The sequence below is a fragment of the Aulonocara stuartgranti genome (assembly GCF_965226115.1).
Source record: "Aulonocara stuartgranti genome assembly, chromosome: 4".
In the NCBI taxonomy this organism is placed as follows: Eukaryota; Metazoa; Chordata; class Actinopteri; order Cichliformes; family Cichlidae; genus Aulonocara; species Aulonocara stuartgranti.
Genome location: NC_138942.1, coordinates 6,560,667 through 6,632,755, shown reverse-complemented (window position 1 = coordinate 6,632,755; position 72,089 = coordinate 6,560,667). Strand labels below are relative to the sequence as shown.

Here is a 72,089-nt window from a genome sequence, read left to right as displayed (position 1 = left end):
CGCAACCAATAAAAGTTCTGTAGGGGAATTGGGCATATTACTTACAAAAAAGCTGCGATGCATTTCCCCTGGTGTCTCTCGCCCTTACAACTGTGGTGGAACGTATAAATATTAAAGCCTTTCATTGGTCCATATGGCAAATAGCTCAACCAAAGTGTGCTTGCTCACTTTCGTTGAGTCTAATCAGGCTGACGTATGGTTCAGCTTACTCTGCTTAGACAAATCTTGTTTGTCAAAAAACGTGTCCAAATGCTGCGAGACAAAGAACAGACATGAAGTTTATTTTATAAGGAGTGGTTTGCACCACCCGTCTGACAAGATGGGGCATCCATCAAATCCAACTCCTACACTAATTTGCAACACTGTTCTCAGCTTTTCCAGAATCGTACAGCTGTAATACTTATCCATGACTGATGTAAACCTCCTCCGTGGTGCAGACAGAGCTACTGGCCGGAGCTGACAGATGGTAGTTAACACAGGTATCGTCTCTCAAACACCGAGCTAAGATCAAACACAACCAAACTGAAGAGTGAGCACGTCTCTGCATGAACATTGTACTGTATGGCTGTCGGAGGCCACATTTAAACTCACTCCTGAAATCTTTAGAGAAACAAAGGCCTCAAGGTCATAGCCATCACATAATTTTTACTCAGCTGGAAAAACGACCAAAATTAAAAGATGTATAGGTATATCTTTCACATTAAAAAAGGGTCAGTTAATGTAATCGATGCTAAAGCAAGAAGAAGAAATCATATATTTAGTGGTACCTAACCATCCACATATTTGGTTTAATGTTCCAAAGCTTTGAGTTGTCTGATTGATAATACAGTAGAATTTTGTATAACATATATGTCATGTATACACGTACACATGACATATATGACACTGTGCTACACAAATGAAATTCCATTCACGCCCACTTTTGTGGGCGGGTGACAGAAGACTCAGAGATGGATATCTTAAAGTGGGCAAACAAAACCAAAAACCATCTGCATGGCTAGAAACCATTACTGCTAAGTAGAAAAATATGTTTTTATGTGGGCTCACTGTTCCTTTACATAAGTTGTTTTCACATATTAACTTCAGTCAAAGTTGGGAGAATCATGTTGGGATATTGTCCACAGTATGTACTGTAATACACAGCAGAGATAGTTCTTTTCAGACACGCTCTCATGGAAGTACTTACTACTTGTTTTTGGCAGGGATGGTGCCTGGGTAGAGAGTGTAGGAGACAGGACATAAAATACAGACTTCCGCTATTCTTGCATAGGTACAATCAAATATCACACAGACTTTGTTCTTGTTGGCAGGTTAAAGACCATTTAATGTCTGGCCTGACTGAGTCAGACACTTGCATTCTCACATGAGCATGTGATGTCTAGGAAGGAAGTACATATGCAAAAACAGCTGCTGCATATTCTGCAATATTTTGTTATAGAGCAATTGTACTTAGTAGCATCCTAGACTGTTTGTTGTTTTTAGGGAATTCTGGGCTTTTTGCAATTTCTAAAACGATGTGTGCATTCAGTACATTATTTGCATGACAGATAGAACAAAACAAAATATGACAAAGCTCATTTACAATCCTATTTGTGAGGGCACGATTACCATGAGGACAAAAAGGTGGTACGTGCTTTAATCTACTGCCCAGCTGCAGGTTGACTGCTATTACAGAGGGTGATCTCAATCGATGGCAGCACTCTGGATTAAATTACAAATTAAGTTTAGCAGGGCTGCTTTTTCCCCTCTTTATTTCTACAGTGTCCCCCAATGAAACTCCACTGCAGGCTATTTCCAGTGCCCTCATCCCGGTTAAGTTAATAATTTGAACCCAGCCTGGATGCAGCTTGACACACAGACCTACCACTGAATCACTGGACCTGGAATTGCTCAGACACACCCAATCAATCTTGAAGTGGAAAGGGGTCATCCCCAGAGCACCCCACCCATGCACCTCATGGCCTCTCACACCAGTCAATACGGGGCATTATTTTGATAATAATTGCATTAGATTTTTCACAGAGCGCAGCAAAACAGCATCCCCTTGGACCCACTTACTGGCAAGAGCTCTAATACGCTATTGTTGATTCATGTATTTGGCTAAATTGCCTTATTGACCATGCTCATTGACTTTTTATTAATGGATTCAGTGTGTTGCACTTATGGTCAAAGGCACTGACTCCTCACAGTCAAAATGCCAAGTGATTATGAAAATGAAGGATAGTGAACCTGCACGGGCTCTGAACAAAGCTGGTTTTCAAGAAAACCCACCGACTCAGCCTGCAGGTCACATGGCACAAGCTGCTCGAATCTTGAGTAAACAAGCCATGCATCAGCATCACTAGGTAAACACAAGCATGGATTTTTGTAGTGCATCTCCATTGTTTTCTGTCAGTAGCATTTGTGGAAAATAGTATGTGCATATAGAAGCACAAATTCCTATGCAGTATTTTTACTGTTGGTAAAAACGATCCAGATTTTACTGATTTGAGACTGGAGGTTGTGTTAGTCACTGGTGGGAAAGACAAAGTGCTTACTGTCATACTGTCGGGAGTATTAGATGCACATGATTCACTACCTACTAAAAATCTATCATTAAAGCATGATATGTTGTTTTTGCAAAACTGCCTTCATGACTGGATTTTAGTAGGTTTGGCTGATTGCTATGTGGTGTGTATTTAGGTTATGCGTGGGTGAGGTCCAGAGTGAATACTGTGGAACTCTGGGGGCTACATACTGCAGCTGTTTATAGGCTCCACCGCAGGAGTCTAATGAGGGAGATGCAGTCAGGGTAATTACACAAAAGTTATGTTTCCCCATCATTAGAGTTAAAGGTAGCGAGAGAGAGAGAGGGAGCACCAGGGAGAGTGGAGGTCAGGCATGAATTGGTGGTGTTTTGAGTACACGTGTGAAAAAAGATAGCTGAAGCAGCCAATTTAACAGCCTTTCTTCACAACGCCTAAACCACAGCTGACACACAGGTTGCATGCCTTAGCCTAGTTGGACCCTTTCCTCTGCCAACGCCCACATTGCCTCCAGACAGGCCAGGAAATCACATGACAAGAGAAGGCCTTCAGCCTCTGGGACTCTCAGGGGGCTGAAACCACATCGGCCTGCCACAGAGTGGTGGTGATCGCAAACACAAAGTGATGAAAAGGCGCCATGACAGCGTGAGAGAGAGGAGGTACAGCATGAAGAGATCGGTTTGTCTAAGAAAAACTGGACTGCGGCTCTTCTGTGCGGAAAACAGAAATGCAAAATTGTGCAGAGTGGCCTCTCTGAGTGTTGTGGTAATCCTTTATAGATTACAGAGATGTCACTGAGTTACTTTGTTGAAGACATAGAAATGTTTACAGACCTTTTTTCTCTTTTTTTAACCACAGATGTCAAAACGTGGCACTTTCAGACCGCATGTCTCAACTCATCAAATATATATAAACATAAATAGCATAGAGTATATTTCTATAATTATCTGTCACATTCAAAGCACAGCCCAGTCTCATAACAAACTGTGAAAGAGTCATGAAGAAGAAAACCTTTTTATGTTCATGGAAAAAAGGTCACCTTTTTAGTGTCTGTGAGGACAAATTTGTAAGAAATGTATTTTAATAATATGTATATTTAATGTCCGAAGCAAGATTTTTGTTTAGAGAAAGTAAAGAGGTGTCTTCACTGGTAAGATTTATGCAAAAGACATGGCAGTCATTGTATTTTAACTCAAAACATGACTGTTTTTCAGCTGCAACCACACAGGATGTGATTCACTCCAACATGGCGACCAGAGACCAAACAAACTCAGTGATATTCAATGACTTCAAGTGACTACTGAAGAAAAAATGCTGGCTACACGAAGCTGGTGTGTCTGTTACATGCTTTGATGTCTAGCTGATAAACTTTTCTCGGCTGTCATTGAAGAGACTGCCAGTGAGAACACAGGATGCCGCTGATTGACATGCGACCTGGTATTCAATAGATTAGAGGGTTACCTAGGGCCTGGAACGTCTACTATCAGTGACGTCAGGCGTTGTTAATGCCTAAACATAACCAAGCGATGGATGTTTGATTGAAAATGATTAAAAAAAGATAATAATTGAGTAAGAAAATATGTGACATATTTAAGATGAGTAGAAGTTCTCTTAATGTGGACTTTTGATTTTATATACACAGACACATCATCAAAGAACTACTAAATAAAGATTAGGTACAGGGACACAAAAATGATGTTTTGTATCAAGAATGAGAAATCACTGGATTAAAGGTCATGACTGACACACAAACAAACTACCATGAGTAGCACAGCAATATGCATGACCAAAAGTCAGGCTTAGTCTGAAGAAGAAGAAGAAGCAGCTGTAATTTTCTGTCACACTGTGAGACAAGGTGGTGGCAGTTCTGGTGTTACTGGTTTGGTTGCAAGTTATATGTGACATCTGACAGACTAGGCCAAGAGACCCTCGCAGCGCCCTTGCTTAAAAAGTAAAGTAAATTGTGTATAACATGTTATATATCAAACTGTATGCAGAAGCAGAGCTGACAAATATCAACCACTAAACTTTCACAGTATTTTAAATGTGTAAACATTGGTGAACAAAACAAGAATTCCAATGCTGGAACTTAAATTATTTTCTGAACCTTTACAAATCTTACAAACCTTTAAAATGAGTGCACAGAGCTTCTGAAATCATTCACGATTCAATCAAAATTGAAGGATTTTTAAATGAATTTTGTCAGCAGCAAAGCTGTTTGGAAATGTCGACAGCTTTGCAGTCCACAGCTAGTCCTGTTTCGGTGTGTGCAACTTGTCAAACCTGCAGCATCACCAGCTGGCTGAAAGACAAATGATGAATCATGGAGAATCTATTCTAGGCCTAACCATAGCATAGTCAGACTTGACTGATACGGTGTAATCAAACCTATTTGAACAAACAAACAGAAAAAAACAAGGGTAAATAGTGAAATTGATCAGTTTCATTGTAAACGTTCATCTCAATTTACAGAGCAACTTCTTGATTTGACCCACTGTGGTTTCTGTAGTTTAAGTAAGTTTTCCTGTGCACTGACTGTGTTTATCAGCCAAATTTTAAGAGTGCTCACTTTCAAGCTGTATAAAGTGATCTAGATAAACTGTTTACAGCCACCCTGACATCTGACTACTCCTGTTTCTAGATCTGTCAAGATTTAAGCAATGCTGCCAAATATCTGCAGTTACTTTGATAAGTGTGCTATAAGAAGTGACAGAACTTATAGGTAAATATTTAAAACCAGACCCCAGATGAAATAAATATGTTTTAATTGTGGCAAAAACATTATTTTTATGTTCTATCTAAATAAATAAAATTGTACACACATACATTTAGTGATTAAAGCAAAATTGTTATGGACTCAGACCTGCATTTGATTAGGCAATATATTCTGAATCAGCGAAAATAAAGTATGAGTTGTGCTGTGATCATCTAACTATAAATCTTTCAACCTCCACTGTGAATTTTCAAACATTTCCTACAATCTACTCCTCATGTGAAAAGAAATGTGTATTTCATCACCACAAATGCAAACTGGAACTGCTTAAAAACCTGGACGTATTTCACGTCTGTGAGATTCGAAGCCGTATGAGACCCGAGTGAAGTGAGGGGGTGGAAGGATGACAGGATCATCTGTGAGCAGTGGGGGAAGACCCACAGTCGCCTCAGTTCAACGAAAATCTGCCGTGTTGTCAAAGAACATAAAGACAAGTCAAAGGTCAAATGTGGACACATTATGAGAGCAACCCTGAAATCTCCTGAATCAATAAGCCACTCTCCTATCACATACTTTGATGTTTATCTTAGAGACTCACCATGGAAACCAATAACACACTGCTCTGCCTAATTGCATGAGAAAACAGAGAAACTCTGCTGATGGCAGATTATTGAGAATAGGGGGAGTGTAGGTGATAGGGGAGGTGGAGGCAGACAAATTGAGCAGCAATTACAGTAATCATCATTAGAGATTTCTGTGTTTCATTTGACTATAAATGACAAGTCTGTGCTATTACACAGACTGGGACCGGGTGAAATGGACATGTTTGTCAGCCCCCGGGAAAAAAGATATTTTTAAAGAAATGATTGCATCATCACATTTTTGTTTTCATTTTAATCTATCATAGAGCATCAGAAAAGCACAATCAAGACATGATCACAGCTGATTCACAGCTGTGGTCGTCTCTGTGTGCGCTTCGTGAGTGGCGATCGTGGTTGAGGCAGGGATGACTCACAGCTTGCAGTATCTTGCAGAATGAAAGTAACTGAAGAAAAAGCTGCAGAAGGGAGCTGGGCTTTCCATCTTTTATATTTTCACGTAAATTAAGGTACACTGAATTTGCTGAGTAGAACCAGAAAACTAAAAATAACCTTGTACGCACGAAAAAAAAAAAAAAAGTAGATGACGCAGAAGCCTTTTTTTTTACTTTTGAAAAACTGTGTTAATAATGTATAATGAAGGTTCGGGAAAAGAAACGGCTTTGTCGATTGAAATCAGTTGAAAAATTGCCTGGCTTTGAACCAATAACAATTTTCATGCAATCTGTAAACTATCAGTATATAGTGACCTGCAGAAATTGTGTATGTGGTATTGCTGTAGTTAAAATTATTCAGCCCATCAGAAGTACAAAACTTGCCTCACAGTATTGGATCATAACTGTAATTGCAGTACTAGAAAGCAGGGAAAGCAAAAAAAATGTACTACAACATGCAGATTAAATTAATTTGCCTCAATAAAACTATCAGTCATAGCCCGACAGCAACATCTAAATGTTGCACTCAATTGAGTGAGTCCAGAGTTTAGGTTTTAAAACACACATAATGTTTCACACGTATAATCTAGCTGTGGTTGTACTCAATGATTTAAAGGACAAGATAACAAATTTACCCAGTACAGATGTGTCTTTTTGAGCCCTAAAACTATTTTTATTCATCGTCTTATTCATACATCTAAAAGACAGGACATTTTTTTAATGATGACGGGTACAAATAGTCCTTGTACAACGTGAAAATACATTCTAGCTTTCACAAACTCTGTGAACTGAGCAGAGTTCCTATTTACCAGAGTTACCATCTTTATCAGAAAGAATTTCCCTGTTTATTAAAATGCAAAGGTGCAGTCAAACAGGAAGAGACTGGCAGCGGCTTTGCAACTAGAAACCATTCAATGTCAATGAAACTGTAGCAATGACAGGCAAAATAACAGGTAGCGTCACAAAGATTATAGGTTCTGAGTTAAACATACCTCGGCTTTGAAGCAAGCAACTTGACTGACTACTACAGAGTTTGATATACACAGTTAGGTATGGAATTACCACCAGCGAAGTAAAATGAGGCAACTGAGTTGCTTTACGTTTAGAAAGGGCTTAAGCGTAGGGCCTTTTTACACAATAATGTCAAAAAGAACATTTTCACATGACTCTGTGAAAACTAAGTACACCCCATGCTTCAAAGACTGCTATACGGTATTTGTATATTGATTTACATGTACCTGTGTCCGTGCAATGCACCAGTCCATGGCTGTGGCCTGCTAGCCAAGCTGTTAGCCTTTTAGGCTTAGGCCAACTAATGTGTGATGTTAAAGTGGAACTTCTTTCAGATACAGTCTGTGTTTTTTTTTTTCTTTTTTCTGATGTTCTGGTGTTTAGAGATAATACAATTAACTTTTTTTTTACTTTAAAGCTCTGGTTTCGAAGGATATTCACTTGATTTGGCTGATTCATACAACTAACTCATCATACCAGATTTACATGAACTTTTAAATGGACTATTGCTCTGAATGATGGATATGGATTTTCACTCAACAAGTCACTTAAGAAAGCAGCCAGTATAAACTCAGGGAATGTTTATGCCGAGTAAAAGCAGGTTCAATGTTCATTTAGGTACCCGACTTTTGTTTCAAGATAGACTCCAAAAATGTTGAACTGCAATTTAAACAGACTGAGAGCACTGATGGAAGTCTACACAGGCATTAAACTTAAGGCTGCCCTCAGTGTACTCAGTGGTTCCTCACATATTAGTGACTATGAGGTTGTAATTGGACCTCAGATGTTACAGTAAACACGCACTGAGCACACACCTTAATAAGGTCTTATGCACTTACTCACACTCACACACACACACACACACACACACACACACACACACACACACACACACACACACACACACACACACACAAATGTAAGTGTACATTTTCACTGCAATGTACAGACGCACACACCTAAGAGCTAATTCTGCTGGGAATTAATACTGTATAATATTACAGTAATGCATTACATTGATATGTTAATATGATATATGATGGATGATGTTTACATTTTTACATGATGTGATCTAGGAGACTAGTGCTACACTGTCTAAATGGCTTTGGATTTCTGAATCGAGTCTCTTGAAATCAACATTTTTGGAGAAATGATTAACTGTGTAACAAATTCAAGTAAAAGAATCACTATTTTCAAGTGCTAAATTCTACTGAATCTACCTGCATACACACAGCATAGAAACAAAAGTAATAGTGTAGTATGATCACGAAATTAATGCCACCCAACACCAGAAACTGCAGAAGTGTGTACACCTAATGTGATTTTAAAAGTACAGTGGCGCCCAGCAGTCAGTGGGCTAAGCATTCGATGTATGAACATGTGTACGTGTATCTCCACCAGGTTGCCCTGATAGATTTTTCTAGTCGCCATAGATTAACACACAAAGTTGAAATATCAGCCGAGCCTCAGGAGAACACCTCCCAGCACTGCCAACTGTGCAGAGCTGCTAGCTGCAGAGCTCCAGCAGAGGAGATCTGCAGGCTGCAGTATAACATTTCACTCTCATGCAGCAGTGGTCTGGATTGCGGTCATACCCCTTAAACCCACCGGTGACAACCGTTTACATACCAGCCGAATCGACTGCATTATCAATCACACATATTAAAACTGGATCGCCCGCTGTTGTGACAAGCAGCAGATGTATTGTATCTACAAAATGGCTGCGGGTAACAATGCAAAACTCTGGAAGTTGAAATAGAATCCAGAGTTTAACTTTAGTGAACTGCCTTTGCATTTTTGACCTGGTTTATTTATTTATTTTTTATGCAGACAAGGTCGATCCTACTGGTTGTTTTCCGACAACAGCTTATACTCACAAAGAGACACATTCAGAGCTGAGTGCTTCTCAGTGCAACTACGGACCTCAGTGAATCATTTAGCTGCTCTGCTGGAGCTGTTTAGTTTGGAGGTGTTTTCACACTTGAACTGATTAGCATGTTGTGCACTTAAGATCACTTGAGAGGTGTTTTCACCCTCAGAAAATTGCTTCCATACACAAGAAAATAACTGTAAATCACATCACGTTTGTGTGTATCTCTCCATGTCATCAAAAGCACTTTTTGTAATTTCACATCGCAATCACTGAAGAAAAAGATGATAGATGCTATTTTTTCACACGAGATTTTATTACAGTCAATTTAAAATCATGTTACAGTTATTGTATGTGCTTGGCTCTCTATACATGAAGGTGTGCCTCCAGAGCCCAAAAGTGAAGTCAACACAGACGTGCCAAACGTTAGGGTTCCCAGAATGATTAGTTGAGGCCTAAAAAGTAAGTCAGCCCTCCTGACCTCTCATGTTAAAGCTGACAGCTGAAACAAACAAGTTTATAGCTTGAAATAAAATAAGGATTTGGTTGTTGCAGCTAATTTCTTGAGTAGACATGATGGGTTTTTTATACTATTGCAATTTTTTAAGTTAGGGAAGTTGTTGCTCAGACTGACAGCTTAGCTTACATAGGCCATGCATTAGCTGGCTGTCTGCAAGACTTAACATCTGCTAAATAAACTAATTGAATTGGATTTCTCATGTCTGTTTATCAACCTATCAACCTGCATTCAACTCCAGGCTGCAGCGTTTCTGTGTAAACTTGGTCTCCCCATGCTTGTGTGGGTCTTCTCCAGGTACTCCAGCTTTCTCTCACAGTGAAAAACATACGGAGGTTAGGTGACTATAATCTGGCCATAAGTATGAATGTGAGAGTGAATGGTTGTCTGTCCCTCTGTATCAGCTTTGCAACAGACTGCTTACCTGTCCAGAGTGTAACACGCCTTTTGTCCCATGACAGCCAGAATGCGCTCCTGCAACCCTGAACTGGATAATAAGAGGAGATATATCGAAGTTTATGTGTTTATGTTAATGTGGCTTTCAGGGTGATCAATCGTACTAACAGCTGTCACATAAATCTGTACTCCATTTTTGGTGAATGAAGTTAAAGTCTCATTTGAATGTTACTTAGAAATAATTACCTAGTATGTGTGTGTTAAGCAAGCTTGCTCATGACTTAGTCCACATAATCATCCTAATACAGTATGCCCACATCTGGTTCCAAAAAATCTAGGCTTCAAGATGGAAATCCACAATTCCACAAACAACATTGTGACTACATCCATAGTTTCAACACTGTAATCTTTTACAGTTTCATCCTCTAATGCGTACGCACACTGCAAAACTTTGCAGTACCTAAAAATATTACGCACAGCTGCTTTCATCCATGCATGTGGAAACGGCGTTAAAAAGACGCTGGCTACACCACAGCACCCTTGTTTTTTTCTATGAGTTTTGAGACCAACATACACACAGACTCATATGCAAAAAGCACCCTACAGAACTTTGCTCAAAGACACCGGAAGGACAATTCAATTAATTTTTGCCCACCTACCTTTAGTCCAGAGATTCAGACACAAAACCATCTAGTTACAAGCACTCAATTAAAATAAATCAAATTCTCTAATGCATAATGCAGCAAAGCACTCACTTGATTAGTATTACACTTCAGTAAGACCAGTGCTATGCATTAAAACTGTCCCTTTTGCATAATTAATGAGACACTTGGTTCCAAGTACCAATTACGAGGGGTACAACGGCAGAGTCCAACTGAACACTGCAGCCATCTGGTCCAGAGCTCGCCTGCCTAACCAGGAGAGAGGCATAAATAAAGCTGGAGCAGCCGGCCCACATGCAGACCCACACCAGCTGTGTCTTTGTCAATATGCAGCCATGAACAGGATGTTTCCGGCTTGGATGCAGGGACAGGAGGGAAGATGAGAAAGAAGGGGAAAACATGTTGAGACAAATAAATGGAGAGAGGATAGCAGACAAAAATTAGATAGAGTTACAGTAAGGACACAGGACATGCAGTGGGGGGGAATTACTAAAAGAAAAGAGAAGTTTTACCCACTTTGAACAATTATCAAAGAGAATGCCATAACACTGTGGTGTGCCGCCAGCATCAAACAGAGGATTTCTTTGACACTGCTGTTTAGACACAAAGAGAAAAATATGCATAAAGTGCCACACTTAAGCCAAAAATATGCATTTAAAAATGATGAGTGTTCATGAAATGCAGGTTTTCTCAACATCCAATCAGAGCAGTTCATGTGGGAACAAACAAAAAAAAAATAAACAAAAGCACCGACATACAATCAGCCGAAGCATGTGGACAAACAAGCGATGGAAAAACAAATACTCCTGAGGGCCACAGAAAGGCCAGACCGTATAAAAGTACCCTTGATTACAGACACGCTGATGAAGAGTGGCTCACAAAACACAAAGGTCGACGCTGTGGCAGAAGAAGAAAGAAGGTAAGAAAGAGGGGAAAATACAAATACGCGGCTCTGTTGGGATACATCAGTGTGTGTTTTGGGGGTGGGTGCTGGAATGTGTTTGACAGTAAATCACTTCCTGTGAAGGAAAAATGAAAGCATTAGAGGATCGGAGGAGAGAGGAGACAGCTGGCAGGGAGTGCTGAGTAAATCAGGACCATCTTTTTATCATGTCACTCAACGACTGTCTAAGATACCTTGTAAAGCAAGCAGAACTGCAGTGTGTACATACACTGAAACACGACAGTGGTGCTTTGTGTAAATGGAGAGAATTAGATGAGTTTAAATTGAGATAATCAACTACAATCAGTGTTCAGCAGCAATCTTCTTTGTCCATCAAACAGCAACCTAAGTCATAACACTGCAAATCCATACACAGCCTCAGCATGTTCCAATCAAAGAGGAGGCTTGGGAATTAAGCTACACAATAGTCATGAAACCCATTAATCTGTAATAAACTTAGACCACCTACAACTGAGATGCATGCTGAGGGCCACTGCAGTAAACAGACAATTACAACAATCACAAGCAGAACTGTACTATTGTGCAGCATCAGGTATTTAGATCAAAAGTAGTCTAATATATGGAGAACTAACTGGACTGGGTGATTTTTCACAAAACAAACAACTACAATAGATGGTGCTGCCAGCTAAGGGTTTTCTATCCTTTTTTTCTCCACCCTCTTTTTTTTCTTGGATGGCTGCCTAGCTCGGTTTAAACAGAAACTGAAGCCTGTAATGAGAACTGACTGCCTTTTACTAAACAAAAGCATGAAATGAAAATAGTCTAATGTCCCTTATTCACTTTGGTTTTTTATCATTTGAAATCTAACGCTGACAGAAAAATTTTACACTGAGCTGTGAAAAATCGTGCGTATGCATGTGCGCTTTCACGTGATTCTTTTCTTTTCCCACAATTCCTGTGTGTGTTAGTTTCTGTGATGGTGTTTTGAGCATGACATTTAAATGTGTGTGGAAGATGGAGAGCACCATTAGGTGCTCTGATGCACATCCTAAACCTATTGTCTAAGCCTGATCATCGTTCACTCTGATCGCCCTCTACAGCAGAACCTTGTGAGCCTTTAAAAACAGATTAATAAAAATAATTTTCTCCTCCTTCTGACAGCAGCCTGGAAGGCATTACAGCAGGCAGACCCCGGACGATCTCCAGGAGCAGGATTAACAGCATTAACCAGACAAATTAGGGTCTCAGTGCCTTCACAAAGCCGAAAGAGAAACTCTCCCTGATGTTCATAAACAAATCTCCCCAAGTTGTTAATCTAACTGCTATTCCACTTTGAGGCCACCCGTGCTCAGCATGCCCTTGCCACCTCTGCATATCGACTAGCTGGCTGAGCGTGGCAGAGTCAAGGTTGTGTTAACCTATTGGAAGTGATGGAAAAACAAACAGGGGAGCACAAGTGTATAGAACAAAAATGGATGTGAAAATAAACAACAACAGTGCTTCAGTTTTAGCACTAATTGCACTTTCCTGGTCTTATTTGCTTTATGAGCCAAAGTTTAAAAAACTCTCCAAAACACCACAGATGTGACACTGAAAGATTTTAAGCTCAGAGCCATTTACATTTGCAGTGAAAGGCCTGCGCGAGTACCAAGAGGTTGTATTACGCCACGTATCAAAGAACATAGGTCATACCACATCTCCTGGTGTTGCTGCTGCAGATTATGTGGCTCCAAAAGAGCAGGAGGTTTGTTTTTAGCAAGGTTGAGTTTCTGTGGATCACAGTCAGCGCACCTAAGCTCTATCCATCATGCCACAGGGCAACACTGCTGCTAGAGCAGGGCAGAGGCCTCGACCCAAATAACACCAGATAACAAAGTATAGGAAGCCTTGCTTGTGATGAATAACCCTGGTGAAAACCTCCCCTCTACCAGGTGGTGGCTTGTAAATAAAACTTCACCCTTCGGCTTGTTTCGCTCCGTCCAACATACCTCCTTCATTCAGCTTATTTGTCACATTTTCACTCTTAGTGCTAACAGAGTAACTAAAGTTCAGTGAGTGGCTTACATAAGCGGAGAAACTTTGCTGATCCATTAGATGCTATGAAGCATATTTTCTTTGCATACTTTATACTTTAATGTAATCAAAATGCAAGCAAAAACAAAATGTAGATAAAAGTTGTCGTACATGTATATATACCTAAATTAAATCTTATGAAAGCAAAACTGTTGGCAGCGAAGATTTGAGATGGTGTTTGGAAACTAAAATCTACAACAAGCAGGTACATAAACTGGAGTGACATGCACATGTTATAGGTCATGACCCCGTGCTAGCAGGATTCTTACATGATGGGCTTAAAGCAACGCAAATTACAGCCCTCAATACCTGCTGTGATAAAAACATATATTTCATAAATGTTTTCCAGTTAATACTTCTCCCCATATATGCTGTTTTTCATTTCCTCCAACTCCCTCAAGCTGCTGCTTCTACACTGAAAACGGGACAATTGTCTGAAGACGAAAGTTGCGTTTTGCAAAATCTTATGACAGTTCTGACAAATTCCAATTTGAACACTGACAAGCATGCAAGTGGGATGCAGACTTTGGGAACCAATCTTGTATCTTAATCCCCTATGGTCCAGATGAAAATATAAAATTAGCATATAATCTTGAATGTCACTTTTCTCCCATTAGAAAAGAAAAGCTCTGTCTCAATTTGACAGACGTTAACAACTTCTCTACAGTGTGTCAGAAATAGGAAGTTGCTTCTTGTCTAACATTATGAAACTATCTCATTTGGCATTTTGGTGCCAGTTTAGCCTTTTATACTAATAACCATAAGCCGTGTACATTATTGCATTATTGTACATATTGCACCCCGTTATTATTTATTTAACAAAAACTAAGTGAAAATGCAGAAACATTTGCATTTTCAAAATGCAAAGGTCACCCCGTGATTTAACAGTACAAGCAACTATAGCAGTAATGACTTGAAGGTTTTCTGTATGACTTTATCAGTCTCTCAATCGTTGTGGAGGATTTTGGCCTGCTTGTCTTTACAGCATTGTTTCATTTCACTGAGGTTTTTGGGCATTTGTTTATGTACAGCTCTCATAAGGTCCACCCACAGCATTTCAAATGGGTTGAGGTCTGTAATGTGACTTGGCTGTTGCAGTGCCTTTCTGTCATTCTGTTGTAGATTTGCTGGTATACTTGGGATCATTACCTTGTTGCATGACCCAATTTTGATCCTACTGATCCTTTTTATGGAAACAGTAGAGGTGCACTTGGTTTTTCACAAACTCTTTCTGCATTTTGATTTGTGTTAAATAAATAACTGTGCAATATGTCATGTTTTGCAGTTCAGCTGAGCTTATATTTACCCAATTTTAGGACCTGCCAAGACTCAGATAACTTAATTTGTCCTGATAAAATCTTATAATTTAAAAAACCATGTCCTTTATTTTTATCATAACAGCAAACACGAGTGGATTTAAAGGATGTGAACATGGAGCTGAATGAAGAAAGCAGAAATAACATTTAGTGGACAATAAATTTCACAAATTTGTTGGAGAGTAAGGTATAAACTGCAGACTTTAAGAAAGACTCAGTGATGAATAGAGAACAAAGTAACTGTGACAAGAAGAAGGTCATAGGAGAAGATGGTATACTAGGGTCTATGTGATGCATATCCTGCCAAAGCAGAAGAATTACATTGATAAGACTGGTCTGCGGCAATAAACCACCCCCATGCCCTAAATGCAATCAAATGACTCTAAAGCCACTTTGTATTCTTTAAACACAGCCACACTGCAGTTGATTTTTGCTGTAGGATTAATCAATCACACTTGTGAGTCACCGTCAGCATCATAAGCACCTAATGAGTCTCACAGTGACAAAGTGCCTAGATAACATAACTCCCATAAGACAGCTAGTCACGTACAACTTTTTCATTCATCACCACGTGGAAATTGTTTAAAAGCCACACCAGAGGCCCATGTTTAGCATCTGTATGCACACAAACAATATGTACACAAAGTTAGAAAGTCAAGGGCCAAAACTCCACTCATCAGATTCTCTTCCATCACTGCTGCTCATGAAGAATCACTGTTTCTGAGCAATTTTATACTACGAGAGTGAAACATTTCATATCCTCTTATGTTGCTCACCAGGTAATCCACCTGTAATCTAGGCCTGAGAGCCATCAAGAGGGCATCTCTGCGGGATCTGGATGCTGTCGTCATGCTTGACTTTATCACTCGAGCCACTTTCATGCCTGACATAGTGTGGAATGCAGTGCAGATTGCTTTTACTACCATGCATGAGACAAACCCATTTTTGTGACCACAGAAAATAAGATATATATGATGATGAGATATAACTATAAAAAGCAAATTATATAAGAGGATAATATGTGAACTTTGCTGCACTGATTCTTTGTCCTTTGTTGGAGTAGCTGTGTTTACCCTGGAGTCATCTGTGTGCAGTTCAAGGGCAAAGGTTTGAAGTATAAAATAGCTGCCAGATATACACATGGTCAAGATTAGCACTCTGGGAGAAGTGTGTGTGTTAATGATAACAAGGTTGTTGGGATAGAGTAAGACTTTTCTTCATTTGTTTTTTGATGTGGCTATATTGGCGAGGCACTTTGTGAAAAGAGTGAAAATATGTATATGCATAAACCCACTCGCAGAAGTGAAGAAAGGCTGATGATCCAGTGCTGACAGTAAAATCAACAGCTTGGCATTTTAAATTGTACTGGGCAGCTTTTCAGTTGAAACTTTCACAAAAACAGCTCCACTAAAAATTGTGTAACTTGTCAGTAAACTGTAGATCACAAGTGGGTGTACGTAAAGGAAGCATTTACTGCGGACAATCATCTGAGGAGACCAACTCTTCTGATGTGGAAACTAAAATTTTGCAAACAGAGGATTCCCATTTTGTCACACATGCACTTGCAAAATAAGACTAAAGTGAGCAACAGGACATACAAACAGTCTCAAGGTTAGTATCTTAGCTGTTTACCTTCTTCAAAACCAATACCACATTTTAAAAATAAAGTAAGGACTGGCATAAGGGGGACATATGTAGGTTAGTTTTGCAGCATGGATTTTGGGAAGAGTTTCTGCTTCTTGGCACTTTCAGCAAATTGTAAAACCGCTAATAACAACATTTATATTTTAATGTTCTCACTGCAGTCAGTCCAGAATCGTTTGCACCCAAGTAAAGAATCCAGTTAAATAAATGGTCACTTAGACATAATCTTCAGCTGTTATATAAACCACTGTGACCTCACAAGCCTGTCACTTAACCACTTTTACACATATAAAAACAAAAAACAAAATAAGATTTTAAGAAACAGCTTAGCTACAATTATTTATCCCGTAGTTTTCACTGATGCTATGATGAGCAATTTGCTGTTTATTCCACTTTATAGAAGGATACAGTCTTTTCCTTTTAGTGTTACCATTGCCAAAAATTCAGCTTTATAGATTTCGGTAGTTGTTAGTCCAAACAAATATTCTTTTATCTTGTTCTTTAGAAAGCCAAATTAATCTTCACAGTGTCGTGAGCATTTTTGATTAAGCCTGGGAATGTGCAAAGTGTTCAGCCAGGCTGAGTGGTTGAAGAACGATCCAAATCAGACACAGCATGTGCATTTGTGGATGCTTTGAACACAGCTCACAGCCTATACTATGCAGTCCTGTGAAAAACTAAGTGACTAAGCATGACCGAGACTATGAAGGCAGATGTTTTGACATTTTGATGGTCTGGAGCATTCAGGTTACCAGGAGAAAGACTCTTTTCTCTAAAAAGAATATGACAGCATGGTTTAAGTTTGCAAAGTTGCAACTGAACAAACAGGAACACTTCATAGATTGGGATAAAAGTGGAGCTGATTGGCTAGAGTGCACAGTACGACATCTGGAGAAAACCAAATGCTTTAACCAAATACTCATACGCAGTATACACGATGTTTTTAACTTCTGTAAAGAGAAACCAACTCTGAAGTGCTTTAAACCAAGAAAGTGAAACATTCATCTCAAGGACTCAAAACTGGACTTGAAAAACCAATGGGTGACATTAGAGTAGCTTTGTTCAACTTTTATAATGTCAATGTTAATAATGTATACATGTTATTTACCAGAAAAAAAGGAAACCACAATAGCTCTACTTTTGATCCAAAAAGTCATTGCCAGCATGGTGAAAGAGAGCGATGAATTAAGTTAATAATTCAATTTTATGACAGTCTTCCCCCGTTGAACATTTGAAAGGTCACTGGTTGTGATTGTGCATTGAACTAAAGACTAAACTCACAGAACTCATCTCAACATCGGTTAGATGCCAGCGTCGTGTTTTGGTCCAGGGAGCTGCACAGGCAGATGGAGGACATGTCCTCCCCACCGACCACAACTCCACAGGACTCAGTGCACAGCAAGCTGGGACAAAACATAAAGATCTGACCCTTTGAAAAACTTGGCAAACTATTTCTTTTTCTCCCCAGCCTTGTTCAGTAAGGCTGTTTTGTCTGCAGAATAAATAAATACACTTCAGTACTATCGGTTTTCCATACAGCACAACTCCCCTGGTCAACAGAAACATGTCAAACCAGGCAAATAAATAGCTCCCCTGTAACCCAAATAAGGTAATTGCTCGAATCCTGTACCCCTGCCTGCTCTTTTCCTGAACATGAGAATCACTGTAAAAACACCCAATCCCCCACCTGGGCCTGAGGACAGGAGACTCAGTCTGCCCTAAGCACTTTAACACCTCCAACTTTATCCACTCGCTTATCCCTTTCCCATTTATGGAGCAAGACAGGCTACTCCAGTCGCCCCACAAAATTCATGCCAAATACTGTGCAACATTAGTTTAAATGAATGCTTAATAGATATCCACAGGGAATTATGGTCATTCAAGGAGCAGATAATAGGACACAGTAAAACAAATAAACAAAAAAAACATACACACACACACTCACAAAAAAACCCCTTATAATAGCATTGCAGTAAGTAGGATTAAACATACAAAACCCGCAATTTAAAGTGAAGCAAATTACAGTATATAAAGGGCACAAATTAAAACTATGTGTGGTTTAAAATATGATGTGCTAATTGGCAGCTTGCAATGCTGCATGATTACACAAGCAATGAGGTCAAGACGTTTTTTAAACTTGAAATCTCAAGCGCAGACATAAAAACACATTATTACATGCTGCATGCCAAAAAAAAAAAAAATCCACATTTGTACTTTTAAACAAAAAAAAAGCAAACGTCAAAGCTCAGCTGCCCAAACAGCATAAAGCCTGACTGCATTCACAAGCTTGTCACTTGTAGTTGAATGTAAATAAAATGTTAGGATGGATAATGAGCGTGGAGGTAGAGGTTGTCCAATGCACACACCTTTAACCTCAACCTTTCTTTAACACTGACCCTTGCCTGAACCCAAAGCTCACACCTTCTCCCCCCTAAGTCGCTGCACCAACCAGTAAGCAGATGATTCCCCCACCCCCCACTTCTCCCTGGCGGATATTCAATAGGTTCAGTGGAGATAAACTGTGGTGCACAGTAGTTGTACACACTGGGCTCAGAGCTGTTTGACTCTCTGACCTCCTCTATATGACCCCAGAGGCCACAATAACGTAGGTCTGCTCCACTGGACTGCTGCGAAAGAGTGGAATCATTTACCTTCATACAGGGACAAGTGTGAGAGAGTGACGACTGGGGTGCTCTTCATTTCGGGGCCTGAGGAAATGAAAAGTGTTTTCAAATGTTTTCACAACCTAGGAGGAGGGGAATGTGGTGATGCTGGGTGGGGAGGATGGTCACAGTGGCGGTGGTGGTAGCGAGGGGTCACCAACACACTCTATTACAGTATAGTCTCAGCTGTACGTATGCCAGTGCCAAACTCTTAAACACAAATCTGTTTTTGATCAAATAACCCAAATCAGCTAACTTTAATTTTGTGTACTGGAGCCACTGTGTAATATAATTCAATCTTCTGTTTTGCAAGTCCAAAATCTCATTTATACTATCCTCTAATTCAGCCTCTCCCCTGGCTCTAATGAATATTTATGCATTCTAGTGTGTTTAGATTCGAATTTTACACGGTTATCACTTGGGGCATGTCCGAGTCTTGTAATTGTTTCCATCCACATACAAGTGTTTACGTTACAGAGCTTTCCCAGCAAAGTAAATGTTTTCTATGCACATAAACAGAGCCTCTAATGGCATCAAGGATGGTTCAGTAGTGTTATGGTCAGGCCAGGTATACAGTAGTGTGCCACTTTAGATAATTAGTGCAAAATTGTGAAAACTGTTGTAAAGTTTTGTCTGAATCATGGACATGCTGGTGAGCAGTGACCTACAAGCTACATGCCCTCAAGTTAAAATCTTCTAAATACACTTTTTCCTCTTTCTTCTTGTATTCCACTATATACAAAACCTGATTATAAACTGAACCATTTACTCTTATTTATTTACTCTTATTTTTTGAGTATAGTAATTTAATTTTTGCTCAATAACAATTCCTGTTTTTTTCTTCTCTCCAGAAGCCTATACATCCTGGTCTTTTTTGTTGTCTGAAGAAATTTTGTTAAGGCTTTTCATAGCCTTGCTACCTTCTAAGAATTCAGATTTCTGTGACTTTAAAGTACAACCCTGTTCACCAGTGTTAAGGATTGTCCGTAGCGATAAATGGTTGTTCTACAGAACTTTCTAATTCTGACCATTTCAGCTGCCTGTTACAAAATTTTACTGTTTTTTGTTCACTCTTACAAGTCTAACAGCATTATTTTTGACTGCAGCAAATTGGCTGTTTTCGGGGAAAAAACCACACTGCATGCTATCTGCTCACCACCGAAAAAGCATTCAGACACAGTTAAGAACTTTCAGTTCATCACAGTGACTCATTAAACAGCTAAAGTGACGTTTTCTCCAAGAGAAATAGATAGAGACCAGTAATGGAGGTTAAAAAAATGACTGTTGGACTCGCTTTATCCGATACCCAGAAATTATAATTTTGTTCTGCAACAGCCAGCTGAGAAACACAGTCGGCGTACAAAGCTTTCACTGCCCTAATGTGACCTAAAAAGGTTTATAGCATACATCACTTTCAGTTTAGTCTTGATATTTTAATATGCATTTTCAGAATAACAAGCTATTCAGCAAGGAGAGGCTCATCATGTTCCAAATAACTGTTTGAAAAGTAGGCATACAGTCAGAGGGCATCACATTTTCTGTCATTTTTCCAGCATGCCCATGCAAGATGAGCTCTTTTTTCAGCAATCAGTAGCACTGATTAGTCTGATACTCGCACCAGCCCAACATCACCCCCACTGTGGTCCCTTCAGTGGCACGCCCTTCTTTAAAAGCTTTTTTAATTATGGCAGCCATTAAAGCAGGCTGGCTCTGGGCTCTAACTGATGGTAGTGCATGCACCACTGCTCCTCTGAGCCAGCCACATGCTTACTAGCACTTACACGACCATATACACATACATGTATAGTGCACACAATGACTTGCACACATGCATACAAAATGCACTTATGGGGACAAAATGGTTTGACCAGACAACCAAACTGGCTCCAATGGCATTAAATCTGTCAAGTCATCTTTTTTTTTAAGGCTGCAAGAGTGATGGTGGCATGGCCTTATCTACTCAAGAGATGTGGAAAGGAAAGCAAGAAAAGAGCTGCTCCCTTGAGCCAGACACATGCTTACAAGCACTTATATGGTCATACACACAGACATGTATCGTACATACATCAGACTTGCAAATGCACTTATGGGCACGAAATGCTTCGACTGGACAATCAAACTGAATTATAACAAACCGATAAGGTAACTAAAAAGCAGCAAGGAGCAGTGACATAAAGCACTGATGTCGAGGTGCGTTTCTGCTACTATTCTAGCTGTTCCACATCAGAAAGTAAAATAGAGAGGGTAAAGCCAGGTGTACTGGATGTCTCATCCACTTAAAACACAGCACACTTTCAAATATTGATCTCCTATCATGAAATAAAATTGAAGAGCCTGACATCATGTTCTTGATGAGTTGTAGTGCTATTGCCAGAATATCACAGGGAACCCCAAAGTAGGCTTGAGTGCCTCAGAGCCAAGCAAATAAAAAAACATGAGCAGTTCTTGCTTGACCATGTAGAAGTGCAAGTGTAAGTGCTCCCAGGCCAGTTCAACCTATGTAAATGCGTCTGAATGTGTCTGGGTTTATAGGATCCCATGACTGTCTGGTCTACATAAGTAACTAATTCAATTGTCACTGTTCTAAGAGACATATTTGACCCTGGGGCTTCAAGGGGTCACGCTTGCTTCCTGTTTGGACCAATGGGAAGTCTCTAACAGCGGTCTGACAGGCTGCTACAACCACTCTCAGGTTACACCGCCATGGTCTGTGAGCCACGGTGCTCCCGAAGGGTAGTTTTTCGGAGGCGTCCATATGTGATGTGCAGAAGAAGGGTGGGGTTCTGAGAGGGTTGCACAGAGCTGCAACCCTACCCACTTCAAAGGGTCACTGTCATTCACGTCCCTGAGGGCATCCTGCTGTTCTCTCTCTGTCGCTGCTCTACCGATCTGCCAAATACATAAAGGCGTTTACACAGGTCCAGCACAAAGGCCTTGAAGTTGGACACCTTCCCACTATTCCCTCTTGATGGCCTTCCCTCTGTGTCCCTGATTCTCAGAGCATTTCAGCTGATGGTGGCTCCACTTTGATCAACCCTAAAAAAGCGGTGTAACTTGAGGACACCACATTAAGATCTATGTTAGCCCTTCAGATAAAGCTACATAGAACATATGGAGCAACCTGCAGGGGCTATACTCTGTGTAAAAGTGCACTCATTTTATATATAGGTTGAGACATATTGCAGGCTTGTCTGTAATAAGGGTGGATAAAAGAAAAGAAGATGGTCACAACAAAGCCTCTCTTGTTCGTGGTATTATAGTTTAGCACGTGAAAGAGCATGCTGACTGATAAGACTTTAAGAGGTTAGACTGACGATTTTCATGCAGACAACATTCAGAATTTAACACTTTAGGTCAACTGTGTGACTTCAGATGGAACTATAACCTTGACAGAAAATGATATTGATTCAATGGAAAATAGAATCCTGATTTTACCACTTAAAAGTCTGATTTATTGCTGTTTCAGTGTGTCAGTGACAGCACCATAGGATGTAACATAGAACAGACGTACAAGTTAATTGGCCATAACTCTTAATCCTGCTCAAATGCTCTTTTAATCTCACGGTTTCCAGGTGATGGATGTGTTAAGCAAGACAAACCACTTAAAGACACCTTCATTTGGAACACTGGGGGATGACCTTGTGACACAGCTTCCATTTTTCTCTGTTGGTTAACCGATTCTGATTGCCATCACTCGTGCTGATTAAGTAAACCTCAGTGTTAATAGAAGCAGTTCTGACAAAGGTTCAAATGTATTCAAGCTGGGCCCTGGAGGCACTCAGGCATAATACATTGCTCTAGTAATGATCCAGGAAATGTTTGTGAGTGGACCAACTGGCTTGTTTAAGGTCAAGGGTTATATAAAAGTTGGATTGGTTTAAAATTTGTAATATGATGGACACAGGAGAGTTTCAGTGAATGTCATGCCTCTCAGTGGGTAATCCTAAGCCGGCCCTCTGGGCTCCCTGAGATGTTTATTTTTAGTATTCAAGGGAGGTTTATCATTATAACTAAAGGGAAAGTGCCAGAACTGAAAACCAGCGGTGTTAAAGTTTAGCCACTCTCACCTCCCATGTTGTGAAAACCCAAGCAAACCGATACACAACCCTGAGCCACTAACATCTTTAGACATGCTTGCCCCCAAACACATGCTGCGAACGGGTCAGGTGGCGCTCTGTCACCAGTGATCAGGAGCATATGAGCAGATCACAACGTATCCTGACTAAAACCATGAAAATGGTTCATGGATTTTTCCAGAGATCAGGTGTCATCCAGTCCAAGCATAACACTGTACTACCTGCTTTCATTTAAACTACATCCCTGACAGTTTGGTTTTATGTTGGAACACTTTAAGAGTTGCCACAAAATATTTGTAAGTTGTCATGTAGTTATGGTGCTGCTGTTTGGTGTATAACAGCTTGGTTTTAATCTTGATGACAAGGCATTTTTGACAATTTCCAGAGGATTTCAAGAGAGTTTTATGGAATAGAAAGTTTAAGGAGTTTCCACAGCCTTCAGAGAAAAAATATAGCTCTTAACACTCTCTTGGCGGTCATAGAAAAAGACACTTATAATTCACCCTAACAATCTGAAAACATTGTAGGAAATAAAGAGTAATGACAAGAAAATTTCTGTAACGCATTAATAAACTCTGACAAAACAGTGAAGTAAACCATACAAAATGACACAATCTAAAAATCGCTATGGACCTATGAAACTTAGACTGTAAGTGAGGCAAAAAATAAAAAGCTCTACCAGCTGGTGGTGACAGACCACGCCATGCTGTCTGCTTTGTATCCATTTTAAGAAATGTCAGTCTCGCCTTGTTAGGATCAGCTCTGTGATGCTTTAGCAGATGTTACATCAGTAATTTTTTCTTTTGTCTTTTTTGGTATTTAATCCTCTCAGTCAGTTCTCCTTCTTACATGCCTTGTATTTAAAAAATAATATTAGTGTATCTGACTGATGATGTTCCTTTCTTTGAGTCTTAAGAATATTTTAATGGCTTCGCTCAGAGTTTCCCCTGTTGCTTTACCTTTCTACCAACAGCAACATCATTTGTACTGAATTCAAGCATTGATGTGTAGCGTAAAAATGGCCTCATAATCTTTTAAACAGTCAAACTTCAGCACTCTGCATACAGCTGCACAATTTTTCAAGTAAACTGTTATTTAACCACAAAACTGCAGCAAACGTTACACACTGCTTTTATACTGAGTGTATCATTTCAGTATCAAAAGGCATAAATTAGTCTCTATGTGGTTTTGTCACACGAAGATTTAAAATAATGAAACAGAAAATGTAATCAGGGATTTCCCTGCCTCAGCCTGGTACTGACAGAGATTTCTTCCTGTTAAAAGGGAGTTTTTCTTTCCCACTGTTGCACAGTTCTTGCTCATAGGGGGCTGATTGTTGGACTTCTCCAATACTTTAGGTTTGATGTTAAAATATTTATTTACACAGCGCCAACAGAAAACCACAACAATCATATGACCTTCTATGAGCAAGCGCTTTGGCGACAATAGGAAGGAAAAACTCCCTTTTAACAGGAAGAAACCTTCAGCAGAACCAGGCTCAGGGAGGGGCGGGGCCATCTGCCGTGACTGACTCGGGTGAGTTACAAGGTCTTCACCTTATAATATAAAGCGCCATGATCTGACTGTTGTTGTGAAGGTTCCTAGTTTTCATTCATGGTAGAAGCCTTTACATAATATGATCATAATCACTAATAGATTTTGGGGTTTTGTTTTTTTTATTTAAAACATCTTTTTATAAACTGAAGTTCTCAACAAGTGGAAACGTTGGCATGTTTGTAAGACTAAATGAAGTGCACAGTGGGAAAAAAATAATTCTCTGGGGATCATGTGTTGTACCAAAGTTCATTAACATACTGTATCAGTGTGGACTGAAATGTTGCACCGAAACACCGGGCAACAAACCACACCGCAGTGTGGCTAAAAGATTTGAAACATTTGTACTGAACCAGCCTCTGTGTCTGGGCCTCCTTGTCATCATCTGGAAACAATCAAGTAATCCTCTTCAATAAGGAGAAAAAAATGAAAGAAAATTATAAATCTGACAAGTCCCAAATGTGTCTCACTTCCCTTCAGCAACTCAATTAACCCTCTGTGGTGCATTTAAAGTTTACGTCGGATCTCAAGACAATCCTGGAAGGAAAAAGGTCATCTTGTGAAAATATTTTGGTGAAAATATGAAAGAGAATTCAGAAGCATATTTAATACTGTACGATCAAATGGGGGATAAAAGATTGGTATATGGGGAAATATCCAATAAATTTAAGAATGGAAAGGAGGAAATGAAACATAAAGAACAAGGGATTTATGTGGGATTAATGGGTCCTGAGAGTGTAGACCTCCCCAGAGGTAAGAATTTAATTCCTTTTCATCAATCCAGACCTCCACATCTAAAACTCTCTTTATCTGGCAATTTCATATTTTTCTACTTCCAGCATCTGTCATCACTCTTACTCTGACCTGTTCTCTTATTGTGACCTAGCTTCTTCTCAGTAAAGGCAATGATTAGCATGAGATGGAATGACTTACTGCACTGTCACAGAGCAGATCAGGAGGCTCAATCAGCCGGATGTTAGCTTGAAGTCCCTCATATATTTATGTATCCAAAAATTTAAGATTAACACTGGAGAAGAGAGTGGTGATGTTGATGGGAGGGGCTGAGAGTAAGAAGATAAACAGAAAAATAAATCTTTGTGTTGACCTGCCATTTCCTTATAGGACATTTTGCTCCTCCTAATGATACCACTGTGTTATCTTCTTTCAACGAACGGAACATCCAGTTGAGTCAGACTGATACAAGATAGAGACTCAAATATACGTCAGACTTGAAGCCTGATGTTATCTGTTTCCTCTAAACCGCCAACAGCAGCCAGAAAAAGACTCCCAGCAAAAGTGTTTCACGCAATAGAGCAAATTGTCACAGTGAACAAACACTGACACAGCACCGTGTTCATGATGCCTCCACTGGTGGATTGATGGATACTGATATCAATGCAAGTGGAGTCCGGACAGAGCCTTAAAGTGTAACCTTTGGTAACAGCACCCCATAGTGGCAGCTGGTGTTGCTCATTCCTAAATCACAGCTGGGCCATTGTAATATGTGCATTTTATCAAGCACATCTGTATTAAATCAGAGAGAGGACAATTAACAAATATAAATATGTTAATGCAACCTGTGTAGTTTGGGTTTTATTTAAGCAGTTTCTGCCATACTAACATAAAGACCTAAATGTGAATGACATGAAAATTCAAGTCCCCAAACGTTATGATAGTGCTTTTTTTAAAAAAAATCCATGTTTATTTTTTTATTTTTTTATTATTTATTTTGATGCCCACAATTCAAAAAGGTGTTTTCACAGTCATTTTGTGAACCTTCACAGAGAGCTCAGTTCTTTTTTCGGGACCCTAGTCTCTATAACATCTCTGCTAGAAATGTGAAATGTGTTAGAAATGTGGTCAGAAGACTCGGATAGTAATTCATGCATCCTTTGCTTTCTTAAAAATCTCTTATTCATCATTGGCACCTGGGAAAAACAGACACAGAGATGAGCAAAAACAACAAAGAGATCCAAAGAAGATGAGGACAGGGGTAGGAAGCCATATATGTTAGCACAGCCATGTCTCTCCATATTCATGATTTGCGTTTTGCCCAAATTACATTATTTTTGTTATTCATAAAACTTGCATTTAAAGTTTAATCATGGATGACAGCTCAGCTGTCAGCCTTGTTCAGAAATAGATATAAGTGACCTTCGAGGATAAATGTGAACAACCTACACAAAAACTGATCAAACTAAAAGTCTTAGTTTGATCTGTAATAGGAAGACACATTACGATCACCATGTCTCCATGTGTGAATGAACAGGACAGAGTGCTGGGCTGCTCTGACAGCTGATATCTGCTTCTGTCTTCTTGTTTAAAAAACAACAACAAAACAGACTTAGATCAGGTTTTGTGTAGGTGTTTCATATTTATCAGAACACATGGAATGTGAATATTTGCAATGCCTTTAAATTTTCTTTACATGTGTGGTTACATTCTCTTCTTTTCACCGGCATCAGTAGCAGTAGTATAACCTCAACTGTGTGGGAACCTCATGAACTAAGAAAATATGACTCCACTCATTAAAGAAAAAAACACAAAAGGAAAATGGGAAAAAAGGAAAAATGTTTAAATATGCATTCAGGTGAACTGACCCTTTAATGACCTCTCCTGCTTAATGAAGCTTTGTCTCCATTCTGAAGGTCCAGAACTGATGAAAGACACTAGAGGGCAGCCAATACTCATCTATAAACCTTTCAGCCTCGGTCTGGACTGTCTGTCGCCTGCAGCTCCACATTCAAGCTGAATTATACTGTGAAATAGGATTACGTGTCAAGCAATGCAATGATTGAGCACAATTGTTGGAGTTTGCCAGGAGAGAGGAATAAAAAGGAAAATACACAAACACAAATTCCTATTTGTCATGCTGATGTGAGTCATGTGTGAAACAACATTAAGATAAGTCAATCCTGGATGTCAAATGATGGGTATCTTAGCATCCACAATGCTTCTTCTTTTTTTTCATATGAGTAAAAAATAGCAGCAGCTCTCCCCAGAGAGTATACAGGCTGAGTTATGGCTCCATAATTATGTGCAGGAGTGAAAGTGTGCGTATAAATGAACGTGCTGCGTTTTAAAAAGGAGTTTTATTATGGTTGCTGTTTCTTCAGATTGTGGGCTGGGGAGCAGATCTCCCTTTATAGGTTATGTTTCCTCTCCCAAAGACCCCGCTCGTACCTAGGGTAACTGAAGAGGCTTGCTTGAATTATACAGAGGCACGTTTAGTGTTTGAAATAATCCAATAAAAAAGGGAGACAGATCAAGAAACCTCCTCAGTTGATGAGCTCATTCCCACCTTCCATCAGCATTTCCTGCATCATAATGAGCAGCAAATCTGTATATGTGCACACAGGCAGATGGCTGGACTAGAGCGGCTGTCTTAAAGAATTTATTTTTGCCCTAACTCTTTGAAGTTTCAGTCACACTAGATTGACAGGGCTTCCTCTCCTCCAGTGACCCCCCAGGTGTTACCTAGCTCCTTTAGGGGTCAGGTCCCACAGAATGCATCCAGTTGAGCCAATTAACCCCATGAAATGAGATCAATAAACCCACGACACCATATGCATTATTAGCAGGTAGTAAAATAACATTAACAAAGGGTTTAAATGGCTAAATCTGAGATAAAACAACACAGATATAAAAAGTTCTGACCTAGTGACAAAAAGATATAGAGCAGGTCTTCCTCTGGTGCTGCAGTGTGTGTAAAGATACAGGGAGGACAGCTCACGTAAAGCTCATCTATAAGTGCAATTAAGCAGAAATCGAGCCGCTGGGAGCCAGGGGACCTGTGTAGTGATATCACGCATTTCAGTCCATTAACCTGCTTCTAATGAACTGAGTGTTATTGGGGAAAACTCTTTATTAATCACACCGGACTGAGGTGACGGTCACTGGTTCATCGTGTACGTCAATACCCTTCAGCAGGGCTCCAGTTCGGTGTCCTTTGGGGAGGACAAACAATCTGACGATACCGTGTATGATGTGACAACGTGTGTGAGGATCAAATGCATTCTAGGAGATCCACAGCTCAGCATTAACCTCTTCAGTTACCATATGACAAGAGTTGTTTTTGTTGTGACAAGTGCAGTGTGAAAAAAGATCCAGTCTTTCCCAATCAATGATTTTCACCCACCCACAGTGATGATTATATTTAATGACAGGGTTGCTGGTGAGAAGTACCCACAGAGTTGTGGTGGATTAGTAATGCTGTAGGCTAAAAAACTCATGTCAGAAATACTCACAAGGGAATGGAAAACACTCAAGCCCTCACACAAGTGGGACAGATGCTTATTGTTGTGTAACTACTGGATATTTAGGTTTATTGTAACTTATTTAATTATATGTTGGATCAACTGAGTAAAGAGAAGGTAACTGAAAGAGGGAGATGCTAGAGAGGTGGGAAGAAAGTGAGATAAGGGAGGGGGTAAGAGAGGGAAACAGAGATTGGAGACTGGAGAAAGAGGGGGACAGGCACAAACACATGGGTAGGGGAAGGGAGTGAGGTAAAGGCAGAGTGTGTGTGTGAGAGAGAGAGAGAGAGAGAGAGAGAGAGAGAGAGAACTGTTAAAACGTCTGTTTGCTCTTGCCAGTCTCAGCATCGCTCAGTTTCTGCAGGAGGCTGCAGCTCCATCCCTCCAGGATCTCCACTGGCACCAGTGACCAGATATGATCTACCCACCACCCTGTGTACCCGTTTAACTCTGAGCCGGAATCGCTTCATTTTTGCATGGATGATAACAGCCTTCCGCATGTTCATGGATTTCTCACACCATATGTAATCTGACTCAAACACTGGATTGGTGAGAAAAAAAGAAAAGACAGTAGAGTATCACTCCAAGTGGTTTCCTACGTTTTTTAGGTCTGTGGAAACAGCACTTTAGTCAGGCATGGGCATGGGACCGTGCGCCAGCCGAATGGGACCGGGTGCAGTAGGAAGAGCATCTTCCTGAAGGAGGAAAAGCCCGTCTTCGGGAGTTTGTTCTTCTTACCATTAACAATTTATATTCTTTTTTTTTCTTTTTCTTTTTTTTCCTGCCGGGGCAGGGGACTGTGGGTTTTACGCGCCGGAATGATGCGTCCCAACCGAGGCTTCATCCTGCTCCTCCTCAACGGAACCGCTTGTTTGGTAAGAAAAGAGTGGGAGTGTGCAAAAAGATAAAAGAAAAAAGTCACGCCGGGGTCTTTATGCGTCTTTCTCCGAATTACCTCAAAATACCTTCTGCGTCAGAATATACCGTAGAGTAGGCTACAAACTTCCAAACTCCGTGATATACGCTAATTAAAGGGGAAATGTTTGCGCAGACGTGCGTGGATAGCAACTGACAGCTTAGATTAATTTGATGGAAATGATAAATTACGAGACGTGCAGGTCATTTGTGCTTCTTACAAAGATGCAGAGATAATCCTCGACTGCTGCACGACAGCACTGTGTTGACCGCAAACCAAATTCTGCTGATGTCTGGTTTGTTTTTGTTTTTTGTATCACTAGTAATTGTTAAGACAATAACATTCACTCTGACCCCGCTCGTCTCGGGTACGCCGGGCGCAGTGTCACTATTCTCGGGGGACACTCGTGCTGGCAGCGTGCGGAGCGCACCGTGCCATCGGTGTTTGTCACATATCTGTTTTACTCTGTGCGTCTTTGGAGCCGCTTCAGTCCTCAGCTCTGTAACACTGTCAACAAACACTACATGGCCATTAAAAAGTTACAGTGTTACAAATTTATGATTTACTCTATCAATTGAACTCCAAAATATCAAACGCAAAACTGTGAATCAACTGAGGAAAAGTTTATTTAACCTTCCGTGAAAACCAGGCGTTAAAAAAATGCATTATACACAAGATATAAGCCACATTTCAGCACTCTTTAAATTATGGCTTTGATTTGATATAAGCTGTAGCACCTTTACACTACAGGGCCATGCCCCAGGGTTCTTGTGTGTGAAATGGTACAGCAGAATCAGCAAGACAAAAAGCTTGAATACTTTTTCATGTGAAAGATCCACAGAAAGATAAAAGCGCTGGTTTGTTTTTGTAGTCTTTGCTGTGAGAGCTCTTACCTTATTGAACGATGTGATTAAAGACTGAATTTATACAGTAGGTGAGGAGAAATTTATGAGATCTAATTCAGCAAATTAATGCTAAATTGATTCATACACAACACTCCTGCCAATGGATATGTAAACACTGAAGTTTCTGTAGCTTAAATAATACTTCCAGCATTGCATAACCTTACAATTTAATTTGGATCACCCACTCCTCTTTCATGTGCGCTTCTAGATTTATTAAAAAGCAGCCTTTAATGAGAAGTCAGCTCTTAAATCGCATGAGAAAACTTGAAAACATCCTTCTGTTCGGAAACCCCTAGGCTAAGGGGAGCTCAGTCATCTCAGGGCCCAGGGAATGAGCCAGATCCAAAAAAAAAACATAAAAACATGAGTGACTGAAATACTGAAGTGAGGTTGAGTGGCTGTTCAACCCGTCTGTGACGGCATTCCTTCAAGGATGACCTTGTGGTTTTCATATTAAGGTATTATTCAGATACTCAGAATAAAGTGATAGCTCTTTTGAGGATCTGAGGTCTAACAGACATTGGTTTTAAGTGACTTAACAGACTCAGTGATATTCTTGGCTGAGACGGAGCTCTTTCAACGGATTCTTCTGTTCTCTGTGAAATATGAGACCACACGCTGTCTTAAAATATGGGGGACGAGTGCCTTTTCAGCTGTTGTATAACTAGATACAAGAGTGGGGATAATAGGCTTAACACTCACTTGTTGTTTTGGTTCTGGAAGCGTTTTGTGAGCTGCAGGGCCGCAGCCTATTGTAACCCAGAAGGTCTGTGGCTAAATGATAATGACATTAATTAGAGCATTTTTTTTCTCCCTCTCGCCAGACCATGTATCTATGAAAAACGTACACGGCCTCCCTCAGCAGGGAATCTTGGGTAATTCATTAGCCCTGTGACATTGATAAATTATGGAGCAATTAATAAATTAAGTAACTTTTTATTAAGTAATGGAGCAGTGATTAATAATTAAATGAGCCTGCTATGCATTAAAAATTTGATTTGGATGATTTCTGTTGTAATAGCGCTGCAATTTTCAGAGAGGGTTCAGTCTCAAGGGATCTTTTGCAAATGGCTACTAATACAGACGACTATTAACACAAGGTGCCACTCTGGTTGTTGTTTATGTGATGAATGATGTGTTTCAAATGTTAATTATTCCCTGAATTTGAATGAAGGGTTATGAATAATAAAAGCCATCTCAGTTGTATAATTGACTGCTTGAGAAATTGTGTTTATTTTTAGCAGCAGTTGGAGTTATTTTTCATCAGTGAAGCTCAGCAATCTGACTGCATTTGTTTCACTAAACTAAATCGCTAGAGTGAATTTTCTCAAGATAGTCTATTGAATACTTAGGATGAAAGTGAGTCAGCTCTAATGTGAAAATGTTTAGTTTTGGAAGGGCAAATAGACAGGTAAGAATGTAAGAATGAAAGAAAAGAGATGGAATGAACCAAGATATTGGTGCTAAAAAAGGAGTCAGCTAAACATCTGCCTCAGAGGTTTATACCCCTAATTGACAGTCATCACAGATTCTGTGTGATTTTCACAGAATTACACATGTTAATCCACTTGTAATTACAAACGCAGCCGTGTGGATGAACCAGGGTTGATGGGATGAAATCTCAGACCAGCCAGTGAAACCTGGGAGGAGTGAGGTCAACGAAATGTGCAGCTCTCTCTTTCAACAATCTTAAGAACTATCAATAAAGGCATGAAGTGTCCTCGAAAAGGGCATTGAACTCTGATACTCCGGTGAGCTGCAGAATTTCTTCTCTGCAATTGTTTAAAGAACCTTGTGCTTTTAAATGCATTACTCGCATTCAACATGGCACATTTGTGTTATTTTAGACTTGAAAATGCAAACCTAACTATAATTTTACTGACAAGGAGAATTTCGTATCTACAGTTCAGTAAATGGAGATATTCAAAATGAGCTTTTTGTTAAGTAATTTTGTGCTGTAACCTTCATGTATTAAAAATCTCTGGGGGAACGTAGGCTTGACTATTTGTGAATCACAGATGCTCTTTCTCACCAGATTTTTCTGGAAAGGGTAGCCCCAGGTAGCCTTTCTGTGGCCGTGAGAGACAGAACCGCTTTATGCTCACACTGATTGCTTTCTGCACAGATGAAGACACTGGCCATCATGCTTGATAACTGAATTTCACTTCTGTAGCTGAGCACCGAATGTCACTTTTTACAAATTGAATTTCTGTGGAGACATTCACACATATTTCAAGGTCTACATGCCACACCGTTCCCTCTGCGTGTAAGTAATTTTAAAAAAAAAAAAAGAAAAGAAAAGAAAATGTGACACTTTGAAGAATTCACACTGGGAAATTGGGAAGTAGTGCTGTTCTGTTTTCTCTTTCTTAACTTTTACTCACACCCTCCATTTGACTTTGCCATCAGCAAGGAAACACTCACTCAAGACGGCGCATCAATTAATAACAAATTGTGCTGTTACATTTAAAGCTGGAGAGCCAAAATCACTTCTGTGACAAAGACAAGATTTTACATCACAGAAGCATAACAGCACAAAAACTGAGACAACAAAAGACATTAAATCCAGGCAGCATTTGCTGTGTCTGAAACAGCAGAAGACAACATGGTGCGACAAACGCACTCTGTGCAAACCTGAAGATTTGTGCGTGTAGTTAAAGAGCAGAGGCTGCCTGACGCTAATTCTAACCACATCAGACTCCTCTCTCCATTCTGGCCTGTCACAAATTCTTAAATTCATGTTTCTTAGATACCTGTCCTCCTAGCAGGGTCACTGACCTTGTCCACCCAGATACATACCACCTCATCTTGCGAAACAAATAGAAGAAAACTCAGTCCGATGCTGCATACATTGCATGTAGTCACAAACGTGCACAGCCGCACCAGACCGAGCTCAGTTTTTTTCAGCCTTCCCGCTCTCGTCCTCTTTGCCATCGGTGTTGCAATCGGCACGTCAGAGCTTATAAACTTTCACTCTGCGCCTCACATCCCACGCAGATGCTGGAAACACAAAAACTCATTCATAATTGTCAAATTTCTATCATAAGGGAAGGTCGGCTCTGTATCCATGCAAGCCGAGCAGTCTACTGTGCTGAGTCTATGTGCCGTATAGTTATGAATGTCATAACTGGGTGACGTGAAGAGGAAAATGATCATCTCATTGTATCTTTATCATCAGCAGGAGAAAATGCGCATCATGTTTTATCCATCAACGTAGAGGAAAATGACAATTCAGGTCATACCCTTCAAGCAAGCAGTAATTAAATAACCAGAAAAGTTTACTCAAATATCTAAACTTCAGTATCAATAGGAGTCTTTTTTATTCAGGAAACTAAAAATCTAATGGACTTGTAGATAATAGTGTTTTTAGGCTTAACCACTTCCACATAATTCTTAATTCTGGGGTAATGATAGGAAGATAAGTTAAACAATATCCCCTTGTTACTGATGAAAACAACATTTCGAGTTTATTGTTATTACAGCATCAATCAGCTTCAGCGTTTATTTACATGAGCTTCTGGATCTAGCACTATTTGTATTTTTTCCAGATCAGTTTGTAAAAAATATGCAGAGTACTTTATCTTTGCTAAGATTAGTGTCTTTTTATTAATAATGCATTTAGAAAAGTAATTGGTTTTCTCAGATAATTTAGGCATCCTTGAATATGGCTTAAATTTGATGTCTTTGCTTTTTGATTCTTATTCTCTTCTCGTCACTTTACCTGTGTGGCTCTGGCACTATTTTCCTCTTTGTTTCATTCGAACAAATTAAACAGCTAGGAGCAGTCGCAGAACATATAAACAACATATGACGCAGCAGCGGATGAGCAGTGCTGGACAATATTTGTAGCCTATTGCCTGCAGGGTAAAACGGCTTGAGTTATGAACATGCACAGCATGTAGGACCCCAGAGGTGCACCTCCTCCACCACCCCCGACCACCCAGTGAGCCCCTCCCACAGGCTCCAGGCAGCCCCATAGCAGAGACCCAGACAGACAGAGAGAAAGCACACACCCTGACACACTGACAGCCCTTCATATTGAAGCGCCAAGCTGTCCTCAGACAGAATACGTTGTCTCCTCAAAACCAGCACAATTTACTGTGGCATTGCTTTCTAGGAGACTGCAGGGAAGACAGAGCAGACCCTGAAAGAATATCTGTAGGTTTGTCTACTGGTTCAGATAGTGAAGTGTGGATTACAGTGCACAGCTTAAAGAAAAATGACTCGTTGCCTCGGGTATAATGAGTGGGTGTAACTCCCCGGGGAGCCAGATAAAGATGCGCATGACTTTAGCACAAAGGAATAACTAAGGATGGGAAAATCCATAACCGACATTTTAATTTCACAGAGCTTCTGCCTGAGCTAACAATAGTCAAAGTTGTTTGAATGTTTTCTGAAAATACAAACCGTTATAGGAAGTATCAATATAAAGTAAAGCTTTCATTGTTTTAAAATCTGTAGGCATCTCAGCAATAGTGGAAAAGGCAATATGGGACCAGGGGATTTGGGTTTATTTGAAAGGGGAACACTAGGCTGTCAGTGTAGTTTAACACTGAAGAAAACCAAAGCTTTCATGCTGACCTCATCATGGTGTTGCTTGAGCTGCCAGACCAGACTGAAACCAGTGTGCAGAAGCCCATTAATATTCTCATTTCTCTCAAAATCTGTAAACAGTCTGTTCTGCATGACTGACCATCTAGTATGCAGTTTACCAGCGTGCCGACCAGTGACGGTACAGTGATTTTCGGGGTCAGAGTGGTGCACATCTCCAGACAAGGCCTGCTGAGAGTCTATACATGGGGTTTCCAATTATAGGAAATGCACAGCCACGGGAATGCAGGAATAAATGGATAATGGGAATGTTTATGCAAAGCACATTGATTTCTGATTTTTTATTACATTGCTACATGAAACACCAATTTGAGGAGTTACACAGATCACACAAGCCATCTCAAAAGTGACACCTAAATGTCTATTAACTGCTTAAGCTAAGGTAACTTAATTAATCTATCCATTTTTTCAATAAAAGAAACCAAAATTGATTTTTAGAGAGTTTTATCATGGTCAAATTATTTATAGTTTACATTTACCATTTTATAGTTGCAGGACACTACATTAATGTTAACAACTGTCATTTGAGCAAGATATTATGTAAGAATGGTTTTTAAAAAAATGATGGTTAAATGTTCAAATATGCAAATCATATTGAAGTAATGCACATACTTTTCCAAAACAGACATTTAAACATTGAACAAAGCCAGGTTCCCAATTCTTCTTGGCACATTAGAGTCAAAGGGTTTCATAGAGGTGCCTTTGGCAATTTCCTTTCATCACTTCATAAATGTAAAAATGCTCTCAGTTATCACCATGGTTGTAGGAGTAAAATATACCATGAAGCAGGCTCTTAATGATAAAAAAATGAACAAAACAAGAAAATTATCCTCATAGATAGATAGAATAAAGCTCTATCTACAGGGCTACTTTACCTATAGCATCTCTCCTTTAGAAACTGAATCGTGTTTCTGTTCCTCTGGTGACATTTCCAGATTGTGTCCAGTCCAGCTGAGATGGACTGCAGAGTGTCAAATGTCTTACAAGCAAGCACTTGCGATCACGTTTCCCCTTCCTGCTTACATTTGGTTTAATCAGTTTAAACACTGAAAAGTCTAAATTCAGCTAGAAGACTGCTGAGACGGCTGGAACTTCAGACATCTAAGTGCCTGACCTGTTTGTCATATGTAAATGAGGTTTACATACTCACTTTAGCAGCTTTATGTGTATGCCACTCGTAATGCCAGACAGAACCTCAAAGCAGTCGGCTAGGCATGCGCATTTACCATGCTAATGTGAACACATCTAGCCCACGTATAAATTAAATGACAGTGACCCAACATATTCTCAGTTCAACCACAGCTGTCCGCTAATGAGAGAATCCCAAGATTCAGTACCTTTTTAGAGCTACTATAAGTGTAAAAGGAGCCCATTCACACAGTTACACACTTTCTCAGCTGGGAGTTGCACAGCTAAACCATTGTCTGATTTGGCCACTCAGCACCTCTCCACTGAAGCAATTTAACAGCCTCCCTCGGGAGCATATTAATGGTGGTTGTGCAGGAATGACAAAATTATTTTCATTTATATGGGTTCAAAAATTAACAGAAACTCTGTCGCACTGTATCAGACAACAGCCCTTAATAAAAAAGGGCATTTAACTGAGGGTTTTATGCCTCCATGAGACAATCCTGCAGTCCTCCCAGCCTTTACCAGACAGGTATGACTACTGTAGCAGTGGCTTTAATCAGCTGAGTCTCCCAGCCCTTGCTTTGGTCCCCACTCTGTGGGGAATAACTGGGGAGAAACCATCCCCTGCTGCCACTTTCCATCCTCCCTCGCACTGCCAACTTGTCGATATCTTATAATGTAAAAATTTGATAGCCAATTCAGAGTCTAGCTTCAGTCTGAGCATACAAAATGAGCCCAAGTCCTCTGGGACCGCACAAGTGAACATGTCCAAAATGGGCTGGAAAAAAGAAGGGTGGAGGATGCAGAAAGACAGAGTATGTTAGAAAAAAATAGTTTCGAATAAAAACTATTCAGTGTATTGAGTTTGTTCACGTACCTCAGATCTTAGTTCCAGTGACCCCAGAGAAGCTGGAGTAAATTATTCATTAAGAGTCAAATGGCTTGTTTCTTGTGAAATTACCTTTCTCTCGCTCACCTCTTCTTGGATCTACACTAGCTAGAAGAATAATTAGTTATAAGGGCACAGCCATTTTCAGACTTTAATCATGTAACAGAGAAATCTCCTGCAGTGAGCATATTACATCTGGAGATGGGGAAAGGAGGCGCGGGTGGGGCGTGGGTAAGGTGGTAGTGTGGATGAAGCATTGACTAACACTTAAGAAATCTGAGCTGCCTCGGTCTTTAATTAAAAATTGATGTCATATTAGAGATGAATATTTCAACTCAACAGCCAGAGGAAAGTGGAGTGCTTATTGAACTTGTCAGCTCTGCAGGACAAGCACATGCTTAAGCTCCATCGGGTGGCCCCCACTGAAGGATTCAATCAATAAGTTTACTCTTTTCCAGCTCATGCATTCATATAACACGCAAAGATACATATGTAAGCTGTATGTCAAAAAACTGACACACTACATTCAGCTCAGGTGTCCCAACAAAAGCTTCACATAAACCCTATGATAAACACTACCATGGCAATGCCATTTTAGCTAATAAGGCAATCCATTGCAATATTATCGTTCATTTTGACTGTTTGTTTCCCACTGATTGCATTTTTATTACATTTTGGTCCCTCCATTATAAAACATCTAATTCTTGAGCTGCAGAATGCGCCACTGTGTTCATGAGATCTGATGCTCAGCAGCAAGTGTACAGTCAATGGGATTTGAAGTGGTTTTAATGGGAACAAGTACATGCTGTGACCGAAAACAAAGCCTGAAGATCAGTGAGAGAAAAACGCACTGAAAACGCAACAAATTCTCATCTCAAAACGTAACATACGACGCCATATGACAAATTGTCGGTATGTTACGCAGTCGGAAACATGAGGAATGAAGCTACACATGTACATTCATTTTAGTTTCTCATCATTAATCGCTTTGGAAAACACTATCTAATATGATTAGGGATAAGATTATGATTAGGATTAAGGTTAGGCCTGGAATACACGGCTGGAACTTGTGTTACCGCCGGGAGTGTCATTCTATTGGATTCCATTCGCAATACGGTGCGTATCATGTCGACATGGAAGATTACCTTTCACGTTCCCATGGGATGTCTCGGGACGTGACAAATCGTCGGTATGTTACATGGGAATGAGAACGGTCTCGAAAACCAAGACAGTCTGCTGAAAGACAATAAGACGGGCGTAGTTAATGTAGTTTTGTTGCTACAACTCCTTTTTACAACAGTAGTTGATTTAATTATTTGATTATTTGTTTTGAAAAAAATATCAGCAAAGCTACAAAACAGAAGAAAATGCCAAATCCTCATTGAGAAGGAAAAAAATCTGAAGTTGATTACCTAATCTGTTCGCAATAGAGATGTGAAATCCACGTATCTCTTCATCTGTGAAGTATATTTTGCAGGATATCTCCAACAGTCACAAGTTACGTCAGACTACTGTGTAGACTACTTCTTAGAAACAGTGGTCTATCACCAGTCCCTTACTTCTGTGAGTTATGGTGGAGATTTTACTTAAGTCACCCCATGATCTCTGCGCTATATTATGGCAACAGAGTGTTTCTGTCACCAGGGGAAAGGGGTTAAAATGGTGTACCTGTCACAGTAACAGGCTGATTATTGCCTGTGGAGCAGCCAGGCTTCTGAGGATCGCTCCCCTACCATACGTCCTGCTGCTAGAGAGGCTTGGGGCCTGTGCTCACTGAGGCTGAATGACTCACAATTACCACAGCGACAGAGCCCGCAGCCACCTCCCATCCTCTCCAGCCGTTTCACTGACTCACTTAGTGCACATGACAAATGACAAAATCACCCCGAACCTCCACCCCCTCACTAAGACCCGACTGCCCATCGCCCACACTTTGCATACAGTATTAAAGCTGGGATACATCTTGCCAAGCTTCATGAAACAAAACAAACTTACTCTGAGAGAAACTTCTGATTTTTCAAAGCAACATTACACTATGTTACAATATATGGCTGGTTTATGTTGTATATTTTAGGATGACCTAGTGAACAATAAGACTTTGGTATAGTGGCTACAGCCCTGGAACAAGTGCACATTTTCTAACTCTTTAAAACACTTCTTAAAATTTTATGAAACTGATCATTAAAAAAGGCAAGGTTCTCACAGTACATCATCATCTGTTAGATTAGATTATAAATCTGAAAGCAAGTGGCTTATTTAAATACCCAAAGCAGATGGCATTTAGTGCTGGATTGTTAACAAAACAACGTTTTTGTTTCCCAAATATAAAAACATTCCCCTAAATTGAAGGAAAACGAAACTAATTTCAGTTATTCTACAATATCTTAAATCACAAGCTTCCTGTACTTTCATAGTTAAATGCAAAGGGGATAAGAATTGTAGCACTGCAATGTCATGTGCTACCATATAATGTGTGACTTCATTTACCTTTAAGATACATCATTCAACAGTGAAACCACAAACAGTAGTATCCATTTACCGCCAAAAACACAACTCCAGTTAAAGGCATTGTGTTTGGACTGGTGCTCAGAGTGTGTTCTGTTACTGTAGTAATCATTGTCGCTCTAACTCAGGTTTTCTTCAGGGCCAAATTAAGCTTATTCTTCCATTTGCCTTTGACAATGATGCTGTACACTGGATCTGACACTTCCAGCAGTGCCAGACATTTAAATCTTCTGTTTAACAATAGCACAGCGTTTACTTCATCTCTACTCCTGCAGCCCAGCCTCTCTGACTCCCTAATGAAGACTGTGCAAAAGAGGGAAGGAGGAGGGATACTTTGCTTAATGTGTAAGCTACAACAAAGCATGTTGCAATATGTTTCTGCTCAGATACGAGCACTGGCACCATCTGAGAATTGCTGGCAAAGTGATGAGGATCTTAAAACAAATGGACAGTTTCATAGAAACTGTAGGACACCGCAGGGGCTCTTGAGTGCTATCTGGGGAGGCAGGCAGATTGCTACCCTCTGTGCCCAGCAGCCATGGGCTCACTGAAGAAGAGAAATCAAACACAAACTAGTCCTTCAATAGGAGCCATGGGTAATGGTATGTCATCAAAGTCATCCTGTCTAGCCTCAACTTTCTGGTCTAAAAAGAAAAAATGAGAGAAAAAGAAAAAAAACATAGATATGTTTGAAAAGATTTAAATCAATAAGTCTAAGCGCTTTTGAATTTTGGTTCATTATTAATGAGTTTGGGATTCTCAAAGAAGCTATCTGTTTCAAGAGGAAGGAGTCTTTGTCAGGACTGTTATCGGCCCCCGTGGGGAGACTGAAGGATCTAAGCGGCAGTGTAGCGTAGCAGCAGACAGGTAACTAGAACAGAGGGCATCTGGCCTGTAACAGCCCCATGGGAATAAAACCAGATTAAGGGAAAAATGGTGTCCTCTCATCTGAGTCCACACACCAGACCACAACCACATCAGTGGGAATCCTTTCAAGACAGTTGAAATGCGATACACGTTGTTATGAAAGGAAATACATGTTTTTAGAGAGACAGAAGAATCAATATCACTGACTAACTGCAGAGCAAGTGAACAAATCTGAGTGAGCTTGAAAAACCTGCATAAAATGGAATAAAAATGAGTCAGACTTAATAATCCTGACTAAGCCTGTATAAGGAAGCCCTGGCAGTCAAGACAGTAGATGGATCAGAGCACAGACAGAGATCCATGCATTATGCATCATTGTAAAATCTCTCTGGGTAGAACGCACTCACACACACGCATGCACACACATACACAAACTTACCCCAGCGCTCGCATTTGCATCACTTATTGTTTGCATTTACCACAACTCAAAATTCACAGACGATGTGAGTGTGTGTTCCTTACTGTCAGATCCAAAGGACACAACAATTCTGGATACCTCCATGGCACATTAGACAGAAGCTACCTGTTAATAGATCATTACCATTGAATAATTACCCATTACTTTGCAAGCACATTCACACACTCATCACAAAGCTACTGCTGAGCACAGCAGCACTATGTTATCTCCCTCCTTCCTCTTCCCCTCCCTTCAGTTGATGTTAACATCTGACAGCTTTGTGTGTCTGCCGATACAGATTTTTTCTTTAATTAAAACACTGGAAGTCTTAATTGGACATTACACTTTATTCTCAGGCCCTCCCGTTTGCCCATCTCCCCACCCTCAAACACTTTGATCCTCCAACCAAATGTTTCGAGGCCATAACAGCTTCCCCATGCACTCATACCAGAGTGCTTAAAAAGCAAAAAGCTCACTTTAAAAAAAGAAACATAGCTTAGTCTCCACTTTCCACTGACATTTTTCCTTTAGGATTTTAATACAAGGCAGAAAAAAATCTTTCCAGGTGGATTATCTTGCAATTCAGTTCTGGCGAAAATGAATTAATTAATTCTCAACTTGGAAAAAATACTTTATAACAGTTAGTATGAAGGCAAATACTTGTGCAAAAACTCCACTGATTGTTGTAAGAAACAACTTCAGGACACATTTCCTGATTGCAGCTCTTCATTGTTTCAAATCCTTTGCAGAAAAATATCCACTTTCACATATATTGATTAAACTGTACAAGAACACAGGAGTCACAAATGCCACGTGAATTCATTTATGATGTGGATTTTGTGTTTGAATCTGTTCTTTGATCCCTCTGGCCTCCCAAGTAGCTGATGGAGCCTAGTAAACTTAGGGAATTACACTGCCTCTGTGAGAACGTGACATAAGGGAGTATTTCTTTCTCAGCGAAGGTAAACAAAAGATTTTAATAATAGCACTACGTGTAAAGTTATATAAATATATATAAATAAAACATTGATAGAATGTCAGTTAAAATCTCTCGAGGTATGAACAGTAAATTAAGTATTGATCAAACTGTTAATTTGGTTTCTGTCTACATTTTTTTCTACCTTGCTAATAATTGCTTCTACCTTTTTTTTTTCTCTGTTTACCTTCTCTGATCCCCTCCTCCACAATACTCTCCAGGTGGCACTGAGTCAAGAAGATGACTCCTCAAACTCCAAGAGCTCCTCAGATGACTCCTCCCAGACAGTGGGCCTCCTGGGCGGGCAGGCTTCGCTCTCACCCCTGAGCCGCTGGATGCTACACAGTAAAAGCAGAGCTGCTAACGCCACCTCTCTGGAGCTGCCCTACCACTCTCCAGTCCCTTTCTCAAAGCAGGAGTTTTCAAAACAGGAGTTCTGGGAGATGTTGGGCAGTGATCTGCTCAAACCCGACGCCTCGAACCCCAGGGTCAAACGCCGACCAATTGTTAAAACCGGCAAGTTCAAGAAGATGTTTGGCTGGGGAGACTTCTATTCCAATATCAAGACAGTAAGGCTTAACCTGCTAATCACCGGCAAGATTGTGGATCACGGTAACGGCACATTCAGCGTCTACTTTCGACACAACTCCACAGGCCAGGGCAACATCTCAGTCAGCCTGGTACCACCTGTCAAGGCAGTAGAGTTTGACCTGGAGCGCCAGAGTGTGGTCTACCCCAAGGACTCCAAGATCTTCAACTGCCGCGTAGACTATGAGAAGGTGGATCGCCAAAAACGCACCTCGTTGTGCAACTATGACCCATCCAAGACCTGTTTCCAGGAGCAGATCCAGAGCCACGTGTCCTGGATTTGCTCCAAGCCTTTCAAGGTCATCTGTATCTATATTTCCTTCTACAGTACGGACTACCGCCTGGTGCAGAAGGTCTGCCCGGACTACAACTACCATAACGAGATGCCCTACCTGCCTTCGGGCTAGAGGACCTGTAGGCGGGGAGGAGAGGCAGGAGGAGAGAGGAAAAGGGGGATGAGTGGGAGTGACTGCAACTCGTGAGGAGGAAACCAAGGCTGTGAATGTCATAGCGGCAGCGAGACACTTTAAAAAAAACCTCTCTGTAGCCTGACTGTTGTAAGATGTATAAACATATATGCAAAACATAAAGTACAGTATGCAGATAATGAGGCATTCGGAATGCTTAACTGCAGTATTCATTAACTGGACTGGTAGGGAAAAATCAAATACCGCCAACTTGCACATTCTTACCTCAGACCAGTTTCTATATGCCAACTTCTCGCCAGCTATTTCTCTCTTCCATTAAGTCATTTGTTAATGTTGTCTTAATGTCCTTTTAAACACCCTTTACAAAATTCTTCTTTTTCAAAGTCACAACGCAGTATTGTATCTTTGATATGATCCACTGGAGAGCTGAAGCAAAATCCAACTTTATAAATATGGTTAAGTTCCACACTGACTGAAACATACCACAGGGAACATAAATCATTTTTTTCTCATAAAGAGAAGATGAATGTAAAGTGTAACCAACCATAGGACCATTCAGGTTACACTCTCAGTCTTTTTAAAGGGCATATATTTAATGTGAGGGAACGTCCACCCCCAGAACAATGTTTAAAGTCCCATCTGCATTCTCTGATGCAGCCACCCTACCGTATCACTGATGTGTAGTCTTTACCTGCAAAATCTAATCATAATATATCCTTCAGTTACATTACCCCAGTTCAATAAAAGAGAAATAGGAGGTGGAGAGAGGAAAAATAATAAAATTTACAAAAAAAAAAGAAAAAAAAAAAAAGAAATTGCTCATTAAAGATTCAGGACTGGGGCTTAAGACAAGTTCAGTGTGAGGAAAATAACTAGATTCTGCATAGTGATAAAATTGGCCCTTCACTCTTAAGAGAGAAGGTAGGGGAGTGAAAGACGGGGAGATTCGGTGTGCTCTTTTAATTAAAGTGGAGAAGGAGACGTAGAGTATGCAGCGCCTTCTATTGTCCCCTCTGTATGAAAAAGATTACATTTTGTTGCCGTCAGGATTCCTGATTTCACGCCTTGATAACTTTGACTGTGTGAGGGAGATTGCTCTCTCACGACAAATACTGTGTTCACTAAAGTCAGCCCGTTATCTTGAATAAATGAAAATATTATCATAATAATTACATGTAATTTAATCTCCTTTAGAACTAATTATGGTTTCAATGAGAGGGCAAAATGTATTCCTGAAAATCAAGTCAGCGGGTAGGAGGATAAGAGGACGTTCAAAGGGATTGCTGTGTTTTTGTATGGCGGCAGCAGCCAAAGCTCAGCCCAGAATTAACTGCTCTCATTAAGATAAATGGCCACTGGCTGGCCCATCTCATGTTACTCTCACAAACAATATCAGTGGAGAGCAGCCACAATGGAGCTATGAATTAAATAGGGTGACATGTTGTGTGCTGAGAGGTTACCACTGTCCTGTTTATGAGGACACAATGCCTTCTTGGTTCATTAACGATGAACAGTCACAAGACAGGTGTGAAGAGTCATTAAACAGTGATATAAGATAACCAGTTTGATGCTAATGTACTGTGACATCAGTGATGTAGCCAGATCTGTGCACACACACGTGTGACTGCAACTGCACAGCAATCTCGCAAGTGGACCCAAGCAGCAGTAAAGTCACCATGAAGCCGTCCTCCTGTGGGGGGTAGCATAAGGCCAGACATAAATGCATCGCTCTGGCTGCGCTTTATGAGCTTGGAGAGCAAGAGTAGGAGGTTAAAAAAAAAAATTCGTCAGCTAAAGATAGTAACAACGAGCTGTACATCTGCACGTCAGAGCTGGATTTTTAGTTTAGAGTGGGGTGATTCTTCTCTATATGCAACACACAACCTGTGGCCCGGAGCAAATGTCAGCTGTGCACAAGCATGTCTGCAGGTGACAGATAGCTACACCACCCGCAGCCATTATAAATGGTGTTCATCTGTCTGAGTCAAACCTCTGTCTCCTTCTGCATGTTATTGTTTTATCTAAGCACATATTTCATAAATGCTTGGATGCCCTGCTTGTTGACAGCACACTTATCTGTCTGCTGTGCCTCTTATTCCATACGTTTCACAATCAACAATCACTGAAGGGATTTCCCTAAAGAGGCTCAATCAATCAGAGTTCCAACTATGTGAAAGCAAGCAGAGGCAGATTTTGATTCAGCCACATCACAGTTACAGTCTGAGCATCTTCTTCTTCTTTTTTTTGGAAAGCATTCACAGAATCCCAGTGGAACATTCAAAACAGGTTTGACAACAACTCAAACTATAGACCTGATACTTGTCTGAAAGTATACTTGTTGTCTTAAAGTCCTTTTCCTTGACTGGAGGAAGTTTCACCAGTTTAAAGTACATCCAGCAGCATGAAAGAACCACTGCCTTCTGTTCTGTTCATCCATTTCCTCACCCACCAGCTCTCTCTGCCCCTCTCCTCTCCAGACACCTGCATGTTACTCAGCCATGTGCCCCGCCGTCTTCATGCTGTTGTCTACTCCCCACGTGTGACCTGGCTGACTGGCTTCAGCCTCTGTACCCTCCCTTATCCTGAAGTTGAACCCTGCTGCGGGTAGTTCCTCACTACTGCCCTGCCTGCCCTCCAGCACACTGTGCTGAGCTGAGCTGGCTAATCTCTGCGAGCTTAGTGTCGAGCCAAGTGAACATCGGCAGCGAGAACTCCTGTCTCCCCTCTATCTGTTTCTCTCTATAGTTATATCCCATCAAACAAATGCGTGCGCACACACAGTCTTAAGATGTGCTGGTTTAAGTATTTTCTTCTCTGCTGTTCAAAGCAGAGTTCTTACATAAACCCCTGGAATGTGAGGACGTGAAATCTCTTCGAGAGCACGCCATTGTAGTGCCCATCACAGATACGGCCCAGTAACCTTGATATTCCTCTCCTCGTGTCCCGCAGGGCATCTGGAGAGAAGTTGGATACTCATATATGAAGGAATCAAACTGGTCAACATGAGCCCTCAACACTGTACCATTATAGAAAATATCAAGGACACATGTTGGGCTACCCACTAAGAAGAAGCTCCTCACTCTGCTCCTTACCGATCCTCTGACATCTACAGCAATACCCTCACAGAGACTCCACCCTCTCCGCCTCTCCGGGGCGAGATAAAGAAAGGCTGCTTGGCAAAGCTGAAGAGAAAGTCATGTCGCTATGGGACGGTGTTGTTGGTGGCAGCAGCCTTATTGTTGACCCACCTGGTGCCAACAGATGTGGATTTTTTGGCCTTAGAGACTGCAAGACAACACTGATCCACACGACAAACATTAGTAACAAATTCAGACTGTCAAAAAAATAAATATACATATAAATAAATGGATAAATAACTAAATAAATATATATATACATATATATATATATAAAGAATAAGAGTCCTCAGATCTGAATAAAGTTGTATTTAAATGTGGGTCATGAAGTGAAGGTTGTCTGTTTTACCTTTTTGTTGCTCATGGTTTTGTCATGTGGATGATATACTGTATGGATGAAATGATGGAATTTAATGTGGTTTTCAACATTTTAAAAATCAATAAAGTACACAGAAGTACTTGAGCCAATTCAGTTGTAGAGAAACAGGCTCCGGCATTAATATCTGGTTGTACTCTGTGTGTAGGAAGAGTGTGTCAACAATGCTGAAGTCTCTATTTTCTTGTATTTGCATACCCATACTGTGTGCCAAAGGCAAAGAAAAGATGTGACAAAGAATTTTGCCAAGGGCTCTTGCAGATTTATATGCAGAGAGAGAAAGAGGAAGAGGAAAAGAGAGTAAGGAGGAAAATGGGGTTGAGAGAGACCAAGGAAATATTTCAACTGGAGTGATGCATGAACATAACTTCATCCCCTAATTAGCCTCCTCTTTCGTTTTCCCCCTTCTCGTCTCTTTCGCTCTCAATTTCTTTGTTGTGCGTCTTCGCACTGCTCTTTCATTTTAAAATACAACTGACGTTACATTCATTCTACTTCTTAATTAAATCCCAGAGAACTGTTAATGAGGAGACAGGCTCAAATATTCGGCTCACAACATCCCTTTAAACACAATCGATTAAGGCATGGCTAGCGGCAAAGCCAGGCCCTCCACCCCATTCCCTCCTCACCTCTATGTTCCCATGAAAGAGCTGTGTGCCTCAGGATAACCTTGCCAGAAAGAATGAAAGGGAAGCAAATAAGTCAATGTGGATAGAAAAGAATAGCAACCTTATTTTAGAAGAAAGCAGCAATTGAGGTTAATTTTAAAACTTTGAGCAGAATACCGGGCCAAACAAGCACATGGACACATATGCGGCAGGATGTGCACGGACATATACGGGATGGAAAATTCAGGCAACAGTCACTGATAATACATATCAAAATTTTAGAACAAGTACAGATATTTTAGTTGTCTAAAGAGAAAAAAACATCAAGAGTATTGCTTCTCAAAGAGGAAAGGGCATTTGAGCATGAGTAATGAGAAACTGGACGATAGTCAATTGAGAAAATAACTAGTCGCGGCACAGGGAGGTGGGAGAAGGCGTGCAAAGCTTAAAATGATAAATAGACATCCAGAAAATAACCTTGAGTTATGAAAACGTGTGTCTGGGGGGAAAGAAAAAACCCAGACAAAATATGAAACAAGAGACCAGGAATGAAGACAACGGGGAACGGCACACTTTGTTTTGAATAACAAGACTATCAGGTCTGCAATTTTATCCTGTGGAGTAACAATTATGAGTCATTTTACTTCATGACCGGTTACATCACAAAGTGTAGTATAAGTGTAATAATATCCACTCTGCTAGTGGATATTGCAACTTACGACATCATCCCTTACTAACAGTGTTGACAGAGCCGAAGCTCAGGCAGGACGCGCTCATTTCTTCACACTTTGAAATTATCAACAGGGATTAGATTAGTACACACGCATGCTGATACACAAAACCAGAGTATTACTGATGGTTCTGATTTTATCAGTCGTCTGTTACTAATGTGTTCTCTCCTTGGCAACACTCACATCAGTCTGTAAATGGTAGAATGAGACTAATTTTCTCAGAATATCGCATTGGTTGAATTTTAATATTTTTTAAAATAATTTTAATGTCTTTATTTCCCCCAGGATCTCTTTTAATATCAAATGGACTTGATGGTTTTTTCACCCCAAGAAAAAACTAATCTGATGAAAAAAACATGCAAGGGTTGTAAATATGTTTCATTTTAAAAAAGACCATGTCTTAAATTCTGTATGAACACTCTCGCCCACCATTTGAGTGCCTGTAATCTTGTCTTACATCATGTTGGAGACCACAACTGCAGATCTTATAGAAACTGATTAGAGCTTTTGTTACCTGGATACCAACTCCATCCAGATGCAATTTATCATCATGTATTACCTCGCTGCACTTGCTGAATTTAAATGCACTTGATGTTCTTTGATATTCTGGACTGCATGCTGGGGTGGTCATGGTCATGCTTTTACTACGGGCAGAAATGTAAAATGCAAATGTACACACGCACTCCTTTTATGCTAAGGAACACACACACACACACGCATTCACATAAAGCAGTTTCATGCCCCAGCATCCTAATAGTCTCTGTGCACTGCTATGCCAATCATGTAACCCCAGGTAGAGTGGACAAGCGGGTAGACCAAGTCTGAGCATCATGGGAGACAGGGTACATCAGACAAGGACAAATACAAGATCAGCCACTCAACACCCCAAGCTCCTTTCATGAGGGAGAACTACAGCTCCCCATCTGCAATTCAGTGTAAATCTACACAGGACTGGACATACAATGCAGGGCAAACACGCTCAACAGAGGCCAGAGAAGAGGCTGGAAAATTATAGTGTAGTGAAGGGGTTGAGGAAACAGCAGGGGGGTAGTTGAGAATGTGAAAGCTTGTTGCGAAAAAAGCACAGATGGCCTAAGGCTACAACATGGTGGGAGGAGGAAAGAATAACTGAATAAACTAATTAGAAGGGCAAAATTTCACACACACCTCCATCGAGTCAGCACTCCTTATTTTCCCTTGAAAAATATGTTTTATCTATAAATCATTATTATGCAAAGAAAATAAGGCTTTAAGCTGGAAATGCAATAATCAAAGCTCAGGTTTTTACACTTGATTGCATTGTGTAACACAATAACACAGAAGTTTGGGTTGCGGTGGGCGACAGCAGATAGCTTCACACGTCGATGTCAACACGGAAATGCAAGCTGTGCATCTGTGTCATGCAATGTGGCGGTATTAGCTGAAGGCCACGAGGAAGACATTAGGGCCATGATCTCTGTATTAGCCTGAGAAGAGGACACTTCCACTTAACTGAAGGAAGCGTTAGAGAGGAGGGATGATTTAAATTCAGTGACAATGCTTTAAATACCAGCCAGGGATCACAGCTGTGCCCTTTGGCAAAGTAATTATTCACTCCCTTAGAAGACGATCAGGTGTGGATGTGCGGTCGTGCATGCGCACGTGCTTTTGACGGGGAGTGCGCCAGCATCTGTCTGTGTGCGTGTGTGTGTTCGAGTGAACTGTGAGGCAGCGAAGGAGGTGTGAAATGCTACAGTTTCTCCTCTTTTCATGTAACTGAGAAGTGTTTATGCCAAAGTCTTCAGAGGAGAGAAAAGGGGTGTTCAACTACCGGCTCGATATCAGGTGAAAACCGTGAGAAGGAAAAAGGAGGGAGACATAAAACAAGAGTTATTAAAGGTTAGCTTTCCACCTCTCCATCACTGTCTCTTGCCAGCCTGCTGTCCTCCCGTCCATTATTTTTCTTCCTTCATAACCTTCAACCACAGGCATCCAGATCTCAGAGGGAGGAGCTTTCCTGCTGAAGCAAGACAGAGGCCCAGCCCAGGGGCTGAAGTGATGAGACTCATTCAGAAACTGTCCTTCAAAAACTGTAGTTTGATGGATTTTTTTTTCCCGTTTTGTTGTGTTACTGCTTCTAGATTTCCTAACACATCTTCAGTCCTTTCCTCCTTGCAATGCTTCATCTCCCTAGAGCTCCATCCACTGCTCCTAAGTTATCAAGTAGCCTCAACACACACACACAGCCACACTCAGATATCTGCGGGTGTGTTTCTGCTGACAGTCTAGCCCTTTGTACTGCAGGGCTGTTGTTTGATAAGTCAAACACATAGTTAGGGGCCATGAAGCTTCTCGTTATCTACCCACCCCCCCTCCCCCCGCGCACACACATATACACATGCAGACACACATACAAAGTAATTTCCCTTCTCAGGCTTGTCATGGTAACAGTGTAAAAAAAAAACAGTAAAAATACAGTACAATGTATAAATGTGAAGGAATTTTCCGTATTAGTTATTAATTAACTTCTGCAACGCTTTGTGTGAGCAAGGAGGGAAAAGTACCAGCGAGGGCAGCCATCACACTGACAGGGTTCATTTGGATTTTACTCTGGAGCTCGAGAAACCGCCTTCATATTTCTGTGGTAAATTAAAGCTCATAGTTTATTTTATTATAAGAATGTTTTCCAAAAGAAGTCAAAGAGGAGGTACTGGTCCGTGTGTGGGCTTCCGGTAAACTTTGATGTTTTGGACATTGAAGAGAATGGCAACCTCAACATCGAAGTTTACCGGAAGCCCACACACGGACCAGTACCTCCTCTTTGACTCCCATCACCCTCTGGAACACAAACTTGGAGTAATTAGGACCCTACACCACCGGGCAGAACATGTTCCCTCTAAGCCTGAAGGAAAAAAGAAGGAACACACACATGTAAAGGAAGCTCTTAAAACATGCGGTTATCCTAACTGGGTGTTTATAAAGTCAGCAAAGAGGCACAGAAAAGAAGATCAGACACCAGCGAGGTAGGATAAGAAAGACAGATGCAACAACATTGTCATCCCCTATGTAGCCGGTTTATCAGAAAAACTCAGGAGAGTTTTCTCCAAGCACGACATCCCGGTGCATTTTAGACCCAGCAACACACTCAGACAAAAACTGGTTCACCCGAAAGACAAAACTCCAAAACACAAACTTAACAATGTGGTGTATGCTGTACAGTGTAGCGAGGAATGCCCAGACCTCTACATTGGAGAGACCAAACAGCCACTTCACAAGCGCATGGCACAACATAGAAGAGCCACCTCCACAGGACAAGACTCAGCAGTCCATCTGCATCTTAAGGATAAAGGACACTCTTTCGAGGATGCCAATGTTCACATTTTGGACAGAGAGGACAGATGGTTTGAAAGAGGAGTGAAAGAAGCCATCTATGTCCACTGTGAGCGACCATCTTTGAACAGAGGCGGTGGTTTACGACACCAACAGTTTTGAGTTCCCTCCCCAGACGCCTTAACGCCCACTCACATCCTGGGCCATCTGATATCAGGAAATCGCATGATAAGGTGGGGCCGGGTTTCACAATGAACTCACCCGAAACTCTGGCTGATTGGGACCCACACCCATCTTCACACCTTGGCTCAGGTGATTAGAGGATCATCAGGGGGTCCTTTTGTCCCTCTTTGAGGGGATACTCCCACTGGGTTTAAATCTGGGACTCTCCACCATTTGACCTTAGAACTGAAGAAGCTTCTCGGATGAGAGGTGAAACGTCTTCAAGCAACTTAAAGAAGTCCAGACGCTTTTCTTTGCAAGCTCCTTTGACTACTTAGAAAGAAATGTTAATTTATTTGTTAACTGGTGTCTCCTCTAAGCACAAAAGTCAGGAATATTATGCAAAATCATTTGAAAAATAATCATTATTTAGGTTTAATATGACTTATTTTTTACTGAATACCAAAATTATTTTTTGCTATGATATGATATTTTGTAATCCAGTAGACAGGTCAGTATTCACAAATCCAAAATGTAGCTTTCTGCTTCTCTCTGGGTTTTACACAGCTGTAACTGCTAGCTAGCAAATGAGCTAAAGTCAGTGAAAACCTCATGGTTCTACCGATATATAGACAGGAATTTTAAGACTCTAACAGCACTTATGTTTTAGTTACCTCTACTTTGGACTTTAAAAGGGTTTCAGGCAAAGTTACTAACTCCAGTATCACTGCGCAAAGTGACATCAGAGTGACATGTTTTATATGTCATTCACGGGCTAACATGTGGCAATTGTGGATGTGTTTTCAATGTCAAACGTCAACTTATTATAGACATTATAGACACAGTTTGCAAAATATGCACATCAATAAAGACTGCCGAACGGACAGTCCAGTTCATACATACACACAAACTTTTCGTACTTTTTGTTGCAACTTCTCTCAGTCCTGCTACCAGTCACAACCGCATTCACTTCCTCTTACAAAACTCTTTACAATAAAACAGGAAACTTGTAAAAATGAACAGTATAAAATGCAAATGCTCATTTAAGCTTATTAAACACTTCTCCTTTTTTCAATTTTTTTTTCAAAATACTTATTAGTTTTCATTTTAACATGGATTTTTATTATTTCAACACAGTTTAATAAATGGCAGTTTTAATCTGGTCACAAACAAATAAGTTAATTCACTGAAATTAATAAACCAGTTAAAGAAAACAGGAACATGTAAAATAACGAGAAAAACCAACCCAAAACAAAACCCACATTTACTGAATAAATCAATAACTTAACACGTGATGTCTGCTCTGCATGACGTCCAAATAGTTTGGACATCATATAGATGTTTAGAATTGGTCGTGGACCGGCGGACCCAATGTAGACATGATCTGCACGTCTATCCAACGTCCACTCCTGGCTGATGCTAACAATTGCTAACTTTAGCCTCTGATTTGGGTTGCTAAAGTCCACTAGCTAGCTTACCAGCATAGACTAATCTGCTGGTTAACAGACCACACTGGTGAGATTATTGAAAGTTTAGTTTCACCTCTGCATATTTATCATTATGTCCATGTTTTTGCAAGTACAAATTTTTGAGTCAATGTTTGCAGACATTTTCCATGTAACTGTGTCTTCGCTCTAGCATTTGTTGAAAATGTAATTTATGTAATGCTGAGCAGGTTATTTCAAGTATGTGGCATATTTTTGTGAAACTGTTGAGCTAATGTGATTAAATCATAACTATCCATCCATCCATCCATCCATCCATTCGCTTCCGCTTATCCTTTTCAGGGTCGCGGGCACTGGAGCCTATCCCAGCTGTCATAGGGCGAGAGGCAGGGTACACCCTGGACAGGTCGCCAGTCTGTCGCAGGGCCAACACACAGGGACAGACAACCATTCGCACTCACATTCACTTGCACATTCACACCTAGTGGCAATTTGGATTATCCAATTAACCTATCCCCACAAGCTGCATGTCTTTGGACTGTGGGAGGAAGCCGGAGTACCCAGAGGGAACCCACGCAAACACGGGGAGAACATGCAAACTCCACACAGAAAGATCCCGGCCTGATGATGGAATTGAACTCAGGACCTTCTTGCTGTGCGGCAACAGTGCTAACCACCGTGCCACCGTGCTGCCTCATAACTATATCTTTATTAAAGTATAATATAAGCTTTTTTCAACATTCACGACATTAGAGATTATTTGAAAAGTGTATCACTAGCTATCACCAAAATAAGCACTCTACGCCCTGCACTGGAAAAATATCCCTTACTTCACCTGTGATCACACAATTTGGTTTTCTAGACTGCAATGAGTGAAAAAGGATAAAAATACAAGCTGGTGATGATCCAGTGCAGCTGGTCTCAGGAGATGAAGCCTGATCACCTTCTCTTCAAAAACAAGGTGAGTTTAATGTTGTTATTGATTGAAGTTTTTCAAGGTAGGTGTGGTACTTTAATAAGAAAACTGCTTATATTGCAACTGAATGCTGTTATGTGTATCTAACTCGATGTATTATAGGAAAATGAATAATGATAATCCACAGCTGATCTGATCAAAAGCAAAACTGTTCTTTCTTGCTAGCTTTGAATGCTAACGTGTTCAAATCCATTAAATTTGTATTTTTTATTTTTAGCTTCAAAGTAAACAACAGCAACAAAAAAACATATTAAAATTTCATTTTGTTCTTCTTTTTTCCTCGGAATAAATCCTGACCGGGTTCAACAGTTGAGATGGAGGAGCAAAAAAAGTTTTTCTTTAAACTTGATGCACTGAACATTCAGACTGCAGGCTGCATTCAGGACTTCATCGCACTGGTACATGAAGAGAGGTACCAAGAACACGTGTGCACACATGTACAAACACACAGTGTCTCACTTTGTGCTTGCTCTTCCCCTATCCCCAGGTGTCACTTAGTCTTGTGTTATCACTGTCTTATTCGTTGTGATTTAGAGTTTGTTACACAAGTCGAGGTTTTTGCTTGGGAAATAACTGTGACCTTGTTTTAGGAGACTTCTCAAACATTTTATGGTCGTGAAATATGTCAAACCTTTCTCCCCTCCCTACAGTTTAACAGCTGAGAGCATCTTGAGCACAGCGGAGAAAAGATGTGCACTGAGAATTTTGAACTAGTACATTTAAGCGTGGTCACCGCTGAGGATTTTTGGACACGGGTGCGATTCATATAGCACCACTTAACAGTCAATAAATCTTGTCTCGAGGCACTTTATATGGTAAGGTAGAGACACTACAGTGTTAATGTAGAACAACTGTTCGCTCGGATCCATTGATGAAGTGAGTTTGGTAATCAAAAGTGAGTGTTTGGCCATAACTGACTACATGTGAATACCATATCATGGAATGAACAGGCAATCTGGCTGAGGCAAAACAACCACATCTCTAGCTTAAACGTACTCTGGATATTGTTAAATGTGCAAATATTGTTACATTTCTTTGTTAGGTATCCTGTTTGAAGAAAACACTCTGGAGCCACTTGAATGCATGTATATGAACACATTTACATAAGGACAAACTGACTTCAAGGAAAACAAAAATGCTCAGATTTTAAAGTTTTTGAGTTATGTTGCTCATGTATTAGCTGTGTAGTCATTTCATGATGAGATGGATGCTGTCATTATATTTTAGTGTAGTTTCTGAGTCGAAGAGGATAGAATAAAAGGATATTTAACATAACTAAGCACAGATTATTTTAAATTTAAGAATTTTTGAGTAAAGGGTGTATTAGGTTTTAATTGCATTGAAATGTATGAGTAAGAATATAAAGAAGTATATTCAATGAGTTACATTACCGTGTGAGAAGTGCCTGTAAATGGTAATATAAACAGAATTTTCCATTTTACCATTTATGAAAAAGTCTGTGAATTTACGTAAAAAACAATGTCCTGGCAGAAAATTAACAGGTGATTTTCTGTTTTTCTACAGATTTGTTTTTAAATAATGATAATTCAATATCAGCTCAGTTCATCACAAACCCAATGACGTGCATATTCAGCTGCAGACAACACACAGCACTTAATCAGTCTTCATTTGCCTCCTTTTCTGTTTAATATATGACCATGTGTCCTCTTGTTTAGAAAAGAGGAACTCTGTTTAAACAGTTTTGCCTATCACCTCTTCCTAACAACAGCATGTCCTCCTGCAAAAAGCAGGAGCCATTTTAACTGGCATATACAGGCATGTTAAAACAATGAGGCTCCTCACCAGAAACAAGATGTACTAACAGTAGTTTCACCTCAAGAGTTTTCCTTACAGAAATAGCAAAAAATCCTATAACAGCATTTTTTCCCCTACAAAACCAAAAAGTCTGGTCCTAAAGCCTCTGGAAAGTATCTGGAAAAAAAACTTTTTTTGCTGCAAAGACCTCATTTTATTACACTGAATGAAGTGAAATTGGTGACTGGGCTTTGCCATTTACTACTCAGTAAAAAGAGAAAGCTGCAAGAGCAGGATCATTGCAGGAAGGTAATTGGAAGACTAGACTTTAACGTGACCTCTCAATGACAATGGACGGTCATGCAGTAAGTCGCAGTCTGACATTTTAACAAATTATAAGGGGATCAAAGCACACAGTTGATTAATTATTTCATATATAGTGCTAGAACATCTGAAATGCTGGTCAAAAAGAGCAACAATTAGACAGCACCTTTACAGCTTCTCTGGTGGGTATCATCTAAAAGTGGTGGGAGAATAATTTATATTCTTTACTTAAGTAAAAGCGGCTAAATTAAAATGAGAAAGAAAGAAATAAGACTTTCATGTTCCAAGCCTTACTTAAACCTCCATTAATCAAACCTTGTCCACTTAGGGCCATTGCAATATGTTGCAAACAAATTATTACCTTAACCTCACGGTGCAGAAACTAGCAAACACTGGCTGAATCCAGTTACAAACAAGCAGAGTCCTATTTTTGCCCTCTGGATGAAATAAACAAGGCATTCATTATTATTTTATTTTTATTTGTGCTCTGCTGCTTCCTGGGTAAAATTTTTGACTAACTTCCTCGTTCTTTTTAATGCTGCTAAGGGGGTGAGATTGTGCAGTTTACAGTTAAGCAGCTTTGAATGGTTATCTGATTACCTTTAGATGTTGCCACAGACTGTATATAAAGGATGGACTTAGGCTAAAAAAACTGCATTCTATTAGATGGCCAGCAGGGGGAGACTGCTCTTGATTCGTAAATATTTATCTGTTGTGTTTAAAGTCTTGTTTGCTAGTCTTATTAAATACATACATTTTGTAAATTATGATTTCCTTTACTGTAATCAATATATCATACCATTCAGGACCGCTAACATGGGTCACTTCAGACTGTAGAAATAGATATGACTGTGGACTTCTTCTTAAACTACAGTTCTTTGGAGCAGTTTTGGAGCTCCTGTGATTATAAATCATACAGATTTCACCTGTGACAGTTAATCAGAACAGTAAACAGCTTGGTTCAGTTCAGCAGTTTTGATTTCCTTCTTTAATTAACAATGCAGCTTTAAAAGAAGAAAATAGCTAAAAGTTTAATTTTGCCTCTAAAACATAGTGAAAGAGTGGAAAAAATACAACTGTTGTATTCTAGTAATTATTAGGTGACCTTCACCAAACTGTGCTCCAGAAGAGTCAGTCGTATACAAATGATTCATCGCACAAATTTCTAATGTGCACAAACACGCTGTAATCAATATGCATGGTCTATCTTCCACTTAAAAGTATTTACAGCTGAAGTAGCATTGCCATCGTCTCTGTTCTCAAAGGGTGCTCTCTATAATGTGCTGACATGCTCATTTCAGTGATAGATATCTCTATTCAGCAAATATTTTTTGCTCATTACCTGTAGAACAATGTCTCCTGTACCTTCTCAGACCCCTACTTAAAACAAAATTATGTTTTGACACCAAGTCAGTGCACAAGTCCTAAAATCTTCTGAGTAGCTCACGATTTTATGATGCACCTTTTATCATCCTGTCGTGTGTGCAAAGTATGACCTCATCAAGAGATTGCTGTGCAATTGTTGACGTTAGCTAGAAAACACTGCCATCGGGGAACAACAGTGCACCAGGGAGATGATGTCTTTTGCCTTATATTCCTGTAATATGATGACCTTCACCTTAAAGACTGTAGTATACAACTGAAACTTTTTAAAAACAATTAAATTATTGAGGCTGTATGGGCAAAGGGATTCTAATTCATCGCTGGATGCCTCCTGCATTATGGTGTCTTTTGAGACACATACACACAATATTTTCTACTGTGAGATTTTATAGATAGAAAGGTGGATACATGGATAGATGGATGTGCACACTAGCACATGATAGAGATGTAAGGGTAAGACAATTCCTTTCACGCAGTGGGATTTTTTTTTTTTTTTTTTTTGCTGGATCAAACAAGTCAGACGATTGGAATTATGAGCAGGGTCAGTGCTCCAGATGAAACAGCAAGCCTCTTCTCTCCCACTAAATTCACTTTCCACCTATCCTCACCCTGCCTCTGTCCTTGACTCCTCTTGACCCTTCAAATTTGTGGGGAATTGAGTTATTTGGTGGTTCAGCTATCACCCTGCAGCCATACCTTTAAAAGTCGACCTTCGCCTCCTGCAAACATGATAACCTGAGCACCGGCTTATTGATGAAGGCTCTTTAACATGGTTCTTTTGTCTCTGCCTGGGGCGTAAGGAAATAAATCAACCTTACCAGTGTCTTTTTAATCCTCTTCCTATATCTCTAGAACACAGAGAGAGCTGACAGTTACCTGGGTTCAGGGGCAAAGGGCTTCCATGGTCACTGTGTATACACATTGTGACATGTCACTGCAGAAAACTGACACATAATCTGATGTACAGCTCGCAGAAATGTCCGATTGGGGCTGAAGGTGTGCTGCTCTCTCGCGAGTCCCTCTATCATTATTTGTATTCCACAGAAGGAAATAATCAGGTCACTTTTGAGGCAGATGACTACAATTGCGAGCACACATACACAAATCCAAATGTCTATCCATCTAAACACACAGGCATCCGAGTCCTAAGACTGTTAACATTTGCCAGGGACTGATAAGGCAGCAGTGGACTGTGGGTGGAGATTTACGGAGGAAGGGGAGGGTGATTGTGGGAGGGAGGTGTTTGGGTGATGTGGGGGAGGGCAGCACAGGACGAGGGCGGGAAAGTGGATGTTTTATGAGGCCCTTAACATTTACTTCCCCAGCGTTTCAATCCGCCGTGTCTATTAAGGAAGGCTGCTCCTCCTACGTGTTCCCCATCCATCAAAGACCGAGAGACACGAGGCCCCACACTGACGGACAGCTCGATATGATGGAGCGAGAGAAAGTCGACATAAGGCAATGGAGGGAGAGAAAGTGAAAATACTGAGAAATGAGGGAGGAAGAAAATGAGAAAAAGGGGTCAGAAAAGTGGAATGTAACTGAAAACAGCAGAGAGAATGGAGACGGAGAAAATGGTCGAAGATGAGTTCCATGCAAACAGCTGAAGCAGCATTTTGTCCCGGAATATGCTTTGTTCAAGGTGGGCCGCTGTCTCTACACAAGAGCGGGCATATTGTGACTCTGCATAATAAACAAAATGCATGCTACCTGCCGAACAATATTTTGCAAGAAGCAGTGAAGTCAAACGAGTGTAAATATAAAGGAACCCCGAGAAAATAGATGAGGTCTCTATTCCCAGTGACAGAGTGTTAGAGGTGTGTGCGGGTCAGGGGGTTGTCCAGCTCTGTTCAGACTTTAGTAATACGTATAGCTCCTGCAGGTCACTGCTATTAATTGCAAACTTACCCAGCTACGCTTCCATTAATCTAAATTTAGGGTCTAGACTAAGTTCCTGCTTGATGTTGTCACTGCAGACCACTGTGCCAACCAACCAATCACATGATAGATTTTCTGCCCTCTAGCTAACCGAAGACAAGGTCCACTATCTGCAAACTAATCATACCCCCAGTCTGACACATTCAACCTGCTGGCAGCCAAGGTCAGCCAACCACTGACCAGTGCAAACTTCAGACGAAAATTGCTACAAATCACAGAGGGAGACGGTGTGCAGCTGAGCAATCCGACCATATGAAATGCGTAAAATCAGACTTGTTAATGAATGCATGCCATTAATGATGATTCCAGTGATGAACAGCTGGTTTACAGTGCTGTTCATCTGTCTTTGGCCTTTTTATCTTAATTAACAGCACACATATGTGCAGCAATGTTCCCACTTTGAGGCAGCCCTGACCGGTACTCACTGACAACATACGCAGGTCAGAGAGAGAAATGTGGAGATTTTGTTTTACAACAGATATACAAGGAGTCAGGGGAGAATGAGAGGGTAAATGAGACAGAGATGAAGAGAGGAGAAAAAGAGAGGAGTTGCTGAAACAGAGAGATAAAGGTAGAGAGGGAAGAAAAGAATGGGATGGAGAGTGGAGTGGGGTTACACCATCGCGTAACCTTGTGTTCCCCCAGCCATACTGCCCCTGGGCTGCTGTACCCCCCTCTAGCAATTAATCATCTGATACTGAACTTACTCAACCGACAACCAGCTCGCCCACATCCTAATTAAGCGAAGGGAGGAGGAGAGGAGAGAAGAGGGGACGAGTGAAAATGGATGGCCGCTGTTAAAAGAGAAAAAGAGAAGAACAGGTAAAGTGCAGTACAGGAGAATCAAGGAGTAATTTTGAAAGAAATAAAAGGGAAGAAATCCCAAACTCATGGCCAGTTCCTCTGGAATGGTGATGAACTTAATGAAAAGCCCGTGCCAGCCTGTGCTGAAAACCATCTATCTACCAGACTGCCTGAGCAGGAACCATGCTGGTGCCAAGGTTATTCTACGAAGCTCAAAGCCTGTGCTTGTGTATGTGTGTGCTGAAAAAGCAAAGAGAGGGAGTGTGCATGCATACAACTAAAATATATTAGATCAGTGTGTTCAGAGCAAATGCTGCAAGACGTTTAACTTTATGGATGTGCACGTGTATGTGTTACAGCTTGCGCTGTTTCTTGGAGTGTGTGTGCGTCTGTGGCTGTGTGTGCATGACTTATTTTCATGCCGCAGAAGCCTTTTCATCTTTGATCCAGGATACAGGGAGACTTGATGTCCTCACTCTTCTTCTTCCTGGCTGAGAAACACTTGCGTTGTCCCGGCCACCTGCCAGCCTATTAGCTGAGCGGGTAGAAGCAGCTGCCCAGTAGCAGGTGGAAGTCCATCCCAACATCCCTTCCACATGCTAATGCTAATGGATATGATCTCAGGGACCACAGGACTAGACTGCCAAGGGAGGTAGGTCAACTGTGGATAGAAATCAGGCTTAAGTGAAATCTTATGGAGACACTGTGGAACAATAGGCATGTTAGGAATCCAGCATGTGCTTTATCTTGTGTAGTTCAACTACATAGTGCCAAGTCCATTGGGAATAGCAAACTTGCAGCTATTATGTCTTATGTCCCTTGCAGCAAGCAAAATGTTTTCTAAGTTTATTTTTGGTTTATTGTTTAAAAATGAAAGGAGACTTATGCATTTAATTAAATGAAAGGACCAAATCAACACACACTTTCTTCCTACTGAGACTGAAAATTCAGAAATATAAACTGCACATATCTTTGATGAAAACTGCAGCTGTTACCCCGAGCACAATCCATATAAGTAATTATAACTTATATATTGTTCTTCTAGGTTTGTAGAATTGAAGATAAACAATGAAACTGATCAAAAACATTCATAAAATTATAGAAAAATAAAAAGAAATAAAGTATTTTATTTCTAACTTTAAACATCTTACCTTATCTGTGTTTATGGTGGTCACCAGGAATGGATACAAGGAACCAAAGACCTTAAACCATGGAAGGGTGTCCTCTGGATCGCCTTTGAAAATTACACCTATGTCCAGAGTAACGCAGCTGATTGTTGTATGTAAACATTACAAAAAATTATGCCTTTTAAAATGAAAACATAGTAATGCATACGTGGATAAATGTGTCACCAACTTTGAAAAACAAATCTTCCGTGAACTGGGCATAAGGGACTTGTCATGGCAAGTTTTTGGATTATTATTTGTTCCTCAGTCTCACTATCTGCATCGTAACCTTGTCCCCACTATTGATTCCCTCTTTGCTTTCCATCACTCTGCACGGAGAATAATTACTGTAGCTGAGTCCACAGGTGGGGGCAGTGATGCAGTAGCTTTTGAGCTCCAACCCAAAATAGGCCTGCTCCTCTCCTCCTCATAAAATGTCTCAGCCACAGTAATATATGGCGTTATTTACGAGGACAGGGCTTGACAGATTTAATATTTTAATTCGGTTTTTACGACCTGAACATAGGGTCGCGCAGAACTCTTTATGAGCCACCGACATTAATGGACAAAGCGGCAGAGACCACCGGGTGGAGACAGGAGGGCAGAAAGTGACAGACGCAACCATTCCTCATGTATCTCTGTCTAAATGTCATGCATATCTCTTCCTGCTCTGCCCATACCGGTACTCCACTACATTTCTCTATCATCCGTCCTCGGCATCCCAAACCCTCCCCTAACTGCAACAAGAAGACATGGCCATGGAGCAGATATTGCAAGTCTAATAAGGAAGAGATTGATGGTTGAAACGATTCTGGGCTGATACTGCGAGAGGGGGGGGGGGGATTCATGCTCGAAACAACTCGTAGCTATTGGTTTAGAGACTGATGAATCACGAGATACAGCTCAGAACTTTTCAGGCTTTTCATGGCTTCAGCAATACCCTGCCGATACTCTAAAAGTTCAGGGTTCAGACTATAACAGTTGGTATTAGAGCAAGACATAGGAGAGTTGATTGATGAATGCAATGATTCAAGCGCTTCTGTGTAGATTGGTGGTCATTTTAAAAGCACAAGTCAAATACTTTTTCACAATGAAAAAAAAATTCCCACACCCATCTAGTACTATGAAAAGTTTGATTACTTTTAATGGAAATCAATAGGGTTTCAGCACTCGCTCACAGAGAGAATTTTTTAATCAAGAGAAATTCATTATTTTACCGTGCCATGCACACACACATGCACGCACACACACACACAGAATCAAGAATAAGAATAAAAACCAAGATGCCCTATGCCAAATGGTTTTTTGCTTTTTTTGGGGTTCACTTTTACCACCAATTAAAGCATCTATTAGTTGATACAAAATTAACTGCACCAGCGGTTGATTTAGTAAAACTTATAAAACTGAAACTTTAAGAAAAAAAATCAAGCAGGTCTTCAAAGCAGCATGTCCAGTGGGATTCAGAGTGGTTCCCATGGGAACTGGCAAATGAGCATCTACCCAGCCTCACCCCTCAAGCACAGCGCCTGGAGAACACAGTGATTATTGATCTGTCTGAGGGGGGAACAGCTCAACCAATCAATGGCTCTTTGAGTCCCCAAGGATTCTGGAATAGCCAAGGAGTAGTATATGTGTGCGGAGAGGAAGGTGGGGTGCTAAAGTGGCAGTGTGAAAGTGATTTCTGTTCAACACAAATCGCCAGTTTAATTGACGTGTTAGAAATTGGTTTAAATGGGTTAACAGCCTATCCCAGGCTGGCATTAAGTAAGGGTGCCTTTTTTAGGTGTGAGAGCCCTCCCGAGGGTGGAGGGAAATAGTTGGTCAGGGGCTGACCACAATGTGATCACAGAAATCACAATACTTCATAGTCTCTTGCGGTTTAGTTCATACATTTCACCCACACTCACGGTTCTCATGTAGGAACAGGTGTTCTTACATGAGGGTCTGTGTAATACTTCACACTTGTTCACTGTGTCACTTCCCATCAACTAGATGGCTCCAATTTCTAATTTAATTAAATAAACAAATGGTATGAATTTTTATTTTGCAATAAATTGAAAATTGAAAAAACTGCAAAGTAACATAGAGGCCCATAGCAATGTTACTCCTCAGTGAGCTATTTTTAGCTTTTCTTTTGTTTGTTTTGTATTTTTCCACCAAAAAACAGAAAACACAATAATTTTTACTTTTCAAAAGTCACAGGGAGGTGGTAATCCATATTAAACTGGTTGCAGGTAGGGATGGGTATCGAAAACCGGTTCTTGTTGAGAACCGGTTCCCACTGTTTCAATTCCTTGGAATTGTTTGCCATTTTTGCAAAATATTCCCTTATCGATTCCAGTCGCCCCGAATGACGTCACCACGTTGCGAGCGTCATTAACCTGGCAGGAAACACGGCGCCTAAGCAGCTCAAACGCTCAAAACTTTGGTTATACTTTACGAGAACGTATGACAACAGGGCAACTTGCAATACTTGCAAAGTAGATATTTCATTTAAGGGAGGAAACACTACGAATATGCAAAAGCATTTGCTCACAAAACACACGATGACCTTAAATGAACGTTTTTAATTCCGCTCCGGACTCGTGAATCTCAACCCAGCAGCAGCGGTAACGTTTGCACGTCCTCTCCCGTTAATGCGGCAGGTAAATAATCAACTAACAGTGCATATTATGTTAATGCGATCTGCCTTATTACAAAACCTGCCATTACTGTGCATTTAGGTGACCATGATGAGACAGACAGAGTCTGGCTGGCTCAGATGCTGGCAGTTCTCGCTGCAGTCTACCGGTAGATTCTCCTTTCAGGCCAGGATAGACAAATGTCACAGAGCAGTGACAAGTTTGTGGTAAAAGGCTTGCACCCATTTGCCACAGCAGATTCCCCCGATTTTCGGTAAGTGAATGTGTTTAATTGTAGGCAGGGACATTTCTGGATATTCTTGTGTAATTGCTACAGAAGAATATTTATTTTATTATTTTACATTTAAAAAATTTTTTCCTGGGCACGCTGTGACACCCCATTGAAGAGCCGTAGGCTGTGGATCTCTTAAGATCTCACTGTTGGGTTTGTAAGGCCATGTTACTCCTACATTTCTATCTTGTTCAAAGAGAAGATATAAAACAAAGTTCTAAGCTAATCGACCTTAGTGTTCTCCTTTTTAAAAAAAGAATCGATAAGAGAATCGATACAGAATCGAATCGTTAAACAGAATCGAAACTGGAATTGGAATTGTGAAAATCTTATCAATACCCATCCCTAGTTGCAGGTAAGACTGCAGATTTTGTGTAATTCAGTTAGTAGGTTTGCCCTCTCTCATATCTCTTATAAAGTTCAGTTTTTCCATTTAACTAGCATTCACCAAATGTTGTTTATGCATCAACACAACTGCAAGAACTTTGCTGCTGTTGTATTTGTAGTTGTATTTGTACTCATCTCCATTCTTCTTGTTTTTACAGTTTCTGCTTACTGCAAACCTCACATGAAAAAAAATGAAAACATACCTATCACTGCATTTACAATTCGCAGCAAACCTTTCCAAAGATCAAAATATTATCAATTCAAAAAAATATATATCAATTCGTAGATTATTCTGCAGACACTAGTTTTTCTTTCATTATACTTGCCCAAGTTTTTTGTTTTTCCATTTTCCTTATGGCAGTTTTCCCAGATCGTGATGGATTATTACAATAAGTGAGATAGAGCTGATGGCCAAAACTTCACAACAACAATTATACATTAGTTATCCCAAGAAATGGGTTAAAGAACAAAGCAATTATGAGGGGCAACACTACAACAAAAATCAGATTACATCGCTTCACCTGTTAATGTTCAGTCTGTTGAGAGTATATGTGGACTTAGTGATGTTCAGCTGTGGGCCTTCTTTTACATTCTACAGAAGTCTCAAACTGATCAAACTGGAAAGTCAAAGATGGTTTCACCCCCTGGAGTGAACTAAATAATTAACAGCGCTATAATTGCACCTATAAGCAAGCAAATGACCCCAAGCCCCTGGAGAGACAAGGATGGCTGAGGAGGAGTAGAAATGTGTACCCGTGTGTGTGTGTGTGTGTGTGTGTGTGTGTGTGTAGGTGTGTAGGTGTGTGTGTGTGTGTGTGTGTGTGTGTGTGTGGGATGGAGATCAGATTATAGCAACAAACAACGAGGAGAAAGTGGCCTGATGAGCACAGTCTGGCCAGCTCATTTACTTTGACATTTGAGCAGAGCCATCGCCGCAGGAAGCGACTGTAAGGAGGCAGATACAGGGGCAACTGACTCACAGGTCTGACTGACACTCTGAGCTCCAACCATCTGAGCCCAGGTGAATAACAGGAGAGAGGTCAATCAATAAGGTAATGGTTTGATAGCATGCAAGTGACTGTATTTCCAACTATTGAGCTCCCTGCATTTCTAATAAGAGGGAAGATTTATAATGGCAGCCAACTAATGACTGAGAACTTGAGTCGTGTGCTGACGCATTAATCGCTTTCACACATGCACTACAGCCTGGGACTTTTTTCAGCATTACCCGACAAAGATTTGAAGAGAGTGCAGATGTCTTATGCCGTCAATTCGAACATTAAAGAGTCTTTAACCTGCCAGATTCCTAGTACAAAGTCTCTGTGAAGGCCTGATATAGCCCAGTGAATTAATATGAAGTGAGAAGACATTCTGACTCCTGCTTCTTAAACGCTCAATCAAGGCAGGACGCTCAATAATTGCCCCTTCTAAAGAAGACTTTCTTCTCTTGTATGCTATATATGAAAAAGGGCGATTTCAGCTGATTTCGCCCGCAATTTTGACTTTATATGTAAAAATTAATCAGTGGAGGTAACGTCAGATTGAAACAATAAGGATACTGGAGGCACTCTTTCTGTTTTAATTCACAAACAAAGACAGAAATAAATGCTTTCTCTGATTGTCACGCATTAAATCTCATTTATGAGTACAATTCAGTTGTTTGAAAGTTACAGAATGAAACGTCAAGTAATATTTTGCCAAGCTGGATGTTCTCGTGTGCGACGACTGGTGATTGGCGATAGATTTACTCATCGTTTAAAATTAACTGCTTAAAAAAAATCCTGCCATATCGTCCAATTAGTTATCTGCTTCCTACATTTCTAATTAAGCTCCCAGTAATGTCAGACTGCTCTATTCCACCAAATATTGCAAGACACGAGGCAGAAGATCTAAAAATGCAATCATTTTCATCAGCCTAATATTGCAGAAATAGGAGTAAGATGATCTTTCTCATTGGTTACAGTGACAGCACTCTAATTTAATCAAATTAAATCTCAAGAAGCGTGTCACACCATACACCCCCTACATATATATACTCCTTCAGACACACACACACACACAGATTTCAATCTCCCACATGCCTGCACGCACTTAGTTTCTTTTGCTTTCCAGTGGCACCAGCATTCAGAGATCCAATCAATCACATCTTTGCTCACAACACAAGCATAGCAGTACACACAAATATACACACAGGGCAAAAGGTGCCTACGTGGACTAGCTCTCAGTTCACTACCTGAACAATGATAACCATTTTTTCACCCATCAACCTTGCGGTTTGAGTGTGCCACGCAGCAGAACCGATCACTCTCTTTCCCTCCATTAAAGCAACTGCCAACCCTGAAGCGTGCGCCTTTTTTTTTTTTTTTTTTTTTTTGTAAATGGAGGTAAAAAGGAAATTAATCTCTCCCTGGGCTGCCGTGGCAGGATATTAATCTAGCAGCTTCACTCATCTCCTCATCTCTTCTCTCATTGCCTGATAATCCCCTCCTCATCAACAGCATATGCAAACCACAGGTGGATGAACAGTGTAATTGATTAGGTTGTGTAACTCCCCTCAGACCTCTTCTCTCCATGTCTTTTTTTTTCCTTTTTGTCAATCATTCAGTCCATTGTTGAAGGTGTATAATTTGCCCATCAGTCCTTAATAAGTTATAACAAGTTATTGATGTGACTTTTTTATGTTGTTGTCAAAGGGGAAATCAGTTTTGAACTGACTGCAGCCAAGTTTGAACCTTCAGTTTAGCATCAGTTGCTCAAAAAGCTAAGAGTAATTATTGCTGTAATTAGAGTAAATGACATTCAGAATTAATTACTATGTTGAAGCCCCTTTCATTACCCCAGTCTACTTGCTTAATGATCAACACAGACATCTAAAACAGCTACATGACAAAAATAAACATGTTCCACGAGAATGAGGCTCACTCCCTCTGGGCCAGTCAGCGACAAATGCGTCACCTTGTTTTGATCTGTAATTATAGCTTCCCTCCTGGGCTGATCAATATCATTTTGAAAATGCTTCCACGCTGTAGTGGAAAATGTAGCAGGAAGTTAGATATCACAGAAGCTAAAACAAATTAATAAATAAATAAAAATAAATGTTGTGATGGGAGATACATCGTCCTGTAACTTTCAAAGAAATCCACTTGGGTCAGTTTGACATATCACATGTAACAAATAAATGACTCTTATTAAAGTAGGCAAAGTAATCCATCACAAATAATGCTCCTATAATGTTTCCAAGTGCTTCCTAGGTAAATTAATAGCAGTTTTTGTTTTTTCAAGTGGCTCTCAGCTGAGAGGCCTCCAGTGAGAGCTCATAAAGCAACACGATTCTTATCGGAGCATTAACCCTTGCTGCTCTCAGAGTGTACACCCGCTCGGTGTAGCAGGGTGAGGCCGCTGCTGTGTGGACCCTCGCGGAGACAAATGGGCTGAACAAGCTAAGTTCATTATCTGTTACTGACACATTTGGCCAGGGGTCAGGCTTTACCTAACCCCGTGGGAGCTTTGCCGATTGGCCACTGTGCGACCTGGCTCTGCTACAGCCCCGAATCCGATTGGAGGTTAATGACAAAAGCAGCACAAGAGGGGAGAAAGTGGCTCTTCGCCTCACCGGGAGAAAATAGGCACCCTCTCGCTCTCCCTGGAGAGCCAACACTTGGCCCACACGACTGAGCCGTGACTCAGAAGAAAAAGAGCATGCTGCAAAATAAATATCATTAACCCACAATTAAAATCTTGTTCTCTGTCGTGACATCCTTTATTGTTCTCATATCTCTGTCCAATTACAACAAGCTGGAGTAATTATGGCTGCATTAAAAAGTAATGAAGTTATATGAGCAGGGATGTTTCTACAGGGCAATCTGACAGAAGGTAGGGAGAGAGAGAAAGGAAAGCTGCTGGAGGACCTGCTCATCTTTGCCCATGAGGTGAAATGTCAACTAGATGACTCTGCAACACCAGAGAACTTCCACAGTTCAGCTGATTTTCCCTCATGGCAAACTGCAATCAATCACTCTGCTACCTGGGTAGCCATTATTTTTTAGCTTTTTAACAGGTCAACACGATCTTGTAGCCATGGAGACAAGGGCTTGCCCAGAGGGCACAGGATATAAATTGCTGTCTGGCATTTGTAATGTCTGTTAACAGATCTGAGTCAGTAACACATCATGCACTGGTCAAATAAATGCAGTGGAATAAAAAATACATCTATATCTCTTTTGTTAAGGATTGTGAATATTGTAATATTTATTTTACCATTATCTCTCCACATTGCTTTTGTTTCTGTGTGTGTGTGTGTGTGTGCGTGTGTGTGTTTATGCATGATGTTGTGTAAACACACTTGTTTTTGTGTGAGAACAGGCGATGAATTGCCTGGCTGAGGCTGTTAAGTGCAGGTCAGAGATGAGAGCAAGGCAATTTGAGGTTGGAAATGAGTGATGTCCTTTCTCATTTGAGTGCCACAGAGGCCTCGTCCTCTCAGATGCCACCTCCTCTTATGTGTCAACGTGGGCATTGTGTTTTAGCTTCCCTCTGTTGTGTTGCTGTCTCTCAGTACATTGAAGACAAAGACAGCGAAAGGACAGAGATAAAACAATGGCTGGCCACAGTGGTTTGAAAATGAAACATTAGCCTCGGCCCGTGAAGAGGAGGTAATCTCACTACAGAGGAAAAGACAGCAGATGAAAAAGAGAAGGGAATCGGGGGCAGAAAAAAAAACAAAGAGAATCTGGGTTGTGGGAAAGATCTTGTATCTAAAGTGCTCCACACATGAGCGGGAATTTGACACTGACACATCACCAGCCTCGACCTGCACCGGGAGATTTGTTCTGAGGGAAACTTTCAAATTCAAATGGATGGAAAAAGCATGGACAGTGAACAGAGTTCGGACTGGGCAACAAAGGAAGGACATCACTTTATAAATGTTCTGTGACTAAAGGTGTAATTCACCTAGAATAAAGGGGAATTTGTTTAATTTTGTTTATGTAATTATATCTACAAACACGTAACAGTAGATACAGTAGAATAAAGAGGGTAACAATTAAAATACTTACAAGAAAGGAGAAAAATGATACTTTAAGTAATCTTAAGTGGTAATAAACAACCAACAATTTCTCATCTTTTTATGGGTGTTTTAGTGGTTTAAACTATTTACTTTTGGATTATTAGTGTGAATGGATGTCCCACTCTTCTTCTTCTCTTATACTACATATGAAATTGCAATCATGACTGTTCTCCCTTTCCTACCTACAAGAAAAACCATGTGATCTTATAATGATGGAGCTAAGTCAAGCTTGATTTTAGTCTTTCAAAAAAAGTTTAACCATCAACCAGAACTTTCAAAAGATTAATTGTGAATTAAGACTCTGATGGAATAAATAGTTTTGAATTCTTATGCAAAACTTAACAAACAAACTGTTCTTATTAGCTGTGAATATTTTTATTTGCACAATTTAGTTATATCTTTGGTTTTTGGGGGCTTTCTTCTAAAAAGTGACTATTTAATGCTGTTGACGCTCCTATAACTACAGTATTTAAAGTGTAAGATGGGGAAATTCCACTAAGTTATCCATCCATTAAGTTACTACTTGTTTATTTTGCATCCCCATTTTTGCGCTGCTATAAAACTTACAATCAGAGGTTAAAGTTTGCTGGAACTATCTGGTATTCTAGCACCATAAATCCGATCGGTATCTTACTACAAAATACTGTCAAGCAAATTAAGTGTTCATGCTGCAGTCTGGTGCAACTTTCAGCAATGCCACAGAGGCAAGTAAGTCACCACATGATCCTATCTGCACTCTGTCCATCTCATCCCTGTGATACATTCATGGTTCGGATGTAAAGTTGTGTTCGTGGCACTTCAGCATCTTGCTAATTGTGCTGAAAAGAAGCGAGCATAAACAAGTTTTTAGAAGTGATGTTTCAAACAGCTCATCTTACAGCCAATGACACACAAACTGCTTCTGTGCAGTCTGGAACACAATAGCTTTATTTTAGCTAAAGGTAGGGAGCAGTTACTGAATTTCCTGGGAAGAAAAATTGGTTTCTTAGTTTATTCTCAGGTGGAGAAAGATGCAAAAAAAAAAGAAAAAAGACAAGAGTACAAGAAAGGAAGATGAGAGATTCTTTTCTCAGCATAAAGTTTTTGAAATTTTAAGCTTCTTAAATTAATTAGCATTTTAAATTAAATCACATACATGATAAATGATGTGATGCTGGAATTTCCTCATGTTTTTGAACAAAAGCAAAATTACATCTGAGCTAAATCCAAATCCAACTTTTACCCAAGTTTTTTCTCGTTTGCTGTAACACACCTGACATTATGCAGGACTTAAAATTACTTACTCAGCACACAAAATTACTGACAGTGTAATTATTTAATTGTTTCTATTCAAAACTGAAGTTGAAATTCAGTTGAATTCTCAGGGAATCACATCCTTATTCTTGGGTTGTATTGTAAGGGTCTATCAAAAACTGTTAAAAACTCAATAGAGTGTTTTTTGTTTAGTTGTATTAGTATGAGTGTAGAAGGGCAGGAACCATGTGAAGCAAACATGAGAATGATAAAGGCAAAGTCAATTTCGAAGTGAGGGCACTACAGGTTTATTGCAAGCGCTTTCACCAGATGGCAACATTTTTTAAGACAAAATGCAAAATAATTCCTTTAGAAAACTCCGTCCCTCTCAAAGATATTGTTGACTATCTACACATGATATCAAATTGTTTTACAGATGTGTTTAGAATGAGATCACAGCTATTTATTTGATTTTATTTTTCTACAGCCTGAATTGTTTTCTCCTCTTGATCAGACCTGGACATTGTACGCCTCAGACCATATCTGGCCCTGTGGTTGTCCCTGACCAGGCTGCATAAGGTGATTGGGAAATTATGTTTCAAATGTAAATATGAATAAATCATACAGTGTCTCCCACGTCAGCCACCAAGCACTCATCGATAAGCTCCCCATCAGAGAATGGCTTACTGCTTTTTAGAGTTTTGTTGGATATCTGGGAAAATCTGGCGTGTCAGGTGAAAAACAAAGTGGAACATTTTTTGAGCAGCTGGCAGCAATATGCTCAGTGAAAGGGACTAAAGCAGAGAATGATTTGTTCATGGAATTAACGACACGATTGGACAGGCTTAAACTGAAATCAGAAAACAGGTAGGTGTTCGGACCTGCCTGTCC

The 72,089-nt window shown here is 40.3% G+C and overlaps 1 protein-coding gene across 1 annotated transcript; it reads left to right on the top strand.

The window, feature by feature from the left end:
- The first annotated feature begins 29,356 nt into the window (after positions 1-29,356).
- Positions 29,357-47,090, top strand: LOC309704661 (neurexophilin-1). Its single transcript, XM_082529992.1, has 2 exons — positions 29,357-30,088; positions 42,692-47,090. Exons 1-2 carry the CDS (start codon positions 30,032-30,034, stop codon positions 43,463-43,465), a joined length of 831 nt encoding a protein of 276 aa, XP_082386118.1. The 5' UTR covers positions 29,357-30,031; the 3' UTR covers positions 43,466-47,090.
- Positions 47,091-72,089: the final 24,999 nt, after the last annotated feature.

What these genes read in the sequence shown, in the direction of transcription:
- LOC309704661 (XM_082529992.1), top strand. Translation starts at nt 30,032, where the DNA reads ATGATGCGTCCCAACCGAGGCTTCATCCTGCTCCTCCTCAACGGAACC. An exon ending in TCAACGGAACCGCTTGTTTG is followed by an intron (nt 30,089 to 42,691) that starts GTAAGAAAAGAG and finishes AATACTCTCCAG; the next exon opens with GTGGCACTGAGTCAAGAAGA.